Source organism: Gadus chalcogrammus, chromosome 12, assembly GCF_026213295.1.
Source record: "Gadus chalcogrammus isolate NIFS_2021 chromosome 12, NIFS_Gcha_1.0, whole genome shotgun sequence".
NCBI lineage: Eukaryota > Metazoa > Chordata > Actinopteri > Gadiformes > Gadidae > Gadus > Gadus chalcogrammus.
In genome coordinates this window covers 24,429,003-24,489,950 of record NC_079423.1, presented here as the reverse complement: position 1 = coordinate 24,489,950, position 60,948 = coordinate 24,429,003, and the positions used below count along the sequence as shown (strand labels likewise).

The window sequence follows — 60,948 nt, the reverse complement described above, 5'->3', positions numbered from 1 at the left end:
GTCCGTGGTTGTAGCTGTAGTGGATAATGAATTTTCTTATTTTTCCTCCTCTATCTCCTCATCCTCACACGTTCATCACAACACACTTCACCTCCTAAGGACGTTGAACCTCCAACAGCCAGCACCAGACCGGCCTGTTCTGTGGCCCGATCTCATAAACCAGAGTGGAGTACCACGGCTCAGGATGAGGAATTAGGTTAGTGTTTTCAGGTCTGTCATGAATAACCAGCTTTATTAATGCTGTGATACTGGAGGAGCCTGGAGGGGCCTTTGATGGGCCCCCGGCAGCACTTCACTCACACCCTTCACCGTGAACATTATGCATTAGTTTACGACTGCCTGAAATGAAAGGGTTTCATTATTTCTCATTGGTAACATGTTATAATAAGGCAGCATTAATAAAAAAATAAAACAACATTAGTAAATTACTACTTCACCATGAATTTACAATTAACAGTTGATTGACCGTTAACCAATGGTGATTTAATCATTTAATAATGGTGATCATTTTAGCTAATCGTGTTCATGATAACTAAGGTAAGGTTCATGTTGACTAAGGTATACATTTATATATTATTTAACAGGGTTAGGGTTAACCCAAACCCTAATCCTGTCCATAACCCACTAACCATATCCCCAACCCTAATTCCTATGGAATTGTGAGGGCTGATTATTACTGCATTAAATGTTGTTACTTATTGGTTTATTAATGTACCTTTGTTCAACCCAGGTGCTGATAAATGCCCGTGTCATCTCGACAGATGCCAGCGACATCAGTGGCCCAGCCTCAGGCCAACGGGTGGTCCTGTCAACCATGGTCAACAGGTTGGTGAAACTGTGAGAGGAGGAAAGAGGGCCGACCAGATTCACGTTTACATGGTCAAACCGTCTCTCCGGCACGAGGAAAAACTCTAACGGGGTTTAGGGTGGCGGTGTACTTTGGCCCGCTGGCACTCAAGACAGGTGTTAGCCCAGTCCCTAACGTCCTTCTTGAGGCCGTGCCAAACAAACTTTGCTGCAACCAGTCTCTGTGACGCTTTCAAATCTGGGTGGGAGAGACCATGGCATCAAAAACTTGTTGTCTCCATCCCGTGGGAATGATTGGACTGCCTGTGGAGACGCCACACAGGAGCGTGGTGCCGGCATCACCAAAAACCACATCCTCTATTTTCAGCCCTGTAGTCGAGGGCCTCAGGAGTCGCACGTCTGGGTCCGTGGTCTGGTTCTCTGCCATGCGGTTGTAATCCAGGCCAAGATGAACTGCTCCTACCACATCCCATGAAAGGCAGTCCGCCGCCTGGTTGTCCGTACCGGGAACGTGCTGTAAATCTGTGGTGAACTCTGGAATGTAGGACAGATGACGTTGCTGGTGGGCAGACACCGGCTCAGCCACCTTGGACACGTGAAAGTCAGCTGATGTGCTCGACAACAGCGGTGAAGGGTCGACCTTCCAGCAGGGAAGTTCTGAGGGCGAGGTAGAGACCAAGCAGCTCCCGGTCGAAAGTGCTGTACTTCCGCTCGCTGGGGCGCAACTGACGGCTGAAGAAGGCAAGTGGCTAGCAGGCCCCGCCTACCCGCTGATCGTAGACGGCACCGAGAGCGTAGTCCGAGGCGTCCGAGGTGATGGCGATGGAGGCTGTGTGAGAAGGATGTGCCAGCATGGTGGCATTCGCAAGGGCTGCCTTAGTGGCATCAAAGGCCTTGTCTCTGCTCTCAGTCCAGTCTACATCGTGCTTGGGCTTACCTTGCAAGGCCTCCTGCAAGGGCAGCATGAGCTGGGTGGCTCGAGGGATGGAACTGTGGTAAAAATTCACCATGCCATGGAACTCCTAAAGGGATTTGAAAGTGAGCGGGCGTGGGAACTGTGCGACCGCCTCCACCTTTGACGGCAGAGGGGCTGCACCGTCCTAAGTGACTATTTCCCAGGAAATCGATGATGGAGAGAAAAAGTGTCCGGAAATGCACCAGGTGCTGAGATTTGGAGGTGCTAGCTACTAGGATGTCATCCAAGTACACAAAAACAGAGTCCATGAGGCGTTGAAAATATTGAGCCTGTTGTTAAGGGAGGGGGGATGCCCAAAGGCCGTCAGACCGGCGGACTATACCCAGGCGTTCCATGTTTGCAAACTCAGCCTTTGCAACGGCAAACAGTTTGATGACGGCGTCAATCAAACTGCGGTTCTTTACATCCACCAACAATCCATATGCACACCAAAAAGGGGAACAGAGACCTTTGCTGTAACAAAGTCCCAGCCAAACCGATGCCCTCCGAACCACAACTCACGCCTCGTTTCCACATACGTATGTTTTTCGTGTCCGTGCTTCCGTAAATTTACGGAAGGAGTCGCTAGTGTTTTACGTACGGGCATGAATTTATTTACGGACAAAAGATGTTAGGAGAAATCAGCGGATTGTTTACTCCGGGTAGGAAATGAGTGCCCAAATGAAGGAGTTCAAGTACCTCGGGGTCTTGTTCGCGAGTGAGGGTACTATGGAGCGTGAGATTGGCCGGAGAATCGGAGCAGCGGGGGCGGTATTGCGTTCGCTTTACCGCACCGTTGTGACGAAAAGAGAGCTGAGCCGCAAGGCAAAGCTCTCGATCTACCGGTCGATCTTCGTTCCTATCCTCACCTATGGGCATGAGGGCTGGGTGATGACCGAAAGGACGAGATCGCGGGTACAAGCGGCCAAGATGAGTTTTCTCAGAAGGGTGGCTGGCGTCTCCCTAACTCGGATTAGAGCCGCTGCTGCTTTACTTAGAAAGGAGTCAGCTGAGGTGGTTCGGGTATCTGGTAAGGATGCCCACTGGGCGCCTTCCTTGGGAGGTGTTTCAGGCACGTCCAGTGGGGAGGAGACCTCGGGGAAGACCCAGGACTAGTTGGAGAGATTATATCTCAGCACTGGCCTGGGAACGCCTCGGGATCCCCCCGTCAGAGTTGGTCAATGTGGCCCGGGAAAGGGAAGTCTGGGGCCCCCTGCATGAGCTGCTCCCCCCGCGACCCGACCCCGGATAAGCGGATAGGAGACCGGTACTTTGGAACATGAGGATCGACATATACAGAGATAAAAACAAAACCAACAGGCTTGGAAAGAGATCGCTGAGGAGTTTGGCCTGCAAGGTACTTAGCCTACAAGTTTTGTGAAAAACATAAAAACTTTCATACGGTATCTCCGTAAAACGACGTCGAAAGTTAAATTTTTTGAACGTATATTACGGACATACTGGACAGAAATTTTACGGAGGGGAGGAGTCTCGGAGGAAAAACGGACATTACGGAGAATCACATAGGAATGAAAAGGGATGGGAATCGAGAACCGGTTCTTGTTCAGAACCGGTTCTGAGTCAACCGATTCCTTGGAATCGTTAGCAAGCCTGCTTAATGATTCCGCTTATCGGTTCCGGTCGCGGTAAATGCGTCGTGACGTCACACACACGCTGCTTTGATTTGGTTCAGAACGCAGCAAACATGTCGCCGCCGAGGAAGAATCGCATTGTGCGTTCACACCAAACGCGACGGGGCGACAAGATCCCATACAAAGTGAACGTAGAGACGCGTACAAGGGCGAGTTTTTCGCGGGAGAAAACCGATGACAAGTTTTTGTCGTGATGACAGCCAATCAGCGTTCAACAGCGTGATAACTGAGTGACATGTGTAACGTAACAGCCAATCCGCGTTCAGCCGTCAAACTCAGTGCAGCAGTCCGGGTGAACCGCGGAATGGAGGAGAAAGTGATTGTTGCAGTTTGCGACTCCCGGAGCTCTATATATAATAGTATATAATATATTATATACTATATTATAATTGTATATATAATATCACGGCCAACAGCTCTGTCGCCTCCGGATGGCAGTAGCGTGGGGAGCTCTCATAGGGATTGGGCTTCTCTGGGTTTGTTTACCGGCATTGCTATGGTTTCCGGTCTTATGTGTTCCAACGGTTTATTAGGTAGGCCCATCTAATAAATCTCTGTCTAATCAATGCTTCATTTTGTTTATGTCAGTTTAATTTTGTTCCAAGTTGAATGCAAATGAGCACTGTTAGAATTCCAAAAGGCACAAGCTCTTACTTGGCTGTTTTCAGTCTGTGTTTTTAGTTGTATGGCACATAATGATGGCATTTGGGCTTAAAAAGCGAAACATATATTTTTTCTAGACCAATTGATTTGAAAATGTACAATTTCCTAATACTAGAAGCACTTCTGATCAGATATTAAAGAGATGTAATGCAAACAAACACATTTATATTTTCTCACCCAATGAGAATCGATAAGAGAATCGATAAGGAATCGGATCGATAAGCAGAATCGGAATCGGAATCGTGAAATTCTTATCAATTCCCATCCCTAGGAATGAATGGACTTTCGGTCGGAGACGGTTGGATCGCATACGAGAATGTACGTATGTGGAAACAAGGCGTCAGTGTACCTCGTTCCAAATGTGTGGATGGGGCTACCATTAGCAACTTCCATAGGGGGGCCGTGGCTGTCGGTCACCAAGTCCAAACGTGATGCAGGCAGGACAATCCTCTGTGTCGCACCAGAATCGTCATCTGGAGATGCTAATGAAGATGAAAAGCAGCCTGCCTACGGGGCCGATGCTCATGGCCACTTCCTTGCCCGCCGAAAATGCATGACAAACTACATTTAAGAGCCTTCGGTCCAAACTTTTCATTGTCAAAACACAGGTCGGAAGACTGCTCGGGGTCAGAAGACTGTTGCCGACAAGAAGTGGTTGCAGCAATAAGTGTGGAGTCGTCCAATGTCACAGGAGCAATGTGAACGGGAAAAAGCACAGCCACACAGTGCCCTTGACTCGCCAGGAAAAACATATTAGCCACTTCAGCCAGTCTCCGACAGTCAGTGATTGTGGTGTTGGCTAATGCAGCTCTCACTTGGGAAGGCAGCTGACGCAGGAAAAGCTGAAAGAAAAGAAAATCGGGTCCGTGCTCACCCAGGAGATCAAGCATACGGTCCATGAGCACAGACGGTTTGCCGTCACCAAGTCCTTGAAGGGAGAAAAGACTGCTAGCGTACGACAGTTCAAACGTGTTCAACAGGTGGGCTTTGAGTGCTGTATCCTTCTCCCTTGCCGTAGGATTTTTAAGGATGCTCACCAATCTGGATGCTTGTGATTTTCCGAGAGCCGACACAACGTATTAGTACATATTGTGTAATCCATATGTATGGTATTCCGGTACGTGCTAGTCGTGAATTGTAAATCTCCTAGCTTTCTTGCGGCATTTCACGGAGGAACGCCCCCTTCTGGTCGGTCCCACTCGCTATTCTTAAAGTAAAGCGTGTTGACTGTAGGACTCGACAACAAAAATGGCTGCAGCCGTGAAGAGATTTATTTTCTTTGTATTTGTACCATGTTGGTCATTTTAATATCGATTCTAAATGCTCTTACACACTTGATTACATTGCTACTTTATTCCGATCACCAATTAATGCTTTGCACGGCCTTGCTGTGCGTGCAATACAATGTAAAGTTGTGTTGTTTGTTTTCGAGCTGGTTTGCTAAAGAGGCAAATGTAGCTAACAATAACAATGAATAGCCAATGAGAAACAGGAACGCTATAAGTGCTGCAAGACAGGAAATTACGTCAGTACGTAGGTCGTACGTATTAGTGTAACAGACAAATGGATTACAACATTAGTTGTATCCGCGGTGATCTCCTGCAACGCGAACTGAGCTTGCGTCTGGGCGTACCATGCCGAAGCAGACGATTGTGCTGGTAACTCAAAAGGTTGTTGGATGTGGTTGTCAGGCGAATTCAGCAACCACAGTCAACAGGATGGGTGATGTTTTACCTGGGAACAGCCTGTGATGGCTACAGAACGTGCTCAACTAAACACATTGTCAATTTTCTTTTGTGCTTTAAGATCATTCCAAATTAGACTGGAGCATAGCCACAGCGAAAGGGAGTACACTTAATGGGAGTTTACTTCCAATGCTAAAGTTATAAATACTATTTTACCTAAAGCATTGCCAGAGTATGCTGGTTTTATTTAGTCACAATTCTTTATTTTTTTATCTGTTTTCATGATTAACACAAGAAAATTCCAATATGGATGGCTAGCAATTGACCGCACAAACAAACTAATAAATTCACACACTAGATAATTACCTAAATAACTTTTGTAAATGTTTGCTCCAGATGAGAAAAAAAAAAAAAGAGTAATTTAATTTAATTGTATTGTCTGTTCCTGTTTCATCCCCAGCACATTGCAAGAGCAACTTCTGGTTATTTTCCATAGGGAGGATGGAACTTTTGTGCTTTGTTGAGTTGTACTCCTCCTTTTGCAACACATCCAAGGGGCCATTCTTATAGAAAAGTTGTCAGGCAATTTAATGTACCATAGACTTCTTATTCTGACACGACATGTAGAGATAACTGTTTTGAATCAATAGGCAACTGCATTTTTCATTCAATGTATATTGAATGAGGAATATAGTTTGAGAATGTGTTTGCCTTTTTGTTGATCAACAACATAAACTCAACAAACAACAAACCTTTTTTCCCCGGAGAAGAATTGCACCTTATTGTTATGAAGAATTTCTTTGAGGTACATTTCGTTTCCATCTGCTCATTGTGTGTTCCTGACTCTTGCTGTCACATTCTCTATTCCCTCTCACTATCTCTGTCTGTCTCGCTCTCTTCCTCACACACATCCAGACGCACACACAGACACACAGGGGAGTGTCTGTGTGTGTAAGCCTAGAGCGATTGGTCCGTTTGGCAGCGTGTGTGTTGAACCGCCTGTGTATAAAAACATCGTTTTGTGGGCGGAGATCTCCAGATAAGCCATATACAGCTACTGCTCAGGCCACTGTCAACCCACTGCTGCTTATCATCATTATACTGCTGCTCTCGTTGGTATAAAGGCTCCTCTTTCTCTTTACTAGATCCGCATTCATTTGACTATGTGCAGGGGATTAGCCACGCTTCCTGCGACTTGCCTGAAAAGGTAAGGGCAATAGTCTGTCTCGTAAATTGTTATACAAGACACATAATTGACTTAAAGCTGCTGTCAGCAATGTTTCCTTGCCCCGCTTCATTTTGATTGAATGGTGCTATGAATGAGTCATATTGGTCCTTGGATCTATTAATAGGCCAATGGTCAAACAACTAGATGAGAACCATGAGACTCAATCAAAACACAATCTAATCAAAACCAAGTGGGGCTAGGGAAAATGGCTGATTGTAGCTTAAACCTGAGTGTGTAGCTTCTGACCTTTATTGATAACTACAACCCGCTGTTTGTGTGACCCACAGTGCCAAAGACATCAAGCACAAGATAGGCTTCTTACTGCAGAAGCCCGAGCCCCAGACAGTCAGCCAGAAGCAGACCAACAAGGAGACTAAGAGGTTGGCATAAGCTATTTTATGTGGTCATCCATTTTTTCAACGACATTTAAAGGTGTATATATCAATGATATCAGTCATGGTAATTGTAATAATAAGGCTGTTATTCGTATTATAAATATGAATCATTCAGATTATTCTGAGGATTGTTTTTTCAAATTGTTATCTGTATTATTATTTTAAATCATTATTATTAATAGTAATAGTATTAATATCATTATTAGTATTCATATTATTAATAATTGTATTCATATTATAAATATTACTATAATTATTGCAATTATTTTTATTTTATTACTGTCAGTATTAATCATTGTTACATTCCTGATTACGTATTAGTTATTTTCACATTTGATTTTCAATAAAATGATTAATTCACACATTTACATTTGGCTAATTTAAATGTAAATACATTAGCCATGTATTTACTCCTTAACAATGTCCAATGATCCCTGGCATTTTCAATTTGAGCTTTAATTATTCTACATTGAGCACTTCAGCCTTTCTAAGCCTATCAACCCTATCATCTACTTTTCAATGGCTCTCTAAAAAAAATGCCGCTGAATGTAGCTATTCAGCCCTGCCAGGATGAGTGGCAGTGCCTTTTAATGAGGGTGGAGTGCTACCACACCTGTGATTTCTGTGCTGGCCTTTCAACTACTACTGGCACAATCCAATGTTTGCAATGCTCTCTCCTCTGGGTTGCTGGGTATTAACCTCTGCTATAGGATTTACTTTTAGCAGTGTGTTGTCTAGCCACTAAAGAAAAAAAGACTTATTGAGAAAGGTAACAGTACAGGATGTCTAGTGTTTGTACTAAAACAATAACCAATCATTATTTTACATCTCATCCTACTCTTGGAAGACATGCTTACGTAAAGGTTCTTTCACTTCTGTCACAGGTAACATCCAAAGGTTCACTACTAATATTATCTATTCCAGTCTGTCATCTGGTGATCTATTTTATAGTGATGGAACACGGGATCTAAACCTTTAAGAAGAGAAAATCACATATGGATGTCTAAACACCGATTTACTTCACATCAAATGTCTGAAAATAGTTTAATATGCACCTCAAAGTCAGCGAATAAACTCAGTCTTGGACACACAGAAGAAATGCCATCAATAGGCACACTTGCCATGATTTGAGTGGCCTGTCTTGGCAACTTGAGTGCATGATAATTGGATTCCCGTTAGACTCCGACCCATTTTATCTGCTTGAAAAGCAGGACTCCATATGAGCTCATGTATAGCGCATATTTTTGATGATATAAAATACACTCGCTGATTTTTGTTTCAGAGAGGTCTCGGCTGCGGAGTTGGGGAAATGGAAGAAGTCCTTTACCGATCTCATGAACAGTGAGGGTGAGTGCTGCACACAGCTTTTTTATTTTTTTTATCATCCTATGTCCTAGTAGGACCCTTAATGGGCACACAGCACTAGGGATTATATCATGGCGTCTACATTGAGAGGGAGTAAGCCAGGCGCCGGACATAAGGATGCATTCTCATGCTCCAGCAGAGAGCTACGTGTCTCCAGGCACTGCTGGGTTGTCCCTAGGGAACGGCTGAAATTTGCACAGTGTCAAGCCACTGCATGTGTGTGCGTGTGTGTGTTTGTGTATAGTCTAAGGCTGTCCTCGAGGGTGCTTAAAGAGATCAACGGCCTCATGGAAACTAGCCATGCCTTGACCCGCTCAATACCAAAGTCAGTTCAGTCACACACACACACACACACACACACACACACACACACACACACACACACACACACACACACACACACACACACACACACACACACACACACACACACACACACACACACACACACACACACACACACACACACACACACACACACACACACACGATCGCACACACACACACACACATGATCGCACACACACACACACACATGATCGCACACACACACACACACACACACACACACACACACACACACACACACACACACACACACACACACACACACACACACACACACACACACACACACACACACACACACACACACACTCAAGTTCTTCTGATCTCTCGGCCCCCCCATCTTTGATTACATTAGCATAAAATGAATGATGCCATTTCCTGTAGTGGACGCATTAGGACTTGAGTCTGTGAGGTTTTGTTGAAGTGTTAATCTATTGGTTAATCACTTGAATTATAGATTTAGAATACTGTGGTTTCCTTTTCATTGAGCGGGTGTGTCAACACAGACCCTCTCAATTTGAAATTGGCATCCTGAGGTTGAGGGCAACCATTTAAACCCTCTCATCTTCTCACTGTGTTCTGTGTCAGATGGTCGCCAGGTCTTCACGAACTTCCTGAGGTCAGAGTTCAGCGAGGAGAACATAGAGTTCCTCAACGCCTGCAAGGAGTTCAAGCAGTTGTCCCCTGCAAAGATGGCTGCCAAGGCCAAGCTTATCTTTGTCAAATACGTTGAGACGGACTCACCCAAACAGGTCACTGGAAGTTGTAATATCTCTGAATGCATGCGTCTGAATTGGTCCTCATTTAAGATCATTACCCTAGAATAAGGCAACTAGAGCAACAGCTTGATGTGTTCAGATTTTATAAGACTTGGATAATTACGCAAATAAATCTCATCTGGTTTGATTTGACTTTCTTTATTATCATCATCCTTACAATATTGTACCAAAGCAAAGCACGACATACCAGTGTTTCCTAACAGGGTTTCTGCCCAACACCACCACTAAACCCCGCCCCCCGCAGGTCAACCTGGATGCAGCCACACGTGAGGGGACCCGGCAGAACCTGGAGACTGGGAGCCCGTCGGCCTCCAGCTTCGACGAGGCCCAGCGCCTGATCCACATCCTGCTGGAGAAGGACTCCTACAGACGCTTCCTCCAGTCCAGAGCCATGCAGGACCTGAGCCTCCGCTCTAAAAGCCGCAGTACAGGGACCCAGCAGCGGCAGCAGAAGACTGCTGGAGCCTAGAGAGGACCAAAAACACTAAAAGAATGAAATAATTAAAGAAAATATTGAATTAAATTAAATGGAGAAAATATAGAATGATATGTAAGTTATATGGGATCAGGTTGGCAGCTAGTGTAGAAACACGAGTGTGAGTGTTTATATGTGTTGTTTATGAGTGTTGTGTGTGTGTGTGTGTGTGTGTGTCTTTGTGTTTGTGTGTGTAATATATATCTTATCTATAGCCAGTGTGTTTGGTAAATGTAAGTTTGTAGTTCAGCCAATAGCAAAGGGAACAATATATGTGAAAGTGTTTTACTTTAGTTTAGTTAGAATTTGAGTCCCCAACCCTAACCCTTATTTATAGTAGTAATTATTCCCTCATGCAACGAGGGGATTAAACATTTGTTACATTCAGGCTACATCCATCCAAATATGTGGCCAATATGTTATATGTAAAAAAAGAAAAGAAAAAAGGATGGTGCCCTATGAGGCTGACTTGTGTTGTTATAAAACTTTGTTTGAACACAGCCAAGTATACAAGCTGAGCATGATGTAACGATTGAGCATGTTGTATAAATTGATAAAACAACAAACATTACACAAAAAACAGCACAACAGAACAACCCAAGTCTACCTCTGTCTAAATGACATGGATGGAATATAATGCATGTGCACGTGAACATAAACACAGACGTAAAGGTGCACGCAGAGAAGAAAACCGAGGAAAATTTTTCATCAAAGGTTTTTGCACAAACTTCAACAATTTCACTTTTAATACTTTATATGGTGTATTTGAATACAGCATAGAGATGTTGATAAAGCAAAGTGAAGAAAATCATGCCATAATCATGTCAGACATTATTATGAACCTGAAATGCAATTTCTGTAGTCTCAGCAGTGTACTGTCAAACCTGTGTGTATTATCTCACAGGTGTAGCGATCTGCTGTTCATAATAATGTGAATGTAACCAAGATTGAATAAAGATTTACTTTGGGGCCACCTGAATTATTTTTATTCGCTATTGTGGTACCCAATATTTATCATGGGATCCATGTATTGTGTTAAGGATATTGGTGGTGGGTCATTCATTTGGGTGAGAGGAGAGGGGGGTATGGCTCCCAGGATCCAATTGAAACACAGATGTCAATATGTGGTCTTCTAAATACTAATGTTTTGTTTCCTGCACACTTCCCCACACACTCGCACATGTACACACACAGGCACACACACGCACGCACACACACACAAACATATTTGGGAAGCAAGGTTAAAAAGGGTAACATAATAATCCAGAACATGCTGTGTAACTGAGCAGAATGAACTTTCCGCCCCTTCAACCCTGAATAACTTGTCATCTTCATCCTTTCGCAGAAAACCGCTGAATTTGGGATGTAGGGAAATGGACAGCAGCTGTAGTGGCCATAAGGACTATCAGCAGATGATCTAAAGAAAAGGTGAAGGCCCCTTGTATCTTGATGTCATCGCTTGTTTTCCCCTTCGATGCCACGAACACAACCTGGAACACAGCCATCTAACAGGGCTAATTCCAAGTCGTTGCAGAGTTATTTACCGTGGGACCCAATATCACAGCCCCATATTCCCTTTTATGGTTCACGCAGCCTGATTTGGAGAAGTTCTCCTTCATGCATCCACCTCAATTCAACATGGTCCCACTTGTTACACTCTAATCCTGTTTACGTCTATCATAAACATAACCAAATTTGAAAACATGCTTTGATATTTAACTCTTTCGATTCGAGGTGGAAAAAGTGGCTTCACATAATTAGAATCAAACGAGGCGAGATGGAACAGGTCCAGTGTTCCATGACAGGTATCACCTTCAGTTGGAGGTCATTTTGAACCTCTTCTTCTAAAACAGCCTTTTCTTCTTCTTACGGATGGCTAAAATCCATCTGTCTACCTCTCCAGTTTAACAATGGCCATCCTTTACGTCTCTGCTGGCGTGAATATGTACATTTCATTACATTTTACACATATTATAATATTACCCTCAAGTTTGAAGTTGATCAACAAAGTGGCAGATAACTGCCACGTTTACAGTGCCATAAGGTAGTGTGTCATATTATATAGAATCATTTTGAGTGATTGTCCGAGATATTTAGCCAAGAAGCTGCCTGTGTCTTTAACACACTTTTCCATTGATTTCAATAGTAACATTCGGGAACTATGATGTTGTTAATTGTGTAAGTCGAATATGTAGCTTTTAGCCAATGGATACCAGTTGAAATTGTGTATTATGTCTATTCAAACAGATATTTCAGTGTTTCATCGTTTGTGCTGTTATTGTTTTGATTCAATTATGGTGCGTCTCTGTCCAGGTCCAGGCACATATTCTGCCAGGTGTCATGGTCCTCACATCCAGCAAAGGGGGGTGGGGGTGGGGGGGGGGTTGTGGGTAACACATTTAGCATGGCCGTCTGGTCTCTGAAGCCTCTGGGCTTTCATGGGTGTGTCCGTGTATTCGTCCATCCCCTATAGCTTGTGTGTGTGTGTGTGTGTGTGTGTGTGTGTGTGTGTGTGTGTGTGTGTGTGTGTGTGTGTGTGTGTGTGTGTGTGTGTGTGTGTGTGTGTGTGTGAGGAGGGGGATCATTAGCGACTTCCAGTCTCTGGTCACTAGGAGACCACGTGCAAACCAGCACGTAGCTACTACCCCCCCCCCCCCCCCCCAGCCAGCCAGCTCTCTTGCTTTCTTTTTTTCATGCAATGTACATTTTCTTTCTCTTCTATTCAGTCACTCCGTCACACACATTGTCAGAGCTGAAGAGATTATTTTGTGTGTGTGTTTTTGTGCGTGTTTGTTTGTGTGCGTGTTGAATGGCAATAGGCACAGCAGGAACGGTCTGTCATGTTTCCAGATCTTTCTTTCCCTGGATATTCCAGATACAAAAACAACATTTATTTATTGTTTATTATAGCACAGCATTGTAAACTAGAAAATGCATTTCCTGCAGAAAATGCGGTGAGTGCTGTAGTGCAAAGTGTGGTTGAAAATATGTTTTCCTAAAGCCACATAGTTTAAGACGTAGAGAAATGTTAAATGGCTTAAATCAAGTGAAGGGATATGAAGAGAGTCTAAATGGAGTAAACAATGTAAACAAGCACACCATTTAAAATAATAATTCAAATGTTTGTAAATAAATAAGGTGAAGAGTTTAACAGATACCGAATGTGATCAAGTTTGAATGCATTTGAGATCAAATATAGAATAGCTGAGCTGTTCTGTGTGTGTGTGTGTGTGCGTGCGTGTGTGTGTGTGTGTGTGTGTGTGTGTGTGTGTGTGTGTGTGTGTGTGTGTGTGTGTGTGTGTGTGTGTGTGTGTGTGTGTGTGTGTGTGTGTGTGTGTGTGTGTGTGGATGGGGATCATGAGCGTCTTCCAGTCTCTGACCCACGTCCAAGCCAGCACGTAGCTACTCCCCGCCCCCCAGCCGGCTCTTTTGCTTTCTTTCTTTCTTGCAATGTATATATATTTTTCTCTTCTATTCACTCCCTCACTCACACACATTTTCAGAGCTGAAGGGATGCTTATCTTTTGTATGTGTGTGTGTGTGTGTGTGCTTGTGTGTGTGTTTGCGTTTACGTGTGTGTGTTTGTGTGAGTGTTGAATAGCCAGGCACAGCAGGAATGGTCTGTTATGTCTCCGGATCCTTCTTCCTCCTTCCATCCATCCTCTGGATATTCCAGATAAAAGGACAACATTCATTTACTTGTTATTACCACAGCATTGTTAAAAAGTTGTTTTTCATATTCTTAGTCAACGAACAAATAGAACTCAACCAAATGTTTCCTGGAATAAACAAAAACAATCTGCTCAAAGCGCAGCAGAATAAATTTCATGATATAAATTGTAATTGTAATTGTGGCATAAATTGAATAAATCTTATTGGAAAATATTGTTTGACTAACGGGACAGCCGTTGTACTTAAATTCCTGACTTTTTATTGATCATCATTGTTTCTTTATCATGCCTTATAATGGTCACGTATGCAAGCGCAAAGAATCGTAACCAACCTGCAGTGATGTATCATCAGTTCATATGCATCGATAAGTTCACCGAACACACCCTTGATAATGTCTCGTGCTGATTTATCAATTTATTACAGATAAACAATAAAATAACCCCCAACGAAGCGCTGATACCAATACAATAATAAATGTCCCTCTTGCAGTTCGCTTCCCTTTTGTACTTCCTCTTATCCAGTGCACCTTATCTTTCATGGAAGAAAAGCCCTTCCCAGCAGAGGCAAGGATAGAGAGAAAAAAGAACAATGTCGAATACAGTGAGCTAGCTCCCCATGTGCCACGGTCCTTATCGCAGTTGAGTTTGGACTTGTATCATTACATGCCCATAGTGCATGTTAACTTGAAAGGGCTTTGCAAGCCATTACTGGCAGAATAATAGCAGCAGCAGTAGCAGTAATAGTTGTTGTGTCATTTAGTTAACGTTTGACTCTCTTGCATGCCAGGGAGTAATAAGTGGTTATAATTCAGTGGTAAAGGTGTTCGACACCAAAGGAACTTGGTTCGATCTCAGATGAAGCGTGATTTTGATGCCTCAGGTATTGTTGTTTCAGGGCTAGGCATGACTTGAAGACAGTTTGGTAAACGGACATGTGCTCTGGAAGTGAAGCATCTGCCGAATCCAGTAAAATAAATGGTGTTGGTGGAATGGTAAAGAAGCCACGCATACAGGGTCTGACTTATCTCCGATAAGTCACTTATCTCCGATTAGTCAGACCGATAAAACTTTATATGGGTTGTCTCGACCACTCTATGTGTTGAAGCAGAACCTAGTCAGAACTTGTGTTAGCACTATGAATGGGTGGTCCAATGAGGTAGGCCTACTAACGTTAGCTCTAATATTGTGGGTTCTAATAAGGTAATAGAGTCAATTAATTAACATCATCCCCCAGTGTACACAGCCTAACTGTAGCAACTTGACCGAGCCGACTGACCCCTACCTGCTTCTTTTTCACTATACCTCACAAAAGGAGTCTTCTAGATGTCGGTGGAAGCTAGTAAGCACTGCCTGTTTCTACCAAACTTCTGTGGGACTGTGTCTCTCGCTACTATCAACAAAGTCTAATTATAGTCTCTTGGGAGCGCAGCTGATTCTGTGTTCTCCATGGGTCATTGCGTCATTGGCGCGTTTAGGAACCGTGTAGGAACCATGTAGCCCACAGCGAGTAAAAGTAATATATTTATCTTTATTTCTGTTTTATTTATTTTCAAGCCCACGTTCGGGGGGTTGACCCTTCCCCTCCTAAGCGCCGTGGTAGGAGTTGATACATGTGTGCACTGGGCCGTGACCTGTGTTTGTGTTGGCAGACGTTTCCACATCCACATCTGTTTCTGTTTATTTACTTACTTTTTTACAATCCCCTTTAACCTTTTAAAACGTTGTTTACATATTTGCACCGCAAATGTTTTGGTTTAGTATGTTGTTACAGTTGGGCATGTAAGAAAATAAAGACACTTTCAATGTGAATCATTTTTTGGTTGGTATCCCCTTGTCACTGCCATGTAAAAAACCTTCATATTCTAAATATCTGTGTAAAATACTACTTGATGAACATGGTTATCCCAAGGGGATATGTATATATATATATATATATATATATATACATAATGGAGACGAATAGCCCTCTTCCTGGAGGGGATTATGAAGTATTATAATCAGTTATTGATTACGATTAATTGAGTCCTCTCATTATTATTGGAGGGGCAAATTGGGAGCATCCCTAACATTTGTCCATGCACAGTAAATAATATTCCTTTATTTACTTGTTATTGAAACAAAATTGTGCGTGCACACTTACAATTCTAAATAATTGCATTAGAACATATTTCACTCAACTGCTGTTGTTGCATAACACGTAACATTATCGCAATACAATATATATAGTCTAGTCCTTCTTCCCTTTCTATTATCCTTAGGTATTAAACAGTGGGGAAAATCAAGTTGAATATGAATCATAAGGAATATGAGCCCGACTGTGATTATTTGTATCTCTCTAGCCATGAAGGAAACACCAAGCGACGTCCAGAGTGAAATGTTGCTGTTGTGTTTATAAAAGCCCAAAATATGACACGTTTTTTAAGGAACACCAAAACACACACAAACACGCTCACACACTTGATTAGGTAGCTATATGTACAGGTCGCAATAAATACAAAAAGTTGTTTGCATTTTTGGTAATTTTTTATGTAATTTACTTCAATACGTACAGGTAGAGTCTATATTATGATCATTCCCAGCATGGAAAATGAATTCATCTTAAAAAAGTATTCTCAAGATTGGACACTAGACTGGTCAATCAGTGTCCTGTCAAATCCTGAACTCTTCAAATTCCAAATTCCATTTCAATTAACTTGAAATACTCTTACACTGTTCACATTCAGATGGTTCCTTTTTATGCATCACTGTTTCCACACTTAATATTAAAATGATAAAATGCAGGTTTTTTTTTAGGTCTGTTTAGGTCACTTAGAAATGTTGATACACTTGTATTGGGGTATGATAGCATGGACTGGGTGCCCTTGTGATAAATCTAATTGAAACATGCAGAGATTTTATCATTACACTCAAATTATATCATTAAAATTGTGTTATTAATCTAACCACACAGGAACATCTCTATAGAGCCATTGTTCCTTGGTTCTTGGTGATAAGCAGTGCTTGAAAGGTTACTACTTGTGATTATAAGATTGTGTTCTCCTGGATGATAAATCAGATCTATGATGATAATGAATGCGGTTGTCATATATAATAACAAATGGTGCTATTTGCGAAAATAAACGTGTTTTCTTTATAATAATATAAGTTAATTATCCATGCTGTTTAAACCTATATGAAGACTTATAGATTTAAAGAAAAGAGACTACGTTTTTTTCTTTCAAACGGGGCTCGGAAGACATAGGATCTATTGGTATTAAGTTAGAAACCATGGCAGTTTTATTGCTTTTATGAGAAAGAATAGTCTGAAACCTTACCAGGATATCTATAACGAGACGAAGATATACTATTTAAAGGGGAAACGAACTTTGGTTGTATATGTGAAAGCTTTTCTTAGCACTCACTCTCCACCCACTTGTTAGCAACTTGCAAAATACTGGAAGACTCCCCTCTCGCTGGTAACCAAGGTGCCTAACCATCAAGATGATGACCAACTGCCCATTCCCATGACCTGGGAAGTTCTCTGGAACCCAAAGCCTCTTGGTTCCACACAACACAACATACTGACTCAACTTCATGTTTTTGTGGGTCATGTCTTTCTGTGTGTTTGTGGGTGTGTGTGCGTGTGTGTGTGTGTGTGTGTGTGTGTGTGTGTGTGTGTGTGTGTGTGTGTGTGTGTGTGTGTGTGTGTGTGTGTGTGTGTGTGTGTGTGTGTGTGTGTGTGTGTGTGTGCCTGTGAGAGAGACATAACCTAGCTTTGATGAATAAATCAAATATTGAAATATTACTGGAAGCGGGTCAATGCACATATTCACTGTGGATTAATTTGACAGTGAATTGCTCTGGAAATACCAGAGAAAAGGTCCAAAGACCTTTGCCAATATGCTTAGTTTTTGGATGATGTTTAGGTCTTACCACAGCATTTGTGTATTCTATCTTGTTTTCCTCATCACTGTGTGCCTAGTCCTAGTTAAACTTAAATGTCATGTCATGTGGTAAACATAAAGTGTTAGTGTTGTCGTTTTCAACATATTATTTAAACTATCAAGGCCATTACAATGACAAATAGAGAGAGAGAACTTTTTCTTCATGTTAAGGAATGTAATCTTGATTAACTGCTTTCAATAAAAACCTTTTTTTTCTTATCTACATGTTGAATCTGTAGACACTCTAAAGATTCATTTTTCCGAAGGCCAAATTGTGGTGGAATTTTCCTCCTTGTGTTTTTCCTTGTAATAAAACAAAATGATACCCATACAGATGAAGATCATTTCAGAACGATTCTAGGGTGGGGGAAGGGGGGGGATGTTCAAAGCCCATGCATTATCCATCCAACCAAAATGACTATATAACATCTTAATGTTAATCAGGGTTTTAATCAGCTTTTACCTTTAAAACCAAATCCAAGCTTAATAGTGAATTTAATACTCCTTCCACCGAGATGGATAGGCTTTAGTTGACCAGGATCTCCTGGTACTGCTCGGACCGCAGGAAGCGCCCGAAGGAGTCCTTCTCCATCAGGGCAAAGATCCTCTTTTGGGCCAGGTCAAAGGTCGCCGGGGAGAGGTCCACCAGGTTTCTCAGGGTTACGTCCTTGGTGACATGGTCAATGTTGACCTGTGAGTTGTTGTGTGTATGTAGAGTGAAGGGGAACGGAAATATAATTTAATTGGATACTGTGATTATGTGATAAACACCTAGCCTGGAGACTATCATGATCACGTGACATCGCATTCTGATTTGCTACATGGATCAGTCTGGACCTCTGGTCGCCAACATCGAGGCGGGAGTTCTTACCTTGACAAACAAACTCCTTCAGCCAATCAGCATAACAAAACATGCGCAATGCCAAATCCAGGCGGAAGAACACGTAAATGTATTTTTCGTAAATGTAAGGAGCTAGTGCCTCCTCTTGTTCTTGTTTAATAGTTGTTATTGATTCTATTTCTGCAATAACTGCACTTATGGCTGTGTTTACCCAACTGATGTGGTTGGGTAAACCCCTACTGTGTTTACCCAACAACAAAGGCTCGTGGTTGTTGTTTTGGGAGCAACGTCATTACTCTTTTGCCAGCAGCAGCCTGTATTTTACATCATCAACTAGGCCCCGTCCCTTATTTGCCCGATTCCATTGTAATTTCAGGAAATCGGTGTGGGCGGCTAGAGGTCCAGACTGATCTGTGTAGCGAAACAGAATGTGAGGTCATGTGATCAGGTGGGTGTCCAGGCTGGTCATCACCACCATAATCAAGTGATTTTCTCAAAAAAGAAAAGTTGAGACCATAACTGCTCTACAAGTTGGCATGTGCTCTTAAAGTGCTCTACTTGACGAAATTTCCTGGCGACAGTTTATCATCCACTCGGTAAAACCGTTTTTTAAAATGGCTATAAATCCATGCTCTGGTCAAAATTTGTTTATGTGTGGTTATGGTTATGCATGTCTTAAATGTGTGTGTCTGTGTGTGTGTGTGTGTGTGTGTGTGTGTGTGTGTGTGTGTGTGTGTGTGTGTGTGTGTGTGTGTGTGTGTGTGTGTGTGTGTGTGTGTCTGTGTGTGTGTGTGTATCTGTGAGTGCTTATGTTTTAATGGGCTTTTATCTCTGACATCCTTTGTAGAACATTAAAACGAGTAGGTTCTGACCAGATCCTGAAAAATAAACATCGCTAAACGTTTCCCCATTTTGTTGATTTGTTGCTGCAAATGTGTATGTGTATACAATACTTTCAGCGGCCCTTCTTGTTTATTATTATCGTTATGATAGGTTTACATTCGCTCAAGGAATAGAAGTCCTCTGTTCTGACCTCTCTTGGTCCCTCAGCCTGGATGAAATCCTCGTAGATCTTCTTGGCCTTGGCGGCCATCTTGACTGGGTTCTTGGTCTTCTTGAAGTCCTCACACGCCACCCAGAACTCAATGTTCTCCTCACTGAACTCAGACTGCAGGAAGGTACGGAAGGCATGCACACCATCTGAGAGAGAGATAGAAGGACAGCAACAGTGAGAGACAGAGACAGGCGGAGAGAGGAGGAGAGTGACCCAGAAAGACAAGAGGAGAGGGATAAGAAAGAGGGGAAGAGAGACAGCAGGGGAAAGAGGCAGAAAGACATGCAGAGAGACATGCAGAGAATGACGAGGAGGGAGACAGACAGACAGTAGGGGAGCAATACAAAATGAAAACGATGGAGAGAATAGAATGGAGAGAACAAACAAGCAGAAACATAAGAGACTACATGGGCTTCTACCATTAAGAGACAAACATTCATAGTTTGTTGTTTTCCTCTTGCTCCAGCTCTGTTTCAGTGGAAATTGGGAACCTAACCACGCACCAATCGTTTAAGTAAATAAACTATTAACCACATTGGATGAATATTACATTTGATCGACTGGCATGGTGCTGACTCAGAAGGTATTCAGATTTCATAATACTCAATAACCGCAGCAAAAATCCACAGGAAAAGTACGGTATAAAGGTCAGCACTGGAACAATACCAACCAGAATACTTCCCTTTGTTTGGGTGCCTAACCACACACCAAGTCCCACACACCAAACAAGGAGATCCAGAATGATGTTTTGCAAGAATGAGAGTAACTGCAATGGACTAAAAGCCTAGTGTTTATTCTAAAGAACTCACATACTCATTTCATAAGCTAATGTTATTGTGTAGGCATTTCTAAGAGAACACAATATCTATTGTTTTAAAAAAAAAACTATTCTGCCAAAGACAAGCCCTCAACTATTACTTCAAGATTGTATCTACAATCTAAGCAGCTCTATAACCCGGTTCAAAATGTCTCTCAGCAGCAAAAAGACGAAAATATGAATGTAGTAGTATTTTTTGTTCTGCAGTAGTGTTTGAATTTTTTATTTCTGTTTCCTGCCTTCGGACAGTTTCGCATGAGATGGTTTGTGCAAGAGACGTCACACTTGGCAGGCATTTAGATGTCGGTAACAGCACAATTACAATGTTGATCAAGAGGATATGATACATTTAATGAACCAGCTTTGCTGAATAGTTACTTTACTGAAGACTAAGCATAGCCGATTTGTTTTAGCACACATCTAAGAAGCTATATTAACGGAAGGCGATGGTTCCGGCTGGCTCGGATACCATATGAGGCACAGCCTATATTCTGAAAAATTATTATTTCTACGTGGGAAATTATTTGGCGGACATCAATTTATTGCATAGACCGGAGAATCGGCTGGCTATGTATAACTCAATGCAGATGGTGAACTTGGCTTGCAAGAGTGGTATAGATATCATTCAATATTCATGAAGCCCTTCATTGTGGTTGGTCTAAGGTGCTGTAGGTCCTATTTAAAGTACCATCTGTTTATCGATCAGCTTTTAGTGAGTGAAATGCTCTGTGAATATCTTTTCCGGTTGACAGTGCCTGTCCCTTTCAGAACGCTGCCAGCTCATTCCTTGGTATCAAAAATGTGAGACGCAATGTCCTAATGTCTTAGGAAAAACATGTCATGTTAATTGGCTCGTGAGGTCATTGTGTTTACATCAAGTTCACAATGTGTCCCGTTTTCCTGTAGTTATAGTCGACCTGAACAAGGTGTCTGTTTGCCTGTGTGATTGTCTTGTTGCTGGGATACAACCTGATGGCAAGCTACCCAACCTCATCTTCCAACACCAGGAATAGTTGAGCTAATGAGCACCAAAACATTTAGTTCCGAATGAACTGAAAGAGGCTGGATGTTTGTTTGTTCAGGTTTACTACAGCATATTTATATTTTTGGTAATTATTTATTTTAACATTTTGATTCTTAACATATGCTCTTAAATCATTGAAATTGGAAGACATCTGATCCTGGTAAACTCTGGCCCCTCCCTCTTTTTTAATATTGCTTGTAACTATATTACGATGGGTAACATTTTACATAAGGGTACATTAATGAACCATTAAATAACATTAGTTAATGAAGTAATAACCATTATTATGAGCATACGGGCAAGCGTTATAGTAGGGTTAACTCTAACCCTATAATAATGTATAAATTAATAACTTAGGTAACATGATCACCGTTATTAACCATGAACAACATTAGTTTATTATTAGCTGACACATTCGTTAACTGTTTATTAACTGTTGTATAATGCTTATTACTGCAGTAACTAATGTTAGTTAATGGTAAATACATTTACCCTTATTGTAAAGTGTTACCAAACTATGTTGCCATCAAACAGTGGTTAATCCCAGATAAATCACTGACAGGTGAAGAACAAATGTTAATGTTAAAGCTCCTGCAGATAAATAAACACTGCACGAGGTTGTGTTGCTCAGTGGTTGTGTATAGCTGCTCACCATAACCATCATAACAAATCTAGACTGCTCTCTGGAGACGGTCCTCCAAACAGAAACATTAATACAACACTGCTTTGGAAAACCCTTAATGGCAAACACACGTCTCACGCGCGCCCCTTATCTCTCTTCCTCTTTCTCCTTTCAATCTTTGTGCCACCATTGTGTGTGTGTGTGTGTGTGTGTGTGTGTGTGTGTGTGTGTGTGTGTGTGTGTGTGTGTGTGTGTGTGTCTGTGTGTTGTACGTGAGAGATACCCTGCCCTTTCTCATTTTGCGGTTGTTGTTATAATAGCAAGGATACAGAACAACTTTTTTCCATGGAAGCTAGACAGACCATTTTAAATGTTCACTCTGACAAGGAGACATTTCATTTGCCAGTATCCATGACATTACATTGCATGTTGACTCACATCTGGAAAATGTTATTGATTTCGTTCTTCTTGTGAGTTTATGCATACCTCCTTGAAAAAGAATAGTTCACGGTTGCTCTGGTGCTCTCGTATTATCTATTTGTCCCAGGTGTAAACAAGATATTCAGTCATCGCTTCGTTGCAGGCAAAAAGGGACAATTGTTTGCCCCAGTTGTAGCTCTGCGTTTCTGGCAGGGCCCAATATTATGGAGTTAGATTCATGCCAAAACCCCTCACACACGCAAAACGTGTTTTGCTCACGCAAAACGTGTTTTGCTCACGCATAACGATTCACACGCACACAAAACGTGTTTTACTCACGCAAAATGATTCACACACACGCTCAGTGTGGTTTGCAAATGCAAAACATCATTCACAAACTAAAGCATTTTGCTTCAGAAACAAATACAGTATGTTTTACACAAAGTACAAAAAAAAATCCTTCAAGTAAAAATTCTGCAAGTACGGAACACGAAAGCTGCGCGTGGATCGGAATGCATTTGCGCACGGATCGGATTGCATTTGTGAGGAACAGCAAGGCGGAAAATTAGTGCCAAAAGTCACGTGACAAATAAATGTCCTGTTATTCACACTACACAACAGCAGGTGGCGGTGTTGAGTCAGTTTAAGGACGCCAGGACGATCTTTTTTCTCCCCAAAATCTTTATTTGATGCCGGCCAAACGTGTGTGGATTCAACTCCATACTATGCGACTTGCCGCCCCTTTGTCACGGAATCGTACGACACGGAGAAAAGCTAGTTGGGGAGATTAAATTGAACAAAATGAGCGGCCAACAGGTGAGTCCAATGGAAGTGTCGCCACTCTGTTTTGGAATCAAATAAAGATTTTGGGGAAAAAAAAAGATCGTCCTGGCGTCCTTAAACTGACTCAACACCGCCACCTGCTGTTGTGTAGTGTGAATAACAGGACATTTATTTGTCACGTGACTTTTGGCACTAATTTTCCGCCTTGCTGTTCCTCACAAATGCAATACGATCCGTGCGCAAATGCATTCCGATCCACGCGCAGCTTTCGTGTTCCGTACTTGTAGAATTGTTTTGTGTACTTGAAGGATTTTTTTTTGTACTTTGTGTAAAACATACTGTATTTGTTTCTGAAGCAAAATGCTTTAGTTTGTGAATGATGTTTTGCATTTGCAAACCACACTGAGCGTGTGTGTGAATCATTTTGCGTGAGTAAAACACGTTTTGTGTGCGTGTGAATCGTTATGCGTGAGCAAAACACGTTTTACGTGTGTGAGGGGTTTTGGCATGAATCTAACTCCATACAATATTTACTCAATCTATCATCAATCCTCATCCCTTACACGATGAACTGCTATCTCCATTTAGTGTTTTCACAAGCTAATCCTAACTTGTTAGACAAATCAACACTTACATTTTACAGCTATTAGATCTTGTAAGTAAACACACCCCACACACTGCGGCGTGTATAAGTGTTTCAGTTAGATACTTTAAACATTCAGTTGGAAAATGATGCACAACTTCAAGCATGTAGCGAAAATAAAAAATATCTCCAATATTTGGAATTTAGTCAGGTGGCCAAGCTTTCATTTAAGATGGAAAACCAAACAAAAATTCCCTCTGAAGCCCTGCTACCTGACCCCGGCACATTAACTCTTAGTAAATTCCACAATGGCTGAGAGGATGTGAGTATGTGGGAATCCAAAGCGATACATCACGTCGAACTGCCCTCATGGTTGAGATGATGCAGGCTCTTCCAAAAAGGCTGACGTACGTACTGTAGCCCCGCTGCCAAACGTGATGTAATGAATCAAAACTTTACTCTTTAAGTGAAGTCAAATGTTTTATTTTATTTTTTATTGGGATTTTTCCATTCCTATATTCCATCTAAAAGGATGTGCTGTGAAATATACAGTACAATATATGCAGAGAAATGTTTTGCTCCAAAAGAGCCCAAGGACTAAAACTACAAAGATGAACAATATGCTTGGATAGGATATTTACAGTTCAATCTACAATGCCATGAAGATTGTCATGGCATGGAGAAGTATATTTGTATATCATCAAGAAGCCTCAAATATAAGTGAGTTAAAACATTCTATCAAGTTCATTGTAACTGAAGGCGTACATTTATTTTATTTTGCTTTCATATTTCTGTCTACAGTATGGGTATATCGTTTTCTAGAGTTTCTAGAGTTTAATTCTCGTTTTCATGATAGAGTTAAACTCAGTAATGGTACCTAATCAAATTTGTGTTGGTTTCCTCGCTATCCATCAACGTCTGGAAAATATTTATTTTCCCTGGGTTGAAAAACAGACCAGTATTTGTGGTGCAAACAAATACTATTTGATTGCAATTTATTTAGGGCTTGCTGGCATTTGGTTACAATCTAAATCCAGTGTCAATTTTGGTGTGTGTGTGTGTGTGTGTGTGTGTGTGTGTGTGTGTGTGTGTGTGTGTGTGTGTGTGTGTGTGTGTGTGTGTGTGTGTGTGTGTGTGTGTGTGTGTGTGTGTGTGTGTGTGTGTGACTCACAATTGCTGGTCAACACATGGTCCAGGCACTCCCGCCATTCAGCAATTTCTTCTGCAGTCGGCCTGGAAGTGAACAAAAGCCACCGTGAACACCAATATACCCCAGTGTGCCTTGATTAAGGACATCTTTACCAGCTATAGTTAGCATCCATAGCAACATACAGTGAAGCTTACCACTGCAGACATTAATTTAAATAACAGCACCCCCTGGAGTAGCTTATTCAGCATGTACCCCACTTACAAACAATGATTCAATTTCCGCTCACGGTAACATTCATCAAAATTATCCTTGTTTTGAAATTGAAATGTTTACTGCAGTGCTTTGGGCATATTCATTTCTGAGATGTAAAGTAACAATCGGGTTGACGGTTGTATGTGTCCATGGCTGTTGATGTTCGATTTGTAGCTTATTGATATGGACCTTTTAAAAGGTAGAGATGAGAACATATCAGAATAGGGTAACGTTTTTGACCCATCTGAATTAAGTATTCAACAGTGTCTGGTTAAGATTAAGACGTAACTTGTCGTTGCAGATATCTGTTACCTCACTTTTGATGTACCTCACAAACATCAAATATCCATGGATTTCCAGTCAGTACCACTCATTCAAACACTTTATCAAGATAACCACCGATATTCCACTAGATTATAACATTGTTGTGATGCTGGGCGATGATGACCTTATATTTCAATGATTATTTTCTGAGAATACTTTGAAACTGTGTAGGGGATGAATGGCTTCTCCATTTGATCCCTATAGTAGTACTAAAAAAGGCTTGCTATCCAGCTAAACTACACGTTGGTACTGGAATGGACTAGCAGGACACGAGAAACTACTAATCATGTCAATTATACATAAAACAAGAGCGATGTAGGAAGGAAGGAATTACAAAATGCTTTCTGCACCAAACTTTCTGTTAAAAGTGTCTTTATTCCTTCCGCCGTCTCTCTCTCACTCGCTCACTCTCTTGTCTCCCTTTCCCTGGGCAGTACAGCTGAGTCTCTCTCTCGCTCTCTCTCTCTCTCTCTCTCTCTCTCTCTCTCTCTCTCTCTCTCTCTCTCTCTCTCTCTCTCTCTCTCTCTCTCTCTCCTGTGATTTTGCCTTGACATTGTCTGTGGGCACTTACTTTTGCAGCTTCTCCGGTTTCTTCTCGGTTTTCTCCGGATAGGGGATGATCAGGTCTATGGCATTCTGATCGGGCTTCTGCAGCAACACTCCCAACTTAGACTTGATCTCCTTGGCCCTGGAAGACGGAGAGCAGCAGAAACCGATATCATAATTCTTGTTGCGTGACGCAGTCTTTAAATGTTTTGCCTCAAGCTCAGCTCAGGATCTCACTATTAGGGTTTTCTCTTTATTGAACCTACTGAATCTATTGACGTTGGTTGTTATGACACTGGTGCATCTGGATGACATTTAACAGCAACAGATACAAAAAAGTATATCGGAAAAGCCCATATTATAAATGTTGTACATGTACATTCATAAAAAGTAAGGTATCCAATATTTTGCAACTTGATCTACTCTGATCTACATGGCATGATTTTTGTCTAAGTTGGTGCTATTTGCACATCCAGGTGGCGATTGGTTTTGTGGCTACTTTAAGAAAGACAATTCCACTGTCCATTGAGAATTTCACCCCCACAATCATTTGACCAGCGATGGTTTTATATCTGACCTTTTAGGAGCTACTAAACCTATGTTAATGTCTGCTTTTCATGATGTCTTTTGAGAAATGAATACATGTGAAATATGACACAATGTGATCCAGGGTGATGTATATCTTAATAATTAGTTGTTGTTGATCAGGTAATTATATCCTCGGCAGCAGCCTAAAACAGATATCAATTGTGTGTAAACCTTTTCTAAACCTTTTCTTTCCTATCTCTGATATCACATTTGTCCTAAACAATGTAGTCAAAATCTACATAAAAAAGATTCTATTCAGAAACAGAATTGGAAAATATCTAAAATATATATCTATATATATCTCTATATATATATATATATATATATATAATCTGTAGATTTTTTATGTAACTTTTCTTGAAAACTGCTACGTCAAAAAGGGATTTAAATTGCTTGACTTGTTTTCTCTTTGAACCTCATTATTTTATCACGTTTATTTATAAGATCCCAGAAAAAAAAACATGCTAAGTAAGTGAAGTACCACTCATTCGGTCTTTAAAGTCATCATTTAAAGTGATGAGCTACCATTGCTGACACTCACCTCACAAGGCAGGTCTGCGGTAAAGCAGCTAATCCTTTACACATACTTGATTCGTCTTTCAAAGGTTGAAAAGTGAAAATCCAGCAGACCGTAGTATTTCAGTAACTCCAAGTGTTTCTGAGTGTGGCTGTTTCTTGTCTGAGTGCTTTCAACTCATGGAAGTTATATACAGACCCCCTTTTGGGCTGAGAGGCCACGGCTTAGCCAATCAGATGAGGACATACTTCACAGGGGAGACGGCAAGCCGGCCTGGGTTAGCCTGTAGAGGGCAGTGCTTTGTCTAGGACCCTGGAAGGCAGAACCAGGGCCACTGTGTTCCGATATCTACCATATTGGTCACTTGTTGTAACAACATGTTATGACATCAGGTTAATCGTTTCACATTAGGTCATACTCTTCCAAGACTGATCAAGTAGGCAAACACACAGCAAACAAACTGTCTGTGTATAAATGTCCGCCAACATTAAAATGGATACATCACATCATGAGTTGTATGATGTAACACATCTCTTGTGAAGGGAGGAATTACACGTTATGCTATTTCTTATTGATATAATAATGTTAAAAATGTCAATGCTTTTCTTTTGTTTGGGTGTGGGGAGAGTGCTATAAAAGTTGAATTTGATTTCAAGAGAGAAAAATGTCTCACCCACCATGCAAATAAGCATTTAACCTTTAGTCCTTACATTTGTTTCTTCTGAACATATGCTGGGTAAACTCTTTCCTAAACTCCATATAAGGCAGTGCTGGCTGATAGGGTACGGTAGGGCATTGCACTTCTATTTGAATTGGTCACAACCAAACAACAGAATCATGATTGTCACTCAAGTTGACAGGTGCTGATTATTTGTTGAGCCGAGACGGATGGTTATTTTATGAGCCAATGCGGAGATGTAGGAAACAGAGAGCAGAACGCCATCGGCCCTCATTTGGCTTTCTTTGGCATGTCCAATTCTCCACAGAGTTAATATGTATTTAATGAATGCCAAAAATATTCACTTCAAATGTCAACTTTAATGGTGGTTCGTATTCCCATGTCGTTGTTATTATTGTTGTTGTTGTTGATTTGTCATAATGTGAAACCTAGAGCCCTGGCTGGTCAATTATCTGTCATCAGAAGAAAAATAATCATGGCACTAAGACAAGAATGCTTACAGTTTTTGAATGATGTTAATGACATTGAGTTGGACTATATAAGCAAACTGGATGCCACAAGAATGAGAACAAGGATACAATAACAGTATGTTTTGGGCGATATTTAGTGGGATGATTCTACCTAAATGTAAAGGTAGAATCATCCCATTCTTATTAATATAGCGCCTTTCTAGCAAAATTGCAATACAAGGTGCTTACCAAAACTATGACAAATAAAGAAAGAATAATAAATAAATAAAATGGTTTAGGAGGATGCTGAGCTAAATAGGTATGTTGAAGGTTTCTTTTAAAGTTGTTCACAGATTGTTATGTCCTCAGCTCCAGAGGCGAGGACCATAGACACTAAATGTCGCCTCCCCATAGGTCTCTATCCTCTCCCGGGCAACAAGGCAAGTGCCAGATGACCTGAGGGATCTAGATGGAGCATACATCAGAAGAATGTCTGAAAAGTATTCTGGCGCTAATCCATTGAGTGTTTTGAACACCAATTATAAAATATATTCTAGAACTGACGGGCAACCAATGAAGGGATAGGACAGGCTAGGTGCTCTCCTTCTGGTCTTGGTCAGTACATGTGCTGCTGCATTCTGAACGAGCTGTAGCTTATTTATAGCTTTCTTAGGTAGACCTATAGGAAAACATTCCAGTAATCAAGCCTGTTAGTAATAAAAGCATGCATAAGTCTCTCAGTATCCGTCTGAGAGAGAAACGGTTGCACTTTAGGAATATTTCTAAGGTGATAGGAGGCTGTTTTAGTGACATTACTGATGTGAGATTCAAAATTCAAATCAGGGTCTAAAAGCACACCGAGTTTTTTTGCTAGGGGCTTGGCGTTTTGTGTCATGGATTTTAAGATAGCGCACAGTATCTCTCTCTGGTATAATAGATAATTAAGTTAAGTTATCTTTGTTCAATTGCAGGACATTATCTGACATCCACAGGTTGATATGATCAATGCATTGGACCAGTTATCAATAGTGTTGATGTTATTGAGTGATAAAGAGATGATTAGTATAGTATATCATCGGCATAGCTATGAAAACTAGTCCTGTGTTCTTTGATGACATTTCCCAGTGGCAGCATATAGAGACAGAACAACACAAGTCTCTGAATGGAGCCTTGAGGAATCCCCCTTGTTATGCTAGTGTTAGCAGAGGAGTGGACACCGATGGAGACAAAATAGTCTCTGTCTGAAAATTATGTTCTAAACCTATCTGAAACTAAACCAGAAAGGCCAACACACTTCTGTTAATAACAATGTCATGATCAACTCTATCAAAAGCAGCACTTCAGTTTCAGTAGTTTAAGTATTAATATTGAGAGATTCTTGTCATCCATGTTTATCCTCAGGTCATTAACATCTCTAACAAGCACTGTCTCAGTGCTGTGGTGAGGACACAAGACCCAACTGATAAAGTAGCTGAAAAGAAAATATTTTGTTTTGACTATAATAGGCAATGAAAACTCATAGTGACTATGAGACATCTGTCTTTCGGAAGAGGCGTTAAGTCAAGGTCCTTTCTCCCTGTGGTCACAATAGATCCCAAGCCACTTGTCGCAAGAGTAGGGCTACTAACTAGTGATGGGACGTTTGTGAACGAATCAGTTGGAATGACCAACTGATTCGGTCCGTTCTTTAAAGGTCCCATGACATGAAAATCTCAATTTATGAGGTTTTCTAACATAAATATGAGTTCCCCTAGCCTGCCTATGGTCCCCCAGTGGCTAAAACTTGCGTTTGGTGTAAAACGAGCACTAGCTGTTCTGCTCGCCTTTGAAAAAACGGAGGCTCAAGCGCGCTGATTTGGAAATCTGTGCTCATGACGTCATGAGGAATCTCAGCTCCTCCCCTTACTCTGCCTGGCCCGCCCAGAGACATTGGCCCGCCAATGAGACTCGACCGTGCGAGCGCCACATGTGTGTGTGTGTGAATACACACACTGTAACGCAAGTGTTTCTTGTCGGTTCTTTGACGTGTCTTGTATTTCCACAACGAGACTGTCGTGGGGGTTATCTGAGCCATGGTTGAGAAGGAATTGGGGGAAAGGAACTTTGGTTTGACTCGCTGAAGTACATGAACTGCGACATGCCGCCGGTTGCCGCGAGGCACCATCGCCCGGCAGCGGGCAGCCGGCAGCAGGCAGCGCGCGGTTCAGTCGACTTCAGGTTGATGTGAAAGTGGAAGAACCAGAGACGTCGCAGAACCCGACAAAGTCGTTTGTGATTCATAATATCGTCTGGAGGTGCACACAATATGTTATATGATATAGATATCTATGTATTATATGATATTATTTAGATATAGAGCTCCAGGACTGTAACGCAAGTGTTGTACACTTCCTTGTTATTTGGATAACCGTTCTGCTGTTGGTGTGATGGCGCATCACGTCGGACTCTCGTCTCTGGTATTTCTACAACGAGACTCGTATTGGGGGTTATCTCAGCCAAGGTTGAGAATGAATTGGGGGGAAGGAACTTTGGCTTTGACTCCCTCAAGACCATGAACCACGACAAGGAGGAGAAAGGGATCTTTGCCGGGCAGCGCTTATGCACCTCAGCCTCCGGCGGTGGTCCCTCAGCGGGGCTCAAGCGGGAGACATTCGCCGCCAACAATCCCTTTCTCCTCCATGTCGTGGTTCATGTTCTTGAGGGAGTCAAAGCCAAAGTTCCTTCCCCCCAATTCATTCATTCGTGTTATGCGCCATCACACCAACAGCAGAACGGTTATCCAAATAACAAGGAAGTGTACAACACTTGCGTTACAGTCCTGGAGCTCTATATCTAAATAATATCATATAATACATAGATATCTATCATATAAAATATTGTGTGCGCCTCCAGACGATATTATGAATCACAAACGACTTTGTCGGGTTCTGCGACGTCTCTGGTTCTTCCACTTTCACATCAACCTGAAGTCGACTGAACCGCGCGCTGCCTGCTGCCGGCTGCCCGCTGCCGGGCGATGGTGCCTCGCGGCAACCGGCGGCATGTCGCAGTTCATGTACTTCAGCGAGTCAAACCAAAGTTCCTTTCCCCCAATTCCTTCTCAACCATGGCTCAGATAACCCCCACGACAGTCTCGTTGTGGAAATACAAGACAAGTCAAAGAACCAACAAGAAACACTTGCGTTACAGTGTGTGTATTCACATTGATGTGGACGTTGAAGAACCAGGAACGTCGGAGAACCCAACGCGGTCGTTTGAGATTCATAATATCGGCTCACACAGCTTTTGGCCGTGATAATATATATTATATGATATAGATATCTGTGTAGGCTATATGATAATATTTAGATATAGAGCTCCAGGACTCCAGTGTGTTCTAGAATATTTACAGAACACGGCTAAAGGGTGTGCGCCTCGCCATTGCGATACATCCACTGTAAACAGAGCGCATGGTGGCTGCAAGCTGCTCAGGGCCACACCCCCACCCTCCTCCTTGACACGCCCACCGAAACAGCGCATTTGGGGGAAGCTCAATGTGCGACTGGCTCGGAGTGGCTGTAACTCTGCACCACGGCTGAATTTAGGGAACGTCTTTGAATACTGTGTTAGTTGCCCACTAATACCTATATTAAAGAATACATAAAATAGCATGTCATGGGACCTTTAACAAGAACGGACCGAACTGATTCTTCTCCCTCGTTCGTCTCGTTCGTTCTCAAGACTCGACTCCTCCCAGACCCACTAGTCGCTGACTCGCTGTTCGTTGACTGACTGTGAGTGGTGAAGAGGGAAGAGGCTTAGTTAGCGAGCATAAGATAATACGATTCAATATCAGTGAAATGGTAAATGCATGCTTTCTTTGTACTTTCTGTGTCTTGCCAGATTAATCAAATATTTGAATGTCTCGTCAATCTGTCTCGTTCTTTCATGGTTCGTTCCCCACCCAGGACCCCCACCATCCTTGCTAAATCAAGTCTATTATCTTGCTGATATGTTAAACATCCAATAATCAACTCCACCCCCCATCCCGCAGCGTTTGGTAAAAGTTGTAATGTTGATTGATGACCGACTTCCAAAATCCTTTGAGAATGAGAACGAGGGAGGAGCTGAGTCTGACTGACTCAGCTGAGAACCGTGCACTCCATGATTCGATTCACCGCTACCGGAAACTCGACTGAACAAACGAACCAACAAATGATTCTGAACGATTCTTCTTGGCGAACTGACCGACGCAAACTGAATCAAGGAAAATAATCATTGAATCCATCACTACTACTAACCGCGGTGTTCTGGCCATAGTCCCACCCAGGCTCTTGTACCAACATGTCCCCCTCATCGTCCCCTGGTATAGTCTCACTCCTCCCCAATTATAGCCAGTGTGTGTGGTGAGGAGTGAAATTATATCCAATTTGTAGTGGATTAGGTGTCATATCCCCATTCTCATGGCTGATTAGGACAGTGGTGTTTACTCGCCTTTGAGCAGACAGCCCAAGATAATAAAGGGGAAATCCTCACTTGGTTATCATGACACAGAATGTGACTCCTCTGGTGTCTCATCACACGGGTAACTTATATGGTAGAATCAGCTTGCTTCCTTCTTTCACAGAACTAAGGGAACAAGACAAAAACAACACCATGATTTGCATCCAAACAAATTTTTAGGTCAAAGGGTCTGTCTTGTGGGTCGCAGTGTTTGTATTCATAGTCTAAACAACATGGATAGATCCATTCTCAATGGAACTCCTTTTTAATTAAACCCAGCTGTGTCTCATCAACTTTGTTATAACGGATCATGAGTTTGTTTAAGCCGTTAGCCAGCTGAATTAGGGGATACAATAGATGAATATCGATCGCAGTTTACAGGAAATAACATGGTGTAATTGCAATCGTAATGCATGAGAGCAAGCAAGTGATATATGCAATGAAAGTACCTCAAAGCTAAAACTAACATCAATGTCTTTATGCATTAACTAAATACATTCCATCCTTGTTATTGAGATTATATGAAGTGGAAAATGGCTGTTGCTTAAAGTACTGTACGTGATTCAAATCAAAATCGTTTGTTCTGTGGAACATTTAATTTAAACAAACTCTGAGACCAAGAAACCCCATGAGATCGACATTTCAGGATGGGAACCCAGGAAGTCAAAAAATGAATGTCACCGTTTTCCGAAGCCAAACAATCTGAGAAAAGTATTTGGTGACATCACTGGTCGACCATTATGCATCTTCACTGCCAAGCTAAAAGATTTAGTGCCAATGGCTGATGGAAAGGCATTGATTTGTTAGGCTCTTGATTACTCAGGTTACATATAATACAGAGCAGTGTATTAACTTGGCAATGTCTTTTCAAGACAAACACACACGGATGTCTGCACTCTGTAAAGAGCCATGCAATAGAGCTGGTTACATAAGCAGGTTGTGTATTTAGTTTGCCACAAAAAATACCCACCCACTGGACTCAATGAGCCCAGACATTTATTCTTTACAGAAATTCAACAAAAATGTATCAAACGTTTAAACAAAAGTTATAAATGTATAACCATACATTTTTTATTTGGGAGAAAAAATACATTCAATTGAAATCATGATGTGTCAGATCCACAAAGGCTGTAAACTCCCTCCATGTTACCAGGAGATCAGCAAATGGATCTTTGCTTGGTCGATTGAAAATCCAGAATGAATCCCTGCCAATCACGACGATAGTACAACAAGGGCTGAACGATTTATCGTTTTCTGATCGAAATCACGATTTCAGACAACGCGATCTCGGGATCGCCAAAGACACGTTTTTTTCGGTTTTACTGTGCGTTCACGCGTCAACGTAGAGACGCGAATCGGGCGAATTAATATAATATAATTTTATATATAATATCATGGCAAAAAAGCTGAGTGAGCCTCCGGATGGCCGTAGGGCTGGGAGCTCTCTTCGAGGGGTTTGTTTACCGGCGTTGCAATGGTTAACATGCGTTCAACAGCGTGGCCACTGAGTCGCATGTGTAACGTAACAGCCAATCAGCGTTCAACCGTCAAACTCAGTGCAGTTCAGTCCGGGGTGAACTGCAGCATGGAGGAGAAAGTGAATGTTGCCGTTTGCGACTCCCGGAGCTCTATATAATAGTATCGTAATATAATATTTGTATGTATAATATCACGGCCAAAAGCTCTGTGCACCGCCGGACGGCCGTAGCGCGGGGAGCTCTCATAGGGATTGGGCTTCTCGGGGTTTGTTTACCGGAGTTGCTATGTTTCCGGTGTTGTGTCGAGATCTGTTTCCCCGTCGAGATGTGTTTCCCCTACTTCGTATTCGTATTCTACTTGCTGTAGTTTGGTCTGGCTTTGCGAGACTATGTTTCCCCTAGTCTCCGCCCCCGTCCGAAATTACCCGAAAAGGCCCTCTGTTCCATAGGAAAGGAGGCTCACACATCTTTCAAATTCATACTGCTGACTTATTTCCCCACAAGAGATAAGTGCTGTGATTTTCAGGCTGATATCATTCAATTTGACCATTTAGAACAGGGGGAACGCATCCTGACAGCTTGGAATATTACTGTCAGATACTGTTCCCCCTCTGTTCCATAGGAAAGGAGGCTCACACATCTTTCAAATTCATACTGCTGACTTATTTCCCCACAACAGATAAGTGCTGTGATTTTCTGGCTGATATCATTCAATTTGACCATTTAGAACAGGGGGAACGCATCCTGACAGTCATTATCTGGGACTAGGGGAAACACATCTCGACGGGGAAACAGATCTCGACACAACACCGGTCTTGTGTGTTCCAACGGTTTATTAGGTAGGGCCTATCTAATAAATCTCTGTCTATTCAATACTTCATTCACTGCCTCTTCCGTGGTCATTACAATATTATGAATAGACTGCGTTGGGTTCTCCGACGTCTCTCCCTTTGTTGTTATACTCTAATGCACGAATTAACTAAAAGAGCCATCTTTGACTGTCTTAAAAAGTAGTAGGCCTAGTACTTTTCTAAGTTAAGACAGTCAAAGATGGCTCTTTTAGTTCATTTGTAACAACTGCAATTGGTCAAGGACTTTAGTTTACATTTATGTTTCTTAATAAATACATTTAAAATAAATTCTTAACTTTAGTTTTCATTCTTAGAGTAATGGCATGTAATGTTTTAATGGTATGATGTCATGTTTGTAGATATTACTACAGAATGAATATTGCACTGAAGCTTGATTTGAAGAAAATCGTGAAGAAAATCGAAATCACAATATCTGCCAGAAAAATCGCAATGCAATCTTTTCCTGAAATCGTTCAGTCCACTTATGGAGGTCTTTTTTTTTTGTTGCAATATCAACACACTAAAGAATTCCTTGATATGACAGGGCGAATGAGGACACAGCACTTTACTAAGGAGTAACAGACTGGATGCAAGCGCTTCATGGCACCATTGATGGGTTTGCTCAAAATAGCGAGGCAACACCTTTCCAACCAAATAAACAAACAGGCAAAAAGCAGACAAGACAAGCACACAATGCAGTTTGCTGTCATTTGAGGACTAAGCGGAAGCTCACGCTCCATTGGGGTGGCCCTTTGAGCTCATGTGTGCTTAGGCTACGGCGCTGATTGCAGCGGCGCTGCTCAAATAAACGGAGAACAGTTGGCAGGCGAACGCTTTGTTTACCTCTGTGACATATGCGCTATGCTCGACTTAGCCATGTAATTACCCGCTAAAAGCTCACTCTGAGGTTGAATCACATGCGGCCCGCGGCATAGGCTGGTAAGGTGTGGTGAGCGACGGCGTGACAAATGCACATCATGTATTAAATGTCAATTGACGTGCTGGATAATGATTGGCCGCAGTTGGGTTTCTAATGGAGGCATTGTCTGGCCTGTGATGATGTATGGCTACTTTTAAAACTGCCAATCCTGGAGCCCCCGCCACGGACACGCAATCATAAAGAAAGTAGTGATGGATTCAATAATTACTTTCTTTGATTCAGTTTGCGAAGAAGAGTCGTTCAGAATCGTTCGTTCGTTCAGTCGAGTTTCCGGTAGCGGTGAATCGAATCATGGAAGGCACGGTTCTAAACTGAGTCATTCAGACTCAGCTCCTCCCTCGTTCTCATTCTCAAACGATCGTGGAAGTCGGTCACCAATCAACATTACAACTTTAACCAAACGCCTAGGGATTGGGGGGTGTAGTTGAATATTGGATGTTTAACATATCAGCAAGATAATAGACTTCATTTAGCAATGATGATGGGCGTCCCGGGTGGAGCACGAACCATAAAAGAACGACAGATTGACAAGACAATCAAATATTTGATTAATCTGGCATGACACAGAAAGTACAAAGACAGCATGCATTTACCATTTCACTGATATTGAATCGTATTATCGTACACTCGCTCACTAAGCCTCTTCCCTCTTCAACATTCACAGTCAGTGAACGAACAGCGAGTGAGTGACTAGTGGGTCAGGAGTCGAGTCGAAGAACGAACGAGACGAACAAGACGAACAAGAGAGAAGAATCAGTTTGGTTCGTTCTTGTTAAAGATTCGTTCATTCAAACTGATTCGGTCGCGAACGACCTGTCACTGAAAGAATGTAGCATCAAACTAAATAAATCATAAGTTCATTCTGAAATTCTTATGTAACAAAATATTTTTGGAGCACGACAAAGTTATCGTCGATGTTATCGTGGATCTTAATATAGACAATTCATTGCTACAAAACAAACAATCTCTTGCCCTTTGCTATTGATAAGCACGAAGGCGAGTGCAATCCATGCCTGCAATGCTTCCCGAAACAACATCTAGCCCTAGTGCTGGACATACATCTCAACTGTTGCTATGATTCCTTGGTCAATCTCAAGGATATCTAAGAGACTGTATTACCCAGGCTGCTTATCTAGATGTGAGAGAGAGAGAGAGAGAGAGAGAGAGAGAGAGAGAGAGAGAGAGAGAGAGAGAGAGAGAGAGAGAGAGAGAGAGAGAGAGGGGGAGAGAGAGAGAGAGAGAGAGAGAGAGAGAGAGAGAGAGAGAGAGAGAGAGAGAGAGAGAGAGAGAGAGAGAGAGAGAGAGAGAGAGAGACCTCCTCTAGGACATAGTGAATTATGCAGACTCAATGCGCACGGCAGACTGTAACAGGTTTGGAGAAAATCAAGCCTGAATCCCCCCCCTTCTTTTGAAGGCCTGTAGGAGATTTGTAGGGTGTAATGCAAGAAATTACCAACAAATCACCCAGCTCAAGCATTGAGACTACACAGATGTTTAATTTTGTTCTATGTCTCCAATATACATTGGTGAATTAATACGTCCCACAAATGAATTACATTTCACTGAGTTCCAACTTGGTTTTGATAGGCTTTTAGTAGCCGTTGGGCTGCATTTTTCCACTTGGTTTCTTAGTCTTGGAATGGAGATTTAGCTGCTGAGTAAATAAATATCTGGAATAAATAAGGTGTATTGGAAAAAGCATACAAACATCTAAAGAACATTTTCCATCCGTCCCCAAGTCTGAACTTTGGCCGTGGAGCCCTGGTGGGTAAGAGGGTGTTGGGTTTCTCAGCACCCTCACTTCCGAGAGGAAATTAAAAGTTTAACTTTTCCCACACAGTGACATGAATAAGTTGTTTTGTTCAGTGAAGATGTTTATTTGCTGAGACTTTTCCGGTGCTCTGTGCGTGTAGCAGCATAAAGCGCTGGGCTGTTTTCTTTTGAATTATAATGCCCTTGGCTCTTACAAAAACCGCCGCCGGGGGAGAAGAGATCATCATGAAAAGATAAATAACGATGCATTCATTATCATAGTTGCCTTGGAGAAATAAATTACATTCTTCCTTAATAAAAAACAGATTTTTCCATTAGTATGCTGGTCCATAGAAGGTAAACAGTAAGTCCATTTCTTTTTTATGAAGGCCTAATGTGGATATTTCCTTATTTAATATTCAGGGAACCAAACTGATTCCAGCTCTACACTGAAATGGAGATTCCAGGTAATATCAGCGCCTCTGCAATTCAATCGTAGTCCAGCTCGTACATGATACATGTATAGTTAAAAGTCCCACTGTTATACTCAGTATCAGCTCTCAAGAAATTCCTCTTGTCTAATCAAATTACTTGGTCAAAACTAGCTGTTGTATAGCTTGATATAGTCTACAGCAGATACATCAATCAAATAAATCAGCTTCCATGGATTTTTAAAATCAAGATCAGGTTCTGATCCAGATCAACTGCATAGCAGGCTATATCAACGCAGATAGGCTATTATCAAAAGTTATTCATACTCTGTTTAGTTCACTGCGATGTCTTCAGACAAATCAGGGACATTACGAAAGTGGTCTGATTACTACTAGCCAAACCAAACTACTATGAAGTTAATCCTCTTCAGGGAAATTATGCCAGCTTTCTCCAATAAAAGGAACAATGCACTTTAGAGATTGTATTTAACCACATAGTCAAACAACACTCAATAAAGGTCAGGTCCATCCAAACCTTTTTTGTCTTCAAAAGGTTTTCACCAAGATACAACTTCTGTTTTCCCACAGTCTCCACTGAAATGTATTTGTGTTAACCAATAAGATGAATGCTTTATTTAAGTGCTCTTTCATGTGAATGTGGATATATGAAAGGAGGCTATTGGCTTCCTGCATGTGTAAACATTGTAAAGAATGGAGTAAGCGCTTGAATTTAAGAACATTCAGTATAAGCATAAAGTTGTAGGTACTTTGAAAATACTTTTGTAACGAAAATAAAATATTGCAATCCAAATTCCCATACATTAAGAACAACCAACAAAATCTTAATATAGAAATACATTTCAGAAATGTATTTGATAGGCTTTCTTTAGGGTCCTAAATTTAACATGTATTGCTTGTTTGATCTTAGTGAGAAATACGGGTAATGGGGGAGTGACATACAAACGGTCATCAGAAGACTGTAACGGACAGTTGTTGCAAGATGGTGTTGGTTTAGCCATCTGGTTGTTATAAGCAAAACTTTGTCAACATCAACTAAAAAAATCTACATTTGAAGATCACGACATAGGCAAAATAACTAATGAAAAAATATAATCAAGAAATCCGAAGCATTTCATTAAAGGTCAATATTACTTGATTTACTGTTACTGGCTCTGTTATAGGGATTATATATTTTTATTTAGAATGAAAGATGTATGGATAAGGGTCCATATGCTTTCATAAGATCAGAAATAAAGAAAAGGTAGGAAAAACAACAATGCATAAGAATAATCATAATACTCATTCATAACATTCATGAATACACATGTAATTGTGCTTAGAAAAAAAACAAATATAGCCTGTTTCAAGTACATATTCTGGTTTATAATAATACTAAAGCAAGAATTCTGAATAATTATGAACCATAGGTGCATACTCGAGTGGTACGTAATTATTAAGGATTGCCTCATTCCAGAATCCCAAACTGCAGTGCATCTGCCCATACTGCTGTAACCCCACTGTTCAGGGAGGCGTCTTGCTTTCTAGCTGAACTCTATTCCTCACTTCGATGACTTATGCAGAAAGATAACAACTCCAGGAATGACGTGGCACCAAAAACAGGTGTGTTCAAATGTTTGGGAGATCAGTAGTGGGCCGTGGAGATGAACCCAGGCCCAAGGACACCAGAGGGTCACCGAAGAGACACACAGTATTCCTTTTTTTCTTTGGCGCATGGGCCAAAAAAACAAGAGTTTTCCCACGCTTCGGGTTCAACTCACTGCTGTCGCAGCTTTCTCGATTCTCCCGCGTCTTTCGTTCGTCACTCTTCTCCGCCTAAATTAAATAAATAATAGTTATGTTCATAACAGTGAGTGGAAAATGGTTACTGGCTCGACCCATGCACAGGGGGAAGGAGTTGATTTAAGTTTAAGAGGTGTTCCTTTTGTTTAGATAGCCTACTTCTAGATGGAAAACAATACAGCAACAAGCAGTTGTAGTAGAAGTAGTAGTATTAGTAGTAGGCCTAGTTGTAGTTATATCCTAATGACTTAATAATAATAGGCTACAATTAAACGCATAATAGTGATAATAAGCCTAAAGTAGGCAGAGTCATACAAATTACACAGACAAAAATACAGCCGTGTGCTGAGCGAAAACAATAAATATAATAGGCTCGATTGCTCGAGGCAAGAAGAGCTCTTTTGAAAAGGCTTTTAGTGCCTTCTGGTGTTCCGAGATGGAATTGTTACATATGCAGACGATAATGGGCTGCCTGTGGGCTGCGACCCTCCCGTGGTTAGAAACCTTACTGCAAGTGGTCCTACTCAGGCGACATCGATCGCTGCATTGTAAATAAATTATTATTATATTGATATGTATATATTGTATATATTTTTTGCAGTTTTATATTGTACACATTTTTTTCTTGGTACACTGAATATTTGTCAAACAACATCACAGTGGTTTTCAAACTGTGGGGCGCGCCCCCCCTGGAGTTCTTCAGGGGGGGCGCGACGTGAGAAAAAAATAAACCCGAAGAAAACCCTGAAAGACGATGATTCAAATCATCAGTCGTACTTCAACTGTAGAAGTAACATAACTAAATCAATTTTCAACCGTTTATCTTCGTGCAAACCATTTAACAAATCTACACACTTGTATCTTCAATACTATCGAAACAGAATTTTGATACCATTTATACTTTTTTCAGAATCACAGTTTTAGTTTCATACTGCTTCGTTTTCAGCTGTTTTCATTGAAGACGTCAGCCCATTCTGATACACCTACTTCTAGACATCGTAACTCATTCCTTTTTCAACCGTTTACCATCGTTCAAACCAACGGAATTTTGATAGCATTTATACTTTTTTCAGAATCACAGTTTTAGTTTCAAACCGGCGTCGTTTTCAGTTGGTTATAATAATTGAGGTCACCATAGCAACGCCGGTAAACAAACCCCGCCGAATAGTCGAATCTCTGGACTGAAAAGGCAGATCTGATTCGACTCAGAAAATTCAGAGTCGGGACCCTGAATGAATCTGTAAACTGGCAGTTTACACAGATTAAGATGTTCAAATGTATTTAAAAAAGGTTAAGCTAAAACATGCTTAGATAAAGTTGTTACATTTTGTTGTTTAAAAACGCAAAAAGATGTAATGTTTCAGAAATATGTTTAAAAAATATTGTAGCGACCCTGGGACAATTAAATAGTTTGTGTGTTATGTGTTGCATTGTATTTCATTGTCCGTTATGCCAGTTGTTCTATGTGCATGTATTGTAATGTTCTTATTGTCAATCAGGGTGGGGGCCTGCACGCGAGTGAGACCGTGTTGCCGGGGTAACCGGGGTTTGTTTGTGTGTCGGTTTTCTGCGGTTGTTTACATTGTTACGGGTTTTCAGTGACCTGGTTTTGGTTGATTAAAAACTACGATCAATTACTAATGACTCGACATGATTATGTCACCGGCGAGGTCGTTACATTGGTGTCAGAAGTGAAACTACTTTATTTTTATTTTTATTTATTTTTTCTCGGTCCTGCTGTGCTCGGCGAGTAGGCTGAAGTTGCGATCGCCGTTAGCTCTGTTTTTGTTGTGGCTTGTTCTCTGCAACAATAATGTTTCCTGCGGACTGTCGGGTGAAGATAGAGATGGACGACTACGGCGAGGGGGCATGTGGAGAAGCCTCGGAGTCTCTGGTGAGGGGTAGAACCCAACGGGAAACGGCCGCCGTGGAAAAAGATGATTTTTCACGCATAGTTCGCAGCGCCGACTGCCCGTGGCCACCACAAGACGGCGACAGACACGGCGGCGCCTTTCTTACATCAAGCCCGGTGTCCATCAAGACGCCTAGATACACCGGTAAGGCTGACTGGGAAGCTTTCCACGCGCAATTTGAACTTTTAGCCGATGCTGCCGGATGGTCAGTGAAGGTCAAAGCGCTGCAGCTTGCGATGTGTCTGGCGGACGACGCATTGTCTTGTTTGTTGCTGCTTAGCCCAGAGGACAGGGGGGACTATGTTGCCCTAGTGGGGGCACTAAGTAGGCGTTTTGGACTATGTGTTAAGCCGGGGCTAATGCGCTCAGAACTCTGTAATAGGTGCAGGAAGCCTGGGGAGACGCTGCGGGCCCTGGCCAACGATATCGAGAGCCTGTCTCGGCGAGCATACGCCCACATGCCGCCAGCCGTGCAGAGCGAACTCGCTCGGGATCAGTTTCTCCAGGCCCTTTCCCCTACAGAACTACGCATTCAGACCCAGCTAGCCCACCCGCAGACTTTGCAAGAGGCCTTGGAGATGGCCATAGAGAGGGAGCTGGTGTGGGCTGGAGCAATCGACGGTCATCCTGCTCCTCAGCCGATGGTGAGATCGGCGAGGGAGAGGAGTGAGGACTCACAGAAGCCAGCCTGGGTGGACGAGCTCACTGAACTCGTCCGCGCTGTCTCTATGCAGGCGGACCGCCGCCCTCCGTCTCGTCGAGAGCAGAGGGTCTGCTGGGGCTGCGGGCAGCCTGGCCACCTTGTCAGAGAGTGCCCTACAACTGTGAGAGCCCAGGGAAACGGGTCAGGGTCCGCGTAATTGGGGAGACGCGAGGCCCTGCCCCCTTACCCCCGCCGTCGTCGTCTGGAGGAGCCCATCATCACAGCCGGGGGGGCGGAGCTCCACCCCCCCCAGAAGCAGACGACAACATCCTGGAGCCTGTTGTCGTGGTGGGGCGGACCTGGGCGGGGGACTTTTGTCATGTTCCTGTCACTGTTGAGGGGGTGGCCTGTTTGGCTTTAGTCGATACGGGGTCTACTGTGACCCTGGTGAGGCCAGACATTTTGCCGACCTGGACGGTACTCCAACCTACAACCGTGCAGCTCCGCACAGTCACGGGGGAGAGGGCTCCCATGAAAGGGAAGGGGTTGTTGTCCATCTGCGTAGGGGGAAAGACTGTCCTCCACCCAGTGTGGGTAGCAGCTGTGCAGGACCCCTGTATCCTAGGGTTGGACTTCCTGCGGTGCACTGGCTGCCAGCTGGACCTTGAGAGGGGGGCGATTGGCTTCCAAGGAGGGCCCACAGTCTATATGGCCCCGCCAAACACCTCCTACATCCGCCCCCCACCGACAACAGCTCAGATGGAACAGTCACACGTCACCGGCCCCCTTCACCCCCTTGCAAAGACCTTACAACCACCCTGTCTTCCCGATCCCTGTCCATTGTCTCAGTCCTCCTCCTGCAACCCTTCCCCCTCCCTCCCACCCCCTTGTGTCAATGTTTCGGCTCCTACAGACTACTCCCTTGCCACCCCAGCACCCCACCCCATGAGCCTGGGCCCCTTCCCCTGCCCTGCCCAGCTTCCTCAGACAGGTGAGGAGACTGTGATGTCGACTGTGCGGGCAATTTGGCAGGGGCACTGTGATGGACTAGACCCTCAACAGCAGGAGCAGCTGTGGCTACTACTGGCAGAGTTTAAGGACAGCTTTGCCTTGAACGAGAGCGATGTGGGTCAGACGCACCTGGTGCAGCATGAGATCGACACTGGGGATGCCAGGCCCATCAGAATGCGCCCGCGTCGCCTGCCCTTGGCCCGCCAGGAGGCTGCGGACCAGGCGCTGTGGGAGATGCAGCAGGCAGGCCTCATAGAGCCCTCAGATAGTCCCTGGGCAGCAGCCGTGGTGATGGTGCCTAAGAAGGGGGGTAAGTGGAGATTCTGTGTCGACTACAGGCCACTTAACGCAGTGACAAAGAAGGACTCCTACCCCATCCCGCGCATTGATGAGGCCTTAGATGTCGTAGCTGGGTCGTCCTGGTTCTCCTCACTCGATCTCCGCTCTGGCTACTTCCAGTGCCCTCTCGCCCCTGACGCCAGACCCAAGACTGCATTCTGCACTAGCAGAGGACTGTGGCAGTTTCGGGTCCTCCCTTTCGGCCTCTGCAATGCACCTGCGACCTTCGAGAGGCTGATGGACAGAGTGCTCGCCGGCATTCCCCGGCAGCAGTGTATCGTCTACCTGGATGATATACTGGCACACGGGGGCTCCTTCGAGACAGCACTTGCCTCGCTGCGTCAGGTTCTGGAGAGAGTAGCTGCGGCGGGCTTGAAGCTCCATCCTGATAAGTGCCATTTCCTGAGGAGAGAGGTAACTTTCCTTGGGCACAGGGTGGGGGAAGAAGGCATTAGCACCATGGAGGACAAAGTGCAAGCTGTCCAGGACTGGCCCACCCCCACTGACACCAGACAGCTGAAAAGCTTCCTCGGACTGGCGTCTTACTACAGACGCTTTGTGAGGGGCTTCTCCTGTGTGGCCGCTCCCCTGTTCCGCCTGCTACAGAAGGACAGGGAGTTTGTGTGGGCAGAGGATTGCCAGTCTGCTTTCGAGACACTCAAGGGAGCTCTCACCAAAGCCCCGGTGCTCTCCCCTCCTGACCCTGCCCTGCCCTTCATCCTGGACACGGACGCTAGTAACGTTGGCAATGGCGCCGTGCTGGCACAGGAGGGGCCGGAAGGGGAGCGGGTGGTGGCGTATTACAGCAGGACATTTAACAAAGCTGAACGCCGCTACTGCGTCACTCGCCGCGAGCTGCTGGCCATCGTTAGAGCTGTACGCCTCTTCAAATATTACCTCTGTGGCCGTCACTTCACTGTAAGGACCGACCACTCCGCGCTCCAGTGGCTCATGTCTTTCAAGGAGCCAGAAGGGCAGGTCGCACGGTGGATCGAGGAGCTGCAGTCCTACAGCTTCAGTGTGGTGCACAGGGCAGGGGTACGCCATGCTAATGCAGACGCCCTCTCCCGACGCCCCTGCAGTCAGGATGGCTGCCGCAACTGTGAAAGGAGGGAGAGCCGTGAGAAGGAGCTGTGCAGCCAGGAGGAAGGATGTTCTGCGGTGGAGGTGGCGTCCCCAGTCTGCTGTGAGCTCCGGGAGGTCGACACCGCAGGATGGAGACGGCAGCAGGAGGAGGACGCAGACCTTCGACCAGTGCTCCAGTGGTTGGACCAACAGCGGCGGCCCCCATGGGAAGAAGTGGCCGTTCTCTCCCTGGTCACCAAGGGACTGTGGGCTAAGTTCGAGGCCCTGCGACTGTGGGATGGCGTGCTTCAGCGGGCCTGGAAGGAACCCGCCACCGGAGAGGTGAGGTGGCAGGTGGTGGTGCCTCACTCTCTGCGTGGGGAAGTGCTTCAAGCGGTCCATGGGGCCGTGGGCTCAGGTCACTTTGGGGTGACAAAGACCCTGCGTCGCCTCCGCCTTGGCTTCTACTGGGGGCAGCACAAGAGGGACGTTGAGGACTTCTGTCGCCGCTGTGATGGCTGCACAGCCCGCAAAGGCCCCACGGAAAGGTCCCATGCCCAGCTACAGCAGTTCCCTGTTGGGTTCCCTATGGAGAGGGTTGGGGTGGATGTGGTGGGCCCGCTACCCTGCACAGAGAGGGGGAACAAGTATGTCCTCACGGCCATGGACTATTTTACCAAGTGGCCGGAGGCGTACGCTCTGCCTGACCAGGGGGCGGAGACCATAGCGGACGCTTTGGTCGGGGGGATGATTAGCCGTTTTGGGGCAGCGGAGTCCATCCACAGTGACCAGGGGAGAAATTTTGAATCCCGTGTCTTTGCGGCTTTATGTAGCAGGCTGGACATGCAGAAGACCCGTACTACCCCCCTGCACCCACAGAGTGACGGCTTGGAGCGATTTCATCGCTGTATGGAGCAGCAGCTGGCCATTGTCTCGGCTGAGCATCAGCGGGATTGGGACAATCATCTGCCTCTGGTGCTCATGGCATACAGGTCAGCTGTCCAGGAGTCGACGTCCTGCACACCTGCTCTGCTGATGTTGGGCAGGGAGCTTCGCACCCCAGCTGACCTGGCGTTTGGCCGGCCGCCCGATTCTCCCCCTGTTCCTCCCGGCCCAGAGTATGCCAGGAGACTCCAGGACCGCCTTGAGACGGCTCACTCCTTCGCCAGGGGACAGCTGCTGAGCGCAGGGGTTAGGCAGAAAAGGAACTATGATGTGCGTTCTCGTGGCAGGCACTTTGAGGCTGGGGAGCTGGTCTGGACCTACAGCCCGCAAAGAAAGAAGGGAAGATGCCCAAAGCTCGATAGCGAGTGGATCGGGCCATGCAGGGTCCTTGAGAGGATGGGGGAGGTGGTGTACAGGGTCCAGCTACCACCTCGGGGAAGGAGGGTGGCTCTCCACAGAGACCGGTTGGCCCCTTATCGAGGCACCGCCACCCCTCAACCTGCTCCAGCGAGCCCTGCAGCTCCCCGCACCGGTGCGAATGGGCCCCGGACACGCACACCTCAGTGTTCTGGCCCTGGGTCCCCACCTAACCCTATCCTTGTCTCCCCTCCCTGTCGATCACCACAGTCAGCAACTTGGCCCCCAGCCCCGCCCCTCCCTTTCCCCCTGCCCGCCCCCGGGCCTGACACTCGTGGGCCCCTCTCGCCCCCAGGCGCTTCTCCCCAGCCCCCCGTGGCCCCAACGCGGCCTCGTAGGGAGAGGAGAGCGCCGGGTCGCTTCCGGGACTTTGTTTGTTCCCTCGAGGACGAGGAACTTTGAAGGGGGGAGGCAATGTAGCGACCCTGGGACAATTAAATAGTTTGTGTGTTATGTGTTGCATTGTATTTCATTGTCCGTTATGCCAGTTGTTCTATGTGCATGTATTGTAATGTTCTTATTGTCAATCAGGGTGGGGGCCTGCACGCGAGTGAGACCGTGTTGCCGGGGTAACCGGGGTTTGTTTGTGTGTCGGTTTTCTGCGGTTGTTTACATTGTTACGGGTTTTCAGTGACCTGGTTTTGGTTGATTAAAAACTACGATCAATTACTAATGACTCGACATGATTATGTCACCGGCGAGGTCGTTACAATATGTTAAAAAAATTGTTGCAAATGTTTCAAAAATATGTTCCAAATGTTTTAAAATTATGATCGGAGATGTTTGAAATGTGTAAAATAATTAAAATAGCTTTCAAAACACAGGTATTTAGAAAAAAAAATTGGGGGGGGGGGGGGGCTCAGCTGAATTTTTTTCTCTGAGGGGGGGCTCACTCTCTCACACTTTGAAGACTAACCGAAAGAGAAATTTAACAGAATACAATAGATAGGTAGGTTGCAGTATTAGATAAAAAAATATTGCTATTTAACCTTTACGTGGGCAGGCATGGGTGCACAGGAGTAACGTTTCACATTGATGTGGTAAAGAAGACACATCGACAATTCAATGGAGAGACCAAATCTTACCAAATATAGACTGTTTATTGTGTAGGTTTATGTATATTTTGAAAAGCTTTAGGTTCAGGTAGGCCCACAGTAAATCCAATATTTCGTAGGCCTACAACATCATGAAAGGAGGCCAGGAATTCAATAATATTGTTGCAGCTCCAGAACACATGGTAAAAGGTTCCATGGTCAGACTTGTATCTCCTATATACAGTCGAATTGCGGTGTTTATTCCGTGGAGTCGAATGGGAGTGTAACAGTGCATGATTAATAATGAATGAACGAATGAATTATAACTAACTCAATGTCAAACGAACAAGTCCTTTTCCCAGAGGGTTTTTAAAGAGGTCAATTAGGAGCTAATTTTCACAGCAGCCTGTTCTCAAACAGGGGACCGTTTTCCTTATGGAGAGAGTACAGAGCTGGGGTTATAATATTTAAAAGGGTTTTAAACCCTCTGATCTTATATTGGAATGGCACAAGGGAGAAAGTCCGATAATTAGCATTTCCGGATAATTGGCCATATGGGCGAATGAGGCTGAGATGGGTGGGAGTACTTACCAACGTCGTAAACAGTCAATTATATGTCGCCTGTGCGAAGGGACATTTTTATTTTATAAACGTAGGCTATCTACCGACGTGACGTCATTTTGTATTTACTTGGGCTCGCGCAGCTGGCACAGCTCGCGCACGTCGACTTTAATTGAAGCTCAGCTGATTGGGTAAACTTCAAACAGTTGGACCCGAGTCCCAAAACGGCTTCGTCCACATCTATATCCCATTCCCTAGCTTGGGTTTGCTGAATGTTGACTGAATGTTGTTTGGAGTCTAGTTGCCTCGTCAGTTTGCTTCCAGACTATGCAGAGCTAATTAAGAGAGGGAGGCTTGCCACTGCTGATAAATGACCGTAATCGTAATCGTAATCGTAATGTGTCAAACAAAGGTCTGCAGTAGGCCTACCATGCTTGAGCACCTGGAGACACTATGAAGAATGGAGCTAAATGCTATTAAATGAGAATTTCCTTTTTCAGCAGTGCAGGGGCTATTCAATGCTGCTGTAAATAACACAATCGATGGACTATAGTGGATGCAACATTATTTAAATGTTATTTTTATATCCCTGTGCCAATTGATGGATTTGTAAAAAAAAAGTTTTGCCGACGGTCAAGTTAGTCCTCCAAAAAAGGCGGAATATTACCAGAAAGTTGTGTCTTAATCCCTCCTCCCAAACGCATCACCCTTGCATCTCCTACAGTCAGGAGTAGTTGCGGTGTTTATTCTATGGAGTCTAATGGGAGTTTTACAGAACATGCTTAATTATTTAATTAATTAACTCAATTTCACGTTAGTTAAAGAACCGATTATTCTGTCACCAATATCCGTCCAAACCTCGAACATACTCAATGTCAAACATAAGTCCTTTTCCCAGATGGTTTTCAAAAAGGTCAATTAGGAGCTAATGTTTTCAAAGCAGCCTGTTCTCGAACCAGGGGACTGTTTTCCTCATGGTGGAACCACAGGACTAGGGTTTTAACAATACAAAAGGGTAATTTAAAGCTTACTACTCTATGGCGTCATCAAGTTTATATTGAGGTCATCCCATAACTACAAGAGGTTAGAAAATAGTTAGTGACTGCAATCTTCTCTTGAGTTGCAACGTGGCACAAGGAGACGCTACGGGCCGGGCAGTAGCTGGGGTAGCTGCCAATTAAGGTAAATATCTCTGCAACACAATGCATAGATGACTTACATGATGTCAACACTGTTCCCTGTTCATCAAAATCTTTCAATAATTGTGGTTCATTTTTTTTATGTTTTAATCTAATAATCACATAAGGTGCCGAACAGAATAAACTAAATTATCAATTGTGGCCGCTTGTGCGGTGTCACGCTCTCTTTCCACCAGATGTCGCCTTTGTACCACATGCCATTGTCGCAGCGAATTTGAATTACATTTCATTCACTCTTATGTAAAAGGCTGTCCAACACAGGTCATGGTCAATTCCTTACATCTTCAACCACGTTGTTGATCTCCTTTAAATACACACATGCAAAATGTCTTCAGTAGTTTAGATCCAACCCTGACATTACATTGTCTCAAAAATCGCATGGTATAAAGTTTGTAGTTAAATGTGCTCTGGATTCCGTTTGGTTGCGTAAAGTTCACACAAGGGTTATATTTGTTTCGTCTAAGATCATGTGCTTGTCATTGAAATAAACCAATTGTATAATTTATGAAATGTTCAGCAGCAGGAAAACCTGACCTGCACTGTGCGTATGTGTGAAGCCTTCTTCTAATAATTCATGCGTGAAGGTGATGCATTAATGCGTAAAGTAAGGCAAATTAGTAGGATTTTTTCACATTTACCGTGGTCGGATCTAGATAAGACAAGCAGACAGCCCCAAAACAAACAAATCTCTTCATATAACAACTTCCTGGACAATCATTGCCAGGGGAATGGCCGGGTCTCCCTGTTTCTGTTCTTTCAGCATTGCATGTTCTTGTCTGTTTATGTTGGTATTTTTGCTGTTCTGTTAAGCACTTTGTAATGTTTTATTTGAAAAGGTGCTATATGAATAAAGCATTAGTTGCTTACTTAAAGCCGTTATTAAAGCATGTTATTGGAAAACCTTACATCTTGAAATGTGAATTAATGTAGGGCTATTTCTGCTTTGGCTGCACTTAATGTGCGTAGTGCCTGATTACAAAAAACAGCATTACAGATTGTTGCACTCGTCAGATTCATCAGATAAGGACTGGCCTGTGGGTTACCATGGCGAGGGAGGCTACATTATGGGATGTAAATATGCAACAGCATTGTGTACCAGCTGTTCCACACCTGACATTGGCTCCACTCTACACTAATGACATTTGAATACACAAGTGAGGGTTTTGTAGACTGCTATCCCTGGCTGGTGAAACGCAGTCTGCCACTGCCAGGCACACACAGCGTTTACAATATTCACTACTTGGAAGAGAACAGATGATATAATCAGCAATGAAATATATAGACGATCGTCGATATTGACATTACGTTTTTACAATGAATTGATTCGGACACTCGGGTAAAGAGAGGGGCGGAACTGTCAACCGACCACCATCTGGTTGTGAGTTGGATCAGGGAATGGGGGAAATTTCCGGATAGACCTGGTAAGCCCAAACGAGTAGTGCGGGTGAACTGGGAACGTCTGGAGGAGGCCCCCGTCCTAGGTATCTTCAACTCACACCTCCGGCGGAGCTTTTCTGGCATTCCTGTGGAGGTTGGGGGCATTGAGCCGGAGTGGGCGGTGTTCAAAGCCTCCATTGCTGAAGTTGCGGTGGCTAGCTGTGGCCTCAGGGTCTTAGGCTCCTCAAGGGGCGGGTAACCCTCGGACACCGTGGTGGACACCGGTGGTCAGGGAAGCCGTCCGACTGAAGAAGGAGGCCTTCCGGGATATGATATCCTGGAGGACTCCTGACTCGGTTGCAGGGTACCGACAGGCTCGAAGGGCTGCAGCGGCTGCCGTGTCGGAGGCTAAGCAGCGGGTGTGGGAGAAGTTTGGAGAGGCCATGGAGAAGGACTTTCGGTCGGCACCAAAGTGTTTCTGGAAGACTATCCGGCACCTCAGGAGGGGGAAACGGGGAACCATCCAAGCTGTGTACAGTAAGGATGGGACTCTGTTGACCTCAACTGAGGAGGTCGTCGGACGTTGGAAGGAACACATTGAGGAACTCCTGAATCCGAATAACACGACCTCTATGTTGGAGGCAGAGCTCGAGGTTGATGGTGTTTCGTCGTCAATTTCCCTGGTGGAGGTCACTGAGGTAGTCAAACATCTCCGCAGTGGCAAAGCCCCAGGGATTGATGAGATCCAGCCAGAAATGCTAAAGGCTCTGGGTGTTGAGGGGCTGTCATGGTTGACACGCCTATTCAACATCGCGTGGGAGTCGGGTACAGTGCCAAAGGAGTGGCAAACCGGGGTGGTGGTTCCCCTGTTCAAAAAGGGGGACCAGAGAGTGTGTGCCAATTACCGGGGTATCACACTTCTCAGCCTCCCTGGTAAAGTCTACTCCAAGGTGCTGGAAAGGAGGGTTCGGCCGATCGTCGAACCTCAGATTGAAGAGGAACAATGCGGTTTTCGCCCCGGACGTGGAACTACGGACCAGCTCTTCACTCTCGCAAGGATCCTGGAGGGGGCCTGGGAGTATGCCCATCCGGTCTACATGTGTTTTGTGGATCTGGAGAAGGCATATGACCGGGTCCCCCGGGAGAAACTGTGGGAGGTGCTGCGGGAGTATGGGGTAAGGGGGTCTATCCTCAGGGCCATCCAATCTTTGTACTCCCAAAGCGAGAGCTGTGTTCGTGTTCTCGGCAGCCAGTCAGTTTCGTTCTCAGTGGGTGCTGGTCTCCGCCAGGGCTGCGCCTTGTCACCAATCCTGTTTGTGATATACATGGACAGGATATCGAGGCGTAGTCGTGGTGGGGAGGGGTTGCAGTTCGGTGGTCTGAGGATCTCGTCACTGCTTTTTGCAGATGATGTGGTCCTCATTGGATCATCGGCCTGTGACCTTCAGCACTCACTGGATCGGCTGGCGGCCGAGTGTGAAGCGGCTGGGATGAGGATCAGCACCGCTAAATCTGAGGCCATGACTCTTAGCAGGAAACCGGTGGATTGCTTACTCCGGGTAGGAAATGAGTCCTTAGCCCAAGTGAAGGAGTTCAAGTACGTCGGGGTCTTGTTCGCGAGTGAGGGTACTATGGAGCGTGAGATTGGCCGGAGAATCGGAGCAGCGGGGGCGGTATTGCGTTCGCTTTACCGCACCGTTGTAACGAAAAGAGAGCTGAGCCGCAAGGCAAAGCTCTCGATCTACCGGTCGATCTTCGTTCCTATCCTCACCTATGGTCATGAGGGCTGGGTGATGACCGAAAGGACGAGATTGCGGGTACAAGCGGCCGAGATGAGTTTCCTCAGAAGGGTGGCTGGTGTCTCCCTTAGGGATAGGGTGAGAAGCTCAGCCATCCGTGAGGAACTCGGATTAGAGCCGCTGCTCCTTTACTTAGAAAGGAGTCAGCTGAGGTGGTTCGGGCATCTGGTAAGGATGCCCACTGGGCGCCTTCCTTGGGAGGTGTTTCAGGCACGTCCAGTGGGGAGGAGACCTCGGGGAAGACCCAGGACTAGGTGGAGAGATTATATCTCAACACTGGCCTGGGAACGCCTCGGGATCCCCCCGTCAGAGCTCGTCAATGTGGCCCGGGAAAGGGAAGTCTGGGGCCCCCTGCTTGAGCTGCTCCCCCCGCGACCCGACCCCGGATAAGCGGATGACGATGAGGATAATTCGGATACCTAGGCCCCTTGATAGCTCCAAAAGCTATCAATCGCGGCAAGTGTACTATTTTATTATTTTTATATATTTTGCATCGCAAAGATGAGGCGTAGACAAATAGGAAACCACTGTGCCCGCTTAGGAAGCCACTATGCGGCTGGGGCGTTGAAGATGACCAGACAATGGTTTGAACAACAGGGTGACTGAAGTTTGCTGGGGGAATGAATTGCCTGTTATTAGGTGGTCCATGATTAACCCATTGGTGGGTTATCACAGGGTTATACAGCGAACACCCAGACAGAGGCAGACGGTGCACCAGCAGAGCAAATAATGGAATGAGGTGTTGTCTGCTCACATGTTCTCACTCTCCACGGGACTCGTGTGGTGTTGGATATGTGTGGGTTTTCAGAGGCGATTTTGAGTTGTTTCAATGGTAGGAGATCCTCAATGCTGCAAATAAAAACGGCAAATTCTGGTCTGGACTTTAAAAGACAATTCAAAATAGTGGATTGGCGTATCTTACTTCCGTCATGTGACACATTTGTGAATAAAAAAGCTGCTTAGCACAAGTCTGATTGTAAAAAAAAAGGGTTGAATTGAAACCTTTCACATTTGATGGTTATTTTATAGGTTAGTCTAAAGCAGAAGATGAGCTTGGGTTTTCATGCACAGCTACGTGTCATCAATATAACAATAGATCTACAGTCTACATCTAGAGTAAAGACTTAAAAGGGGGGCAAGGAATGACCCTGGAGGGACTCCACAAGTGTTGAGTGCACAAAAACACATGTCTTTGAGATGGAGATTCTTTTTATGAATGATGAGGTGACAAGTTTATTTCATGAAAAGGTGCAATAGCAGAGCATTGTCTTAAACAGACCGAATAATATAGCAAGGAGATACATTATATCCATTAGTAATTGGTTCGTTATTACCATTAAGATGGAACACTATAAAATGTATGGGCCGGGGATAATAATCGTACCGCTGAAACCATAAAACGTGAGTTTGCAGAGTTTAATTTCATTCAAAGCAAAATTATCTTCTAAAGGAAAGGACACAGACAATTACGGCTTCCACTATCCTATTGTGTGCATGCTATGCACCTTCTGTTCACCGGGGAATCTGTCTGTGATGTAGAAGCATTGCCCTGTGCCTGGAGGTCCAGCTTCGTCCCAACTTTATTGCCATTTATTGCACAAGAATAATGGCTTGAGCAAACACACGGACAGAGCTTTATTGGCAGTAGACATCACATTGATGAAGTCACACCATTTTCTTCTGCTTCCCGTTTCCAGGAAAGTGTTCTCACCAGGAAGATGTGGTTGGCTCACGTAGTTTCCTAGGTGACGAGACAAACAGTTCTGTGTCACACCTGCTGACCACCTCACCCATTAATGAGCCAATGTATGTTTAGTTCTCACTATCTAAGTATATTGTGTCATTTGAGGGGGATTTTATTGCACTCTGATGTAATAGCCAGAAGCAATAAAGAATATTTATTTATTTAATATGTGAATCAGCATGATTTGTGATCATGGTGAAATGAGTATTACTCGTGTTCTATGACAGTTAATTGTTTGAGTGAAATCAAAGGAGGGAAGGCAATCTGCATGAACTTTTTATTTAATTCATCATTGTGTAAAAAAAATCAGAACAAGAAATAAATAGGAAAGATTGCACATTGCTTTGTAAGAAAAGTAAATTAAATAACAATAAATTGACAGTTAAACAAATAAATACATTATTCACACTTTGCTCTCACAGTATAAGACAAATTCAAAACGCAATCACATGTGCTTGCTTTTATGGCTTTTACCATTTCTCCCTTCTGATTGTCTGCCAGTACTATGGTCAAATTATGAGCAAAAATACTTTTAAACTCTGGGCAATTTTCCACCGATGCTCCATCTTGGCAAAATAAACCCCTTTCTGTTCTGAAATGATCTCTGCCCCTAAATCTCAGACTCACGGCCTGTGCTCCACCACATCGCCATCTCTCCCACTGCTGTCCCGCCACCACCCCTGTCTGCCCATGGCATTCTGTCAGAGCGATCCGCAGCCCGGCTTCTCGGCCCTCTCTGCTGCTCTTTTTGTCATCTTTTCTGTAAGGCGACCTTGCACAAACTAAACTCCTTATAGTCAGGACATGCATCTCGTTCACACATTCTCTGGGTGGACAGGACATCTTCTCTTGTCCCCGTCTTCGTACGCCATCTCCCTGTAAGTTTGTGAGCGTAGGAATCGGGGGTAGCAGTCTTTGGCCATCAACATGTAGATCCTGTGCTGGGCCATGTCGAAGCAAGCGGGCGAGGGGGACTCCATGTTGGATTTTGTGATGTCCCGGGTCTCGTGGTCGATATTGATCTGCGAAGGAAAGAATGAGGGGACCGGTTAACCTCTGTCGGGTTTCTCTTTCATTCTCTAAATCTATCGAAGTGCAAAGGGGAGAATTGGTGCATTGGGATATCGTGCACATTGGGGGACGTGAAGAGCGCACTCACTTCTCGTGGTGCGTCGCTGCCGATGAATTCATCGTAAATCTTCTGGGCTTTGGCTGCGAGCTTGGCAGCTGACTTGGTGCTCCTGTATTCCTCGCAGGCGAAGTAGAATGCAATGTTCTCCTCGCTGAACTCAGACACGAGGAAAGCTGTGAAGGCACACATGCCATCTGCAGAGGAGAGAAGGAGAGGGAGGAGGAGAACAAAGGGTTAAGCATTGCAGATCATTCATCAGGCAGAGTATTAAATAAAGATTGTACTTGATTACTATAATTGTGTCTGTAGGGGTGTGTGTGTGTATGTGTGTGTGTGTGTGTGTGGGGGGGGGGAGATTGGGTGCGTATATCTTAAATTAATAAACTTGTATGTGCAGGCATGCAATGATCTTCAATTTGACTTACATTTACTTGACAGTAGCTTTTCAAATGAATGCTTCCACTTGAGGCATTCTTCTGTGGTGGGTCTGATGAGAGAAAAACATAAATAATGACTATGTATAATAGGACATTTTCAATTAAAGGTTATGATCCAGGGTAGCAACAATCCTAGTACTTAAAGTTATTGAGGCTTACCGATTTTTCCCTATTTTGCAGCATGTCAGTTTCCAATCTGGTTTTTGCAGAATGTTCCCCAGCCTTGCTTTCAGTCCCTTGGCCCTGGAGAAGAACACAAGAAAAAGAAACATGTTAGAAAAATGTTTCAGTATGCATGCATTGCAGGTTTAACTTTCTACTTATGACTTGAGAGTCCTTTGCAGCACAAGTTAGATTTAAGATGCATCAGCCAAAGTTACAATTATTCATCTCTTCTTGAAATTCCCTGCAGTTAAGTAAAATCAACCCCAATGCACCATTGATAAATCACAGCGATGAAATCCTTCCACGATAAACACGGTCATTCTATCATTTCATGTACCTTTCCAGGCAGGAGTTTGGAAGTGATGATAATCCTTTGCACATATCGGCAGCGGAGGACTCCAGCTGGTCAGTAGGGTGGAGGTTAAGGTGCACAGAAAGTAGTTCCAGGACAGGCGAGTGAGCGCTTGGTATAGCCAGAGCAGCGGTGTGTCTGCAATGAGGCGGAGCAGAGCTTTATATAGACCCTGCTGCCGACGCGTCATCCTCACACAGCCAAACAGAGCTTCAAAGGGAGGGAGTGAGAGACGGAGCAGAGAGAGAGATAAGAGGGATGGGGGGCAGAGAGAGCGAGACAGAGACAGAGAGTGAGAGGGATAAGAGGGATGGGGGGGAGAGAGAGAGAGAGAGAGAGAGAGAGAGAGAGAGAGAGAGAGAGAGAGAGAGAGAGAGAGAGAGAGAGATAAGATGGGGAGAGAGAGAGAGAGAGAGAGAGAGAGAGAGAGAGAGAGAGAGAGAGAGAGTGAGAGAGAGAGAGAGAGAGAGAGAGATAAGATGGATGGGGAGAGAGAGAGAGAGAGAGAGAGAGAGAGAGAGAGAGAGAGAGAGAGAGAGAGAGAGAGAGAGAGAGAGTGGGCAAGGACAGGGCTGTGGAATTACTGTGTAAATGACTTCCACATTCTGTATTCCCTTCAAGTGTCCTTGAATCTTGGCCAAAACAAATCTTTTAGTCTGTCCGTTTTTCTTTCTTTTTTTTCACAATAAAAAAAAACATTTAGTACAGAAAACGTGAAGTGGACAAACACTGGTATTGTTGATTTTTTTTGTGCATGCCACAGTAAGGGAGTGCATGTGCACTTGTGAATAATGCTCACGTGCCATTGAAAGCACAACAGCATCCGGGGTGTTATTAGGTGTTAATGAAGCCACTTTTCCTCTGAAAGGCTGTTATGGACACACACGCAAACGCGCACACACACACACACACACACACACACACACACACACACACACACACACACACACACACACACACACACACACACACACACACACACACACACACACACACACACACACACACACACACACACACGCACACACGCACACACGCACACACACACACACACACACAGCAATGCCCTGTGGCACATTGATGAATTAAATGATGGATAGTAGCTTCTGTCTAGGAACACTTAGGTTCTACCAAGAGACCCCCTCCGGCTATTTCTCTCATTGCTTTCCCTTGTGAGTGTGAAATGGGGACATGGGCTAGCACTTTCAAAATCAGCAACATTAGCAACACACTTGCAGCCATTAGCAACAAAACATCCGTCAGGCACAACATTCTACGAGTTATAGAACAAATAAGAAGAACATTTGAAGCACATTTGTGAAAACACATTTCACCGAAATCTATAGAATCTTTCCAAAATAGATTCGGGACATTTAAGCCTACACCAGTTCCAAGAATAAGCCATAGCCAGTAAGCTCCAAACAAAATGGAATTAGTTGCAAGGAACTGGAGTAACCATCTCCCTGCATAGTAATGTTGATCACAAAAAATAACCTCATTAACATAGTATTTAACTCCAAACGTGACCTTTACTGCTACAAAACAATGCTGAATGTAATAGAGAGCACTCTTTTTTGCTTTCTTTCTTCCATGATGAATAAATGAATGAATTAATAAATTGATAAAAATAAGAAAAGCCAACGTATGATATGGAGGTCTGCCAATTCTATAGAAGCCCTATGATAGAAGCTTTGATTTTGCAGACCATGGGAATCATGCCATACTCATGATTGAACTTATATCTGTAAATGATGTATACAAAAATAAAATAACATCTAAAGATACTTAAGTGTTACTTTTCAACATTAAGAAACAACAGAATATATATTTCTTATGAATATAAAGTACATTTTTGTAAATTTACTCTCCGTTCATATTTTATTGGTAAAAGGCCTTTTTAACTTTGCCTTTATATTTCTATTTTTACCAGAAAGATACATGAACTGATACCAGCGGGAAAGGATAAGGGTATGAGACCCAAGTTCTGTCTGGGTTAGAGTCCTAGAATCTGGGTTGGAGTCCCAGAGAAAGGACAAAGTTCCTTTAGGTCGGGTTGGAGTCCCAGAGAAAGAGCCAAGTTCCTTTAGGTTGGGTTGGAGTCCCATAGAAATGACAAAGTTCCTTTAGGTCGGGTTGGAGTCACAGAGAAAGGACCAAATACCTTTAGGTTGGGTTGGAGTCCCAGAGAAAGGACCATATTCCTTTAGGTCGGGTTGGAGTCCTGACGTGGGTACCAGACTCCAGAGAGACTGTAGATCTGATCTTAAACACATTGCACTTTCTAAAATCGTGATCTATTTGACTAATTTTTCTGCATATGTTTTCTTTTACTTATCTATTATTTTTTTTATCGTATGACAATGTTTATATGTGAAGCACTTTGAGTCTGCCTTGTGTATGAAAAGTGCTATATAAATAAAGTTGCCTTGCCTTGCCTTGCCTTGCCTAAGGGGCTTATTTTGAACAGGACTGTGTTCTGGTCGGATGATAGGGAAGACAAATGTGTGGCTGGATGTTCAGGCAGGCAGGAAGTTTAGCGGGGATGGTGAGACCATAGTCTTACTACTGAAGCCAACTCTTACATACATTGCAGTATGTAGTATCAGAGTAACAAATCTTCTTTGCAGAGTCTATTATGAGAAGGCACCCATCATGGAGATACGATGGAAATGAAATAACACAGAAATGATGAGTAGCGGTGTACCGACGGCCTTGAATGGTGCCGCCACGTCCTCTTCTCCCATAGATATTATCAGCCCTCACTTAATCTCAAGCCCCTTGAGGTACACTCTTTGGTTCATCCACCCCAGCACTTTTACTGGATGGGATCAATGCTTCTTCACACTTGGCATCGTTTCAATGGCTTGTTGGATAGGGTCCTGCAGAGCCCTGCCTTTCTTCTTCCCCCCACGTCTTTGCACTGTATACCATGAACCAACACATGGTCAACTTATTTATGAAAGATAAATAAGACAGTTCTGTTCAGGAGATTTTAATTCATGTTAAATTATTTTAGGAAGCATGTGAACATCTCCTTAAAGCTAATTAAAGTTTCAAATGTAATGACAAAAAACATCAAATTACAATGTTAGAATGGAAACCAATCCTTACAACTTTGAAACAACAGTGGAAGTTGCCTTCACCTGTATTAGGAGAGGTTTATAAAGTATAAAGGGGATCATACGATGAAAGGGCATTTCTATCTCACTGCTGTGGATTTACCTCAGTTGGCTGAGTTTATGTAGAGTTCTCTCTGTATTTGATGTTACCCTACCCTACCATACCATACCATTACCATTACCATACCTTTAACCTTATCCTTAATTTACCACACCTTACCATTTTTAATACTTTCCCTTTAACCTAGCTAACCATATCCCTGTCTCGTTAAACGTAAATAGTGATCGTCCTGTTTTGATCAGTATATGCCAATGTTGTTATCAATAAAAAAACATTTGCACAAGGCAAGCCGATGCACTTCTCCATGTTGATAAGAGCATTAAAATGAGAAAGATTAATGGGACAAAGAAATCAAGGGATATTTAGCATAGAAAAAACATTTGCGATTAATCGTGATTGCTCGTGATTAGCCGTGAGTTAACTATGGCATTAATGCGATTAATCGCGATTAAATATTTTATTCGCTTGACAGCACTAATATATATATATATATATCCCCTTGATGGTTTCAGGACCCTGGCCAGTTCATGACAATCATCCTAGGCTTGATTAGTTTTACCTCATTTAACCCAGGTTACTCAGAGTCACCTCTATGTACCTAAGGCTATCCATCACACTTTTTTCTACGACTGGTTCATACACATTGTGATTGACTTTGTTGGTCAGACGTCAACTGTCCAAAGTTCTACCGTTGGCGTCATTTTCCAAATGGGGAATGTAAATCACATATAGTGGCGTCAATGGTCGAGCTTTTCTGCATTTTTCACAAAAATCGTATGAAGCAGTACTCTCTTGAGTGCGTGACCGTAGAGAAACTGGAGGGCATGACCGTTCCCCTTAACTTAACTTTATTTTACCATACCATACTTTACCATACCTATCCTACCCCTAACCTCACCATACCCTGTCAGTCCTCTCATCTCCTCTTTTGATCTTCTTTTCAGTTGCCTAGCATTACTTGATTTCCCTTCACCTTAACTGGTCTAGGCAAGTTAAGATGACGTCATGTCAGGTATCGTATTTTCAACTCAAAATAACCCAACAAGTACCCCCGTCAGGGAGAGAGAGAGAGTAATTTATAGCCGTATCCAGCTGTGAAAAAGGCAGGATCCAGCCCATAATGACCTGAGGGATAGGGTTGCAGGAGATTTTGCACTCGGGCCACAGCTGTGAACAGGAACTGGGGAAGATGAAAGTTGTCTTCCACTTCAGTCTCGGATGTTATTTGGCCGCTTTGGAGGGATTAGGGGTGTTGGCAACACAAGGAATATAATGGACAAAATAATGAGTCGTGGATATGTGACTT

At 43.6% G+C, this 60,948-nt stretch overlaps 3 protein-coding genes across 3 annotated transcripts; 1 reads left to right on the top strand and 2 right to left on the bottom strand.

Moving 5' to 3' along the window:
• The first annotated feature begins 6,803 nt into the window (after positions 1 to 6,803).
• On the top strand, positions 6,804 to 11,321 carry rgs4 (regulator of G protein signaling 4). The gene is made up of 5 exons (XM_056603760.1): positions 6,804 to 6,969; positions 7,278 to 7,370; positions 8,668 to 8,732; positions 9,687 to 9,850; positions 10,122 to 11,321. The coding sequence occupies exons 1-5, from the start codon at positions 6,926 to 6,928 to the stop codon at positions 10,344 to 10,346; spliced, it is 591 nt and encodes a 196-aa protein (XP_056459735.1). The 5' UTR covers positions 6,804 to 6,925; the 3' UTR covers positions 10,347 to 11,321.
• Positions 11,322 to 16,524: 5,203 nt separating this feature from the next.
• On the bottom strand, positions 16,525 to 27,628 carry rgs5a (regulator of G protein signaling 5a). Its single transcript, XM_056603934.1, has 5 exons — positions 27,492 to 27,628; positions 26,388 to 26,504; positions 25,262 to 25,323; positions 19,821 to 19,987; positions 16,525 to 18,637 (listed from the first exon to the last, which is right to left on the bottom strand). Exons 1-5 carry the CDS (start codon positions 27,533 to 27,535, stop codon positions 18,473 to 18,475), a joined length of 555 nt encoding a protein of 184 aa, XP_056459909.1. The 5' UTR covers positions 27,536 to 27,628; the 3' UTR covers positions 16,525 to 18,472.
• A 27,074-nt stretch (positions 27,629 to 54,702) lies between these two features.
• Positions 54,703 to 56,571, bottom strand: rgs16 (regulator of G protein signaling 16). The gene is made up of 5 exons (XM_056603577.1): positions 56,448 to 56,571; positions 56,105 to 56,188; positions 55,934 to 55,995; positions 55,536 to 55,702; positions 54,703 to 55,398 (listed from the first exon to the last, which is right to left on the bottom strand). The coding sequence occupies exons 1-5, from the start codon at positions 56,489 to 56,491 to the stop codon at positions 55,192 to 55,194; spliced, it is 564 nt and encodes a 187-aa protein (XP_056459552.1). The 5' UTR covers positions 56,492 to 56,571; the 3' UTR covers positions 54,703 to 55,191.
• Between the last annotated feature and the right edge of the window lie 4,377 nt (positions 56,572 to 60,948).

Bases quoted from the DNA above. Each gene is read 5' to 3' on its own strand.
- rgs4 (XM_056603760.1), top strand. From the start codon at position 6,926: ATGTGCAGGGGATTAGCCACGCTTCCTGCGACTTGCCTGAAAAG. The intron at 6,970-7,277 runs GTAAGGGCAATA...TGTGACCCACAG, and splicing joins CCTGCGACTTGCCTGAAAAG to TGCCAAAGACATCAAGCACA. The intron at 7,371-8,667 runs GTTGGCATAAGC...TTTTTGTTTCAG, and splicing joins ACCAACAAGGAGACTAAGAG to AGAGGTCTCGGCTGCGGAGT.
- rgs5a (XM_056603934.1), bottom strand. From the start codon at position 27,535: ATGTGTAAAGGATTAGCTGCTTTACCGCAGACCTGCCTTGTGAG. The intron at 19,988-25,261 runs GTGAGTCACACA...TCTCTCTCTCAG, and splicing joins CCATGTGTTGACCAGCAATT to ATGGTGTGCATGCCTTCCGT. The intron at 18,638-19,820 runs GTCAGAACAGAG...AACAACTCACAG, and splicing joins AGGCTGAGGGACCAAGAGAG to GTCAACATTGACCATGTCAC.
- rgs16 (XM_056603577.1), bottom strand. From the start codon at position 56,491: ATGTGCAAAGGATTATCATCACTTCCAAACTCCTGCCTGGAAAG. The intron at 56,189-56,447 runs GTACATGAAATG...GTTCTTCTCCAG, and splicing joins CCAAACTCCTGCCTGGAAAG to GGCCAAGGGACTGAAAGCAA. The intron at 55,996-56,104 runs GTAAGCCTCAAT...TTCTCTCATCAG, and splicing joins TGCAAAATAGGGAAAAATCG to ACCCACCACAGAAGAATGCC.